This window comes from Peromyscus eremicus, chromosome 10 (genome assembly GCF_949786415.1).
Source record: "Peromyscus eremicus chromosome 10, PerEre_H2_v1, whole genome shotgun sequence".
NCBI classification, from domain to species: domain Eukaryota; kingdom Metazoa; phylum Chordata; class Mammalia; order Rodentia; family Cricetidae; genus Peromyscus; species Peromyscus eremicus.
In genome coordinates, this window is record NC_081426.1 from 57,056,477 (window position 1) to 57,112,983 (window position 56,507).

Below are 56,507 nucleotides of genomic sequence, written 5' to 3' on the forward strand. Positions count from 1 at the left end.
GAATGTAATTACCCCATAAGCTTGCAGGGAGTGGAGTTATTAGGAGATGTGACTTTGTCACAATAGGTGTGGCCTTGCTGGAGGAAGTGCATCACTGTGGGGGTGGGTTTTGAGGTCTCATATATGCTCAGGCCATGACCGACCACTTCCTGTTGCCTGCAGGTCAAGATGTAGGACTCTCAACTTCCCAAGCACCACATCTGCCTGCGTGCCACCATGTTCCATCATGATGAGAAAGGACTAAAAACCTCTGAACTGTAAGCCACCCAACTAAATGTTTCCTTTTATAAGAGTTACCGTGGTCACGGTGTCTCCTCATAGCAATAGGGCACCGTAAGGCAGATGCCAAAAGGAAAGTAATACAGTGATACTCATCACTGGAGTCTTGTGTGACGTGGCTTCCCAGAGCTGCGATCTCAGCACTTCCTATGGAAGGTAAGTCACTCAGAGCCTACCCAGCCAAAGCTCCACTCATGATGCACCCTGTCCCCACCTCCACCTGACTGTCCCCAAATGAAAACAACTTCCCTCTCTCAGGAATTTCTCTCTTTTAGGCCAAATCCATGTAGGTTGCTAAACCCACCACGTAGTATAATGTTATATAGTCCTGAAATCCTAATGGCCAAAGGACCAAAAATGGGGTCTTCCCTCTGGAAGCCGGTCCTGGGGTGCAGGAAGGAAGCAGCCCTGCCTCAGTTATCAGAGCCGATCTCCCACCTTGAGGCAACCCCGCCCCATTAGAAATGATGGATCTTCCAGGTGGTTCCTTGAGAAAGAAGATAAAAGAGAGAACCAATGAGCACGAAGCTGAAGCCGTCGGAGCAGGGCGGGAATATGACAGACACCACACTTAGTCCCACACTGATGCTCATCTGTCTGCTCAACCCGATTCAGGTGGACCCCAGAGATGGGGTGTTGTTTATGTTAACTCACATTTTGAACAACCATTATTATATAAATGTGACACATATTTTGCATACATATGTTTCAGACCCCATTTTCCATTATTTGACAATTAAAATTTTAGGACTATAGCGTTATAGTGTATGATGGGTTTAGTAACCTACAAGGATTTGGCCTAAGAGAACGGGTCCCCAAACTGGCTTTGACATTTCCTAAGCAAACTGTTTCTCTGGCCTCAACCGGCCTACTGTCCATTATCCCATGCATCCCATTGATTATGTGAAGATTACGTGGGAACTCAGTTCAAAGTGATAGACGCATGCAGTCCAGAAGACACAACAGAAACCTTCCAGAATTGAGAGGGGGGAGAAAAAACAGGTCAGCCTCTGAGTAGAGCTGGAGACTTAACTAGCCCTCTGCCAGCAGCTGAAAGGCTCAACAGGCAGAAAAATCGATAAAGCCAGAGCTAGCATGAACCACCCACCCTATCAGTCGACTCCATTGAATGCCTGCTTATGGTATATGCTGTCCATAAACAACACATTCTTCTCAAAATCACATGGAACAGGCAGTGAGAGAGACACCCTGGGCCATGAAGAGATAAAAGTGCTGATCACATGTGGAAGGCTTGAAAAGTTCTATTTCAAAATACATTGGTTAAAAGTAGGAAAAAGGGGCCTGGAGAGATGGCTCAGAGGTTAAGAGCACCGACTGCTCTTCCACAGGTCCTGAGTTCAATTCCCAGTACCCACATGGTGGCTCACAACCATCTGCAATGAGATCTGGCACCCTCTTCTGTGTACACAATAAATAAAAATCTTAAAAAAAAAAAAAAGTAGGGAAAAGGGGCTATGCTAAGATGTTTGCCCCCAAGCCTGATGACCTGAGTTCAGTCCCGAGGACTCACACGATAGAAGTGAGTTATTCTCTGACCTCCATGTGTGTGCCATGGTACACGTGTAAGCACACATCCAAATATAGAAATAAAATTCAACATTTTTGTAAAAAATTGAAAGATGAATTGCTAAGCAGTCTTATTAATAAAAAACCTGGAGCCGGATATTGGGGTGAAAACCAAGAGATCAGAGGAATAGGATAAGCCACAGCCAACCTCACCTTACCAACTCCTCAGCCTCCAGAGAGACCTACTTCCTGTACACCCTCACCTATATGCCTTTCTGTTCTGCCATCTCACTTCCTCTCTCCACCCAATTACATCACTTCCTGTCTGTCTGTACAGACCTCCAGACCTCTATGGTTAGTGTTGGGATTAAAGGCATGTGCCACCAGGCCTGGCTCTGTTCCCAGTGTGGCCTTGAACTCACAGAGATCTGGCTGGATCTCTGCCTCCCGAATGCTAGGATTAAAGGCATGTGCTATCATTGCCTGACTTCTATGTTTACTATGGTGGCTGGCTTTTTTTCTCTGATCCTCAGATAAGCTTTATTGGGGTGCATGAATAAAATATCACTACAAATAATTGTCTTTTTTTTTTAAGAAATAAGAGCTGGAGATTCATCTCAGTTGGTAAATGTTTGCCCAACGTGCACAAAACTCTGGGTTTGATGCCCAGAACCCCATAAACTAGGCATGGTTATGCATACCTGCAACTCCAGCACTCAGGAAATATATGGGAGAGGACTGGAAGGAAATTCAAGGCTATCCTTGGCTACACAGCAAGTTTGAGGCCAGCCTGGAAGACATAATGCTCCATCTTAAAAAAAAAAAATGACAAAAAAAAAACCCCAGAAATTATGCCAACTGTTTTTCAAAAGTTGTGGGGAATATTTAGGCAATAAACATTTACTAGCTCTAATCTTATAAACAACACTTATAAATATTGCTATGTACATTTTCCTGAATTCACTATCAAAGAGCCAGCAACATCTCTAATGTAGTGGGTTATAACAAATGTTTGAATAAGCTATTTGATAATGATGATGATGACATGCTTATTGTAATAATTAACTATGTTCTTTTCCTCACCTATCCATGCCAAGGCCTATTAGGAAGACTTACTCAAATTACTCACTTTATTCTCAGGTAGTTTGATGATTAGTTACTATTATCCCCCATCTTACTGACAAGGAAACTGGGGTCCATAGTGATTCATTGGATCATTTTATATAATCTGTGCACAGAATCTGAGGAGAGCAAACCCCGAAGCATGTTTTGGCTTCTTCTGACTACAGCTTTCCTGGGTGATTATTTTAGTCATGTGTTGGGGAGGAAGAGATGGCTCCCTGACCTCAGTTTCTCAAAGCCACGGTTCCCCAAGGACGGTCTCTCTCATCTTACTTAGATCTCTGCTTATTTTCTAGAAATTTTGATTGTTTTAAGTCAATTTTGTATGTTTGTATGAGAGAGTGTATGTGTGTGTGAGGGAGTGTATGAGTGCGTGCGTGTAAAAGAGAGTGTGTATGTATGAGTGTGTGTGTGAATGTGTGTGAGTATGTGCATGTTCCTACAGGGTAAATGTGTTCCTTCAGAAAGAACTGGAAATCCACTGCCAGTCACTTAGCATTGGGATTGTTCCCCCTTGAGGTTCCCTGTCCTACCAAGTTGGAGTCACGCCTAAGCCCACAAAGCTTTAAAGCTGGGCACTCGGTCCTGGGCTCTCCCTGACTTGCCTTCACGGCCACCGCCTTTAACTTACAGACTCTTCTCTGTGCTGTCAGGGAGAACCTTCCAAGTGGCTGATGTCCTACCAACTTCCCCTTTCAACTCAGAGTGATTTCTATTTTTGTTCCTTTTTAGCAGTGATATGTTTCATGGGAGCAGAGTGACTGTATTATACAATCAAAAAGCACAGCAGACCGTCTTCATGTGGAAAAAAACCCCAACTGCACCAAGAAATCCTGAGGAAGACCAGGCTCGCATTCAGGCAGGCGCTCTCTCCATCCCACCCTCCTTGGCCTTGGCATACTTGGAGACACAGTTTGCTAAAATCTGCCTCTGCTCCCCTGATTTCCTGCTTGGCCCCAGGTCCTTGGCTCGGTTAGAACAAAGTTTACATTTACCACGAGGCAGGTTATAAAAGGATGAAGTCTTATTTTTCATTTGGGCATTTGTTTGGCATGGGATCAGCCCAAACCTTGTTTTTCCACAAACATGTAGTGGAATTGCTAATTAATTACCCCACTGAAGTAAGAACAAGGTGAGGAACACGTTTAGATTCCGCAGATAATCAATGACCAGAATGGGCTGAATTCTGCCTACATTTCTTTTCATATAGTATTAGGAGAGTCTAATTCTGTATCTACACAAGCCATGACATAGATCATTCAAACCACTTTTTTTTTTTTTAAATCAAGCATAAAAGTTATTACACACCATTTAATGTGATGTGCAAACTAGAATGTTGACCCATTTTGGGCAGTCTAGGGTCATGCTTTTCAGCAAAGTTGACCATAGCCCTGGTCTAGCCTTGGAAGGACTGTATCTGGCCACCAGTATCCTAGGCTGTGATGGTGCTGTGGTGGCCCTTCCCTACAAAATGCTAACTTCCTTAATATTCATGCTTGTCAAAAGGCAGGTGATTGTCGGGTATTCTGTTTGTGGTTCACAGACCATGTTTAAAGTGGAGTCTCACAGCCAGAGTAATTGAGCGGGGTGCAGCCAAGCCAAGGAGAAGCGGTACATTAGAGAATGCCACCACCCGGCCCAGCCCAGCCCAGCCCAGCCCAGCCCAGCTCCACCTGAGGCTTGGCCTCAGCCCCACCTGATCAAGCTACTAGTTGTCTAAAGGGAGGGGTTCAAAGAACACTGTGCCAAAGCCTCCTGTCAAGACCTGCCACTCCCTGGGACTAGGCTGGCCACTCTTGGGGCTTGTCTCTTAAGGCTACAAGGCAAAAGCTATGTCTTAATGTGGCCCTAAGCACCTTGTTGATGGTAATAACGACAAAGAAATAATAATAGCAGTGTATCTGAAATGTCCAGGGATGTTTTGTAAAGGTTCGGTGGGGTGTGGCTTTCCCCAATCATGCTGGGATCATATAAAAACCATACAGGTTAATTTTTAATGGCCACAATGACAGCTGACGTAATGATCTGTTTATCAAGTACTGTATGTGTTTCAAGGCCAGCAAAGATGGCTCAGCAGGTAAAGGTGTTTGCTACCAAGCCCGAGGACCCGAGTTCAATGTCCCAGAACCCACATGGTGGAAGGAGAGAACTGACTCTCACATGGTGTCTTCTGGTCTTCATACATGCACCATGGCATGCGAGCTCATGTACACACACACACACACACACACACACACACACACACACACACACACTAAATATTCTAAAAAAAGGAAGGTCTTGTAAATAGGAACAAGAGATAGGATAGGTTCTCTATTCGCTACTTTTACATGTTGGTGACTCACTCTGTCTCATGGTTTCAGAGCCTCAGTCCATCAATCTATCATAGCACGGAAGGGCTGGCTGAATGACAGTCCAGGGAGATGAGAGTGTGTGGTGGACTGTCTTCATGGCAGCAGCCAAGGAACAGACAAGAGCACCAGAAACAAGGGCCAAGCTACTGTCTTCAGGGGTCTATCTCTAGTGGCCTTCTTCGGCCAGTTGGGCCTTATCTTCTAAGGTTCCATAGCCTGCTAAAGATGCACCACAAGACAGGGAACACCTGCTCGCACATGAGCCTGCAAGGGATATTTCAGATCCAAACCATATCAGGTTTCAAATGAAAACCTTCAATTCTGACATAGTAGAAATGTTCTTGCTTGATCCACAGTGTGTTGGAGACTAGTTGTTTACCAAGCCATTTTCCTCCTCTGCCTGGACACACATCTAAAGTACATTTCCCAGACTTCCTTGTAGCTACCTGTGACCACATGACTAGGTTCTTGTAGTGGAATATGAGTCGGGAGAAATGTTCACCACCTCCAGGACTGGCCCAGAGAGTTCTTATGCAATCCTCTATGCCCTTTCTCTCTTCCTTCAACACTTAGTTGAATGCTGAGGACCAAGTAGAGACCGTCACAAGTTCAAGACTCCAGGGTATGATGGAGCTGCTGGGGGGAAAAGAAGCAGGCCCTGACATACTGCACTACAGTGTGAGCAAGAGACAAACTTCTGCTGGATTAAGCCACTGAAATGCGGAAGGGTTCTGTCTTAGTAAGGGTTTCCATTGCTGTGAAGAGACACCATGACCACAGCAACTCTTATGAAGGAAAACATTTCATTGAGGTGGTGGCTTACAGTTCAGAGGCTTAGTCCATTATCAGCATGGCAGAGAGCATGGCAGCTGGAAGTATGGCAGCATGCAGGCAGACATGTCGCTGGAGAAGGAGTTGAGGATTCTACATCTTGACCCAAAGGCAACAGGAAGTGAACTGAGATACTGGGTGTAGCTTGAGCATATATGACCCCTCAAAGCCTGCCTCCACAGTGACACACTTCCTTCAACAAGACCACACCTACTCCAACAATTCCACACCTCCTAATAGTGCCACTCCCACTGGGGGCCATTTTCTTTCAAACTACCATAGGTTCTAATTTTGTTATTGGTTTTTTGTTTGTATGCTTGCCTGGCAGTGCTGGGTATTGAACCTAGGGCATCCTGCATGCTAGGCAAGTACTCTACCACTGAGAAATACTCCAAGCTCTCTTTCTATTTTTTTTTTAAATTTTTATTTCAAAGGAGTGTCACATCGTGCTGTCCAGGCTGCTTTGAACTTGAAATTCTCCTTCCCTCGGCTTCTCAGGAAGCTGGGATTACAGGCTTGCTGTGCAGGCCTGGTTGGAGATTTTGTTTTATTGTTGTTGTTAACTTATTTGTTCCTTGACCGTGTCATATATGTCTATGGTTCATTCTGGCCACACCATGCCACCTTCTCTTGCTCCTCCCCAACCCTGGTTCCCTCCTCCCAACAAGTCACCCTCGCACTTTTATGTCTAGTTGTTTTGTCTGTGTTTTTATTTTTACTTTGTGATCCACTGAGTTTAACCAGATGATGGGCCCCATAAGGCTCGGGCGTGAGGCCCAGTGTAACTTCCCGAGCCTAGCTCGAGTTTGGCGACCTGTCCTGGGACATGACTTCCGCATACGAGTGACTCAGCACTACCTGACCTAGAATCGGCCTCTGCCTAGTAACTGCTGAGATGGCATCGTCTCATTGGCCCGCTATCCTCACCCCATCCCCCCCAACCTCCCCATTCCCCCAACCTATATAAGTTCATTCCTGATGCAATAAAGCGAGTTCCCGCTTTGACCAGACTCCTGGCCCAGTGTGTTTCTCTCCAGTGGACAGGAGGGGGCCGCTGGACACTCATCATCCCACTCAGCCCCAGGGAGAGACCAGCTGGCCTGGTCCTGCCTCCGCCCTACCTGTCGGTCAGACTGACAACCAGAGCCGAGTGGGTAGGCCTGGGTGTGGCTACACCCCTGAAGATGACTCCCCACCCCTAGCAGCTCCCCCATGAGCCTCTCCCCCATCATAACTGAACGTTGATGGGCCCAGCTTTATGCACCCCTGTGCAGGTCACCATAGCTGCTGTGAGTGAGTTCATGAGTGTGGCCCATCATGCCCAGAGGAGATCATCTCATAGCATCCTGTGAGATTCCGCCCTGTCCTCCGGCTTTTATGTTTTGTCCTATCCCTTCTCCATGATACTCCCCGAGCATGAGAAGGGGTAACACAGGTGCTTCACGGAGAACCGTGCATTCAATAGCCGTTCATTTTCAGCGCCTCAATGAGCCGCAAGTCTCTGCACTAACCACCACTGTCTAGGGAAGTTTTTCTGACCAAGGCTGAGGGCAGCAGGAGTTGGTGGTGGGGATGAACATAACTACTTAGGAAGCAGTTTGACAGCATGTCTATTTAGTAAAAATAGTAGCAGTGGGTTCACCCTCAGGGCCCACGACCTGCCAAGTCATCCATAAGCCATTCACCAAATTTACTGTTCCAGCCATGAACTCCTTCCTATGCCAGTGACTTCCAATCGGAAAGAAGCCGATGGCCCCTCTAACAGCCATGACACTCTTGTACCAGTGGGTACCTCTGGCTTGGCAGGTTGGAAATGTAGCAAATAAGGTTCCCAGCTGGGTAAGACCACTGATGACTGCATTCTTTCAGCATCCAGAATAGCAGCTTCCAGGGCTATAAAAGGTAGTCAGGAAGGAAGAGCCTCCCTGGCTGGAACTCTTTATTAGCTCAGCTAAGACACAATGGGAAGTCATCCCTTCATTGCTGAGGACAAGACGCGTTCAGGACAAGTGAATGGGTAGTCTCCCTGTGGCCATGCTGGAAGGTTTCTTCAGCTCTTCGGCTTGTCAAGGACGATTTTAGAATGCTCTTTCCAACGATTTGATTACCGAGCTCTTTAATATCTTGGACCAGTAAAGAACAAACGTCTTTATGATGTTTAGAATAACTGTAATAAAAAACATATGTTGACTATTTTATGAATAAGAGTTACACATTAACTATAATGAAACATAAATCCAGTTATGTACTTTCTTAATTATAAGAAAATGTTTTCTCTAGCACAGTACTGGACAGCGACTTCATCGTGTACAGGTCATCTCAAACCTCTACACTCTCCTGTGGAATTTTTGTGTCTCAGAACTTCAGTTACTATCTGCATATTGGTAATTCTCAGATCTCTGGCTCCAGCCCAGAGCTACGTCTTCTCAAGATATAAACTATAAATTCAATTACTTGTGGGGAGTTTTCACTTGAGTGCATGACAGTATGTATTCAAATATCATGGAACTATAAGAGACTGGTGACTTGGACCTTTACTGGATCCTATAGGTTATCTGTTTAGAGTTAACCCTCCCCACAAGCCTCTCTTCCTCCCAAAGGAAACCCAGATTTGGTTCATGTGACCAGCTTGCCCTCCCAGTTATGCTTGATCCTGATTTCAACCCTAAATGCAGTCCGTCTGGGCCAAGAGTCTGCTTGGGCAGTGCAGGGCAGTCCCCACCCACCCAAGAGCCCACTGCAGCTTGAGTAGGTCAGCCCCAACACCTACTCCATCTACATGCTGCTGGATCATGAGGAGAAGCCGATGCTCCAGAACCAGATGTCAGAGCACAACCAAAGATGGAAACCCTGAAGCCCAGCAATGATCGAAGGATTCTCAGTGATGGTCCAGTATTTACGGTGATCCAGAGACCAGAGGCCTTGAGCCAGACCAATGACTCATAGCAATCAGTATTTGCATGCAGAGCTGCTGTGGGCAATATGTATAGTGACTCGCTACAGTTTCCAGTGCCACAGCAATGAATGAATTTGCAATGGAGGGGTGGGAAGGATGGAGGGCTGGAGCAGTGCATATGCAGTGGAGAAAGGCTGATCCGTGTCGATGTCATATGCCTGAGCTACTGTTCAAGGCCCTGTTGATGGGCATAGTCTGTACTGCCACCTGAGACCATGTTGATGTCTACAGTCCATGCTCCCTCTGGGGGCCATGCCTGAGTCCTACTGCAGTGTCCATGGCCTGTAACACGAATTGTTAGAGGGTCTTATTAATAAAAACAAATCTGAAGCCAGGTATTGGGGTAAATGCTGGAAGATCAGAGATGAACAAGCCACAGCTACCTCACCTTGCCAGTTCCTCAGCTGATCCTTTTTCCTCAGACTGGAAGCCTCTGAGTCCTCATCCAGAATGAATCTCAGCTGAACTGCTGCTAAAAGCCTAAAAGCTTAACCAGGCCAAATGCTTCTAGTTTCTGGTTTTCACTCCTTATATACCTTTCTGCTTTCTGCCATCACTTCCTGGGATTAAAGGCGTGAGTCACCACGCCTGGCTGTTTCCAGTGTGGCTTTGAACTCAGATCTGGATGCATCTCTGCCTTAGGAATGCTAGGATTAAAGGTGTGAGTGTCACCATTTGCTGGCCTCTGTATCTAGTGGTCGTTCTGTTCTCTGACCCCAGATAAGTTTATTAGGGTACACAATATTTTAGGGAACACAATATCACCACAATGGCCCATGTTTACCACCAAAGACTATGTGGATGTCCATGATCTGTGCTGCTGCTGGGAGCTGTTTGGGTCCACGGTCCTACTGCTCCAGGGGTGGTGGGAGAAGCTATATTGATGTCCTTGGCAGCCCATTATCTGTGCTACCGCCTAAAGCCATGTTGATGTCCGTGGGCCAGGCTGCCAAGGTGGTGGTGGTGGGGGATGCCTGGGTTGGTGGTCCTGCTGCAGCTGGGGAGCATGTTGATGTCTGTGGGCTGGGCTGTCACTGGGGACCATGTTGGTGTCTGTGGCCTGTAATGCCACCAGAGACCATGCCGAGTTCTGTGGCACGTGCTGTCACCAAAGGCCAGGTGAATGTCCATGGTCCAAGCTGTTACCAGACACCATGTGGGAGTCCGTGATCAGTGCTCCAGGTGACCGTAAAGGACAAGGAAGTTTCTTCTGCAGTGGCATTGATGACTACAGACCCACAGTTGAGAAAGGGAGGCATGGAAGGTTTCTGTAACAACCCTCCACACACACACCAACACCCCCCAAAAAAGTAACCACCTAGACAGGAAGCCATGGAAAGAACTCTTAAAAATGGTGACAAGGATGCTGGAGTGTACCTCTCCACAACACATGGCTGCTGGCAAGGGTGGGAGTGGGACTAACTCTCCTTTAAGGGGATGGCCACTGGGAGCTGAACCACGCTCCAGTGCCTATTTGGGCAACACAAATCGGACTTTTTTTCCCTCTTTTTATTTTTTTCTGGGGGAGGGGAAGGCCCCAAGAGTTGGGGAAGCAGACCTAGGACTGGGAAGTAAGGGTGTTGGGGTGCATTATGTGAAATTTCCAAATAATTTATAAAAACATTATATAAAAAATAAACAGCCAGATAATGGTGGCGCACACCTTTAGTCCCAGCACTCAGGAGATGGAGGCAGATGGATCCCTGTGAGTTCCAGGCCAGGCTGGTCTACAGAGTGAGATCCGGGACAGCCGGAGCTACACAGAGAAACCCCGTCTCAAGATGAACAAATAAATAAATGGTGTGGGATGGTCCTCCTACATGCTGTGAGTGGGTATTGCTCTCATTGGTTGTTATAAAGCTGTTTTGGCCAATAACCAGGCAGGATAAGGTTAGGCAGAAAAAATCAAGCTGAGGACTGGGATGAAGAGGGCGGAGTCGGGGAGATGCAAGCCAGCCACCCAGGAGCAAGATGCCAAAGGACTAGTAAACCACTGGCCACGTAGAGATTCATAGATTAATAGAAACAGGGTCATTTAAATGTAAGAACTAGTTAGTAATAAGCCATCGGCCAAGCATTTGTAATTAATATAAGCCTCTGAGTGATTATTTGGAAGCAGCTGTGGGATGGGGCAGGACAGAGAAAAGCCCTTGCTTACAAATAAATGAATGAATGAATGAATGAATGAATAATTTGAATATTAGGAAAAAGAGTAATCTGATTGGTTCAGAAGTCAGTGTGAGCCAATGAGAAACACGAGCAGTCTCTGAGAGGCTCCTGAGAAGTGGCCTCACCCCTCCGAGTAAACTACAGGAAGACGGGAAAGGGGTAGGGAAAACAAACGCAGAGCAGATCAGGCTCGCAGACCCTTGTGAGGGACTGCCTGGGTTGGCTTTCCTACTCAATAAACACGCAACCACTGTCAAATTACTTGGTCTCTCGATGCCTCGGTTTCCCCAGCAGTGAAACGAGTTGTGCGAGGAACGTGAGCTAATGCACGAAAACGCTAGCACATAGTGAGCACTCCACACCTCCTGTTCACGATTGCGCTCTCAGCCACGTTCGCCTGCAGCCGCCAACGCCATCTTGCTATCAGCCTGAGAACGGAACCCTGAGAACTCCAAGAGATTTGGAGCAAATTTCTTCCCAATCCGCCAAAGCCAAGAAATAGGAAGAACCTGAGTCTTGGGTTGGCAAGATGGCTAGGCAGGTAGAAACATTTGCCTCAAAGCCCAATGACCAGAGTTCAACCCCAGAACCCACATAAAAGTAGATTGGAACTACTGGCTGTACGAAGTTGTTCTCTGACCGCCACGTATCCTAGACACATGATTGCTCACACAAGCATACACACACAGAGATCACGATAATGATAATAATAATATAATAATAATAATAATAATAATAATAAAGAATCCAAGTCTTCATGCTTGAACTTCATAATCTAGCATACCTCAACCCACTGAACATCTTATTCTAAGGGCGAATAAGCTGTCTGCTCCCCAGGCCTCAACTGCTTAGATTAACTTCTCTGTTATTTGCATCAACCAAGAGCATCAACTTGACTGACACATCACGACCACGGGGCTTCCAGAGTTTTCTAAAATAGCGACTTTCTAAAAATCTAATAATAGGAACAACTGAAACCTGTTTCTGGAAAAGGAAATAGTTCAGACCGAGTTAACAAGTCTTTTTGATTAGGCACCTCCCATTCATAGAGGTAATAACAATTATGCATTTTGTAGGTGTTCTTTTAAACGTCTGTTTTTTAAATCTACTTATACTGCTAGCTGAATGGTGAAGACTGAGTGGAAAACTTCATGGTTCTAGGATCTGACCAACCACTTTGCACATTTATCTCATCAGGAGGAGAGGGCCATTTCCTGTAGTCAGACTTTTTATTTGGAACCATTGGCTCCCCAATAATGACACAGAGACTTATTATTAATTGTAAAAGCTCAGCCTTAGCTTAGGCTTCTTTCTAATTAGCTCTTATAACTTAAATTAACCCGTATCTTTTAATCTATGTTCTTCCATGTGCTTGTTACCTCATCTCCATTTTGCCCATCTTGCTTCTTCCAAATCTTGCTGATGACTTGATTCTTCTTCCCAACATCCTCTCTGCCCCGAAAATCCTGCCTAGCTACTGGCCATTCAGCTTTTTATTAAACCAATCAGAGTGACCCATCTTCACACTGTACAAAAAGATTATTCCGCAACAATTTCCTCCTCTCTGGAATCTGGGGTGGTTTGTAAATGGCCAGCTACCAACACAGAATGGTAGAACTGATACCAGTTCACAAATTGGTAATGTAGCTGGGTAGGGTCTTGCCCTGAGGGCACCAGTAAAACACACACACACACACACACACACACACACACACACACACACACACACACACAGGGGTGGGGTGGGGGTGAGTATTGCTGTTCTATGAATCCTGGCTTGTTTTTGGAAGCTGTTCAAGTTTTTATCGTAGATGAAATTACAAGGTCTACAAAGTCCCCCAAGGAGAACAGACTTGGATTGTTACTATCAAAAATGATTAATTCTGTGAGTTTGATTTGTAACTTGGGGGCTTCCCTGTGTTACAAATGCAATAAAAGCTAGAAAAACATGTTTCGGACTAAAACCTTTGGATTTCAGCTAATTCTCACAGGTTAGAAGGTTCTATTTTCAAAACTGGGGAGAATTGGAGAAATGTCTGTGAAGAGGCTTGATTTAAACTCCGTACCTGTAGAGACTCGTGTTGGTTTTGTTTTGCTTTGCTTTTTTGCAGTTCTGGTAATTGAACCTAAACCCTGTGCATGCCAGACAAGCTCTCGATCATTGAGTTGCAACCCCCAAATCTAGGGCTCTGTGTGTGTATGTGTGTATGTGTGTATGTGTGTGTGTGTGTGTGTGTGTGTATACGTACATGCATGTGCAGCTGTATGTGTATACAGATGTGTGTGGAAGTCACTGATCAACATTAGTTACTCTTATTATTATTATTTTGACACAGGGTGTCTCACTAAACCTGGAGCTCACCGATTCAGTGACACTGGCTGGCCAATGAGCCCCAGGGATCCACCTGTTGCTGCCTCCCCAGCACCAGAATTACCGGCACAGATTGCCTCACCCAGCTTTTGTTGTTGTTCTTTTAATACTCACGCTTCATGTAAGCACGTCATCGACTAAGCCACCACCCAGCTCCTTCATTCATTTTTTTTTCCCCAGGAGACAAAACCATTTTTCCACCTGTATGGCTTGGAGTCAAGGAGACATGAAATCAGGTCATTCTTCATTACATGACGGTGTCTTACTTTTGTCTCCTAAAAGAGCTAATATAAAGCGAATTTATGTCTCCAAGTTTTCTTTACTAGCTGAACTGACGTTAAATGGGGCCACCACCCCGTGTAGTTGGGCAGCATTATAACCTTATTTATTTTATTAGTCGAGACCGGTATACATTCCCTTTTCATTTAATCTCCTCTAGTAGGCTTGCCTGTGGCTTGTCCCAGGCCCTCCTCTGTTACACTCATGTGATTTTTTTTCACAGCATCTTTTATTTATTCTTTGACAATTTCACACACATTTACAATGTATCTTAATCAGACCCACCCTCCCACTCTCCTGGGCACCCTCCAGGAAGTCCCCCCCCCACCTCCCGTCCTCCCCCTTCTTTATAAGAACCAGCCACTAAGTATAACTAGTGCTTCCTTCTAGAAGGTTGTCCTGTTAGATTGCTCTCTTGCCATTAACGATTGCTGCAGTGAATCCATGGCTGCAATGGCCGGGTCAGGCCCAGAAGACAGCGTTTGACAGCGCTCCTCCCCAGCTCCTACATTCTTTCTACTCCCCTCTTCCATGATGTTCCCTAAATCTTAGAGTAGGATCTGATGTAGATGTCCTACTTCAGGCTGAGCGTTCAGTAACCACTTATTCTCAACACTTGGATCAGTTATGAGTCTCTGCATTAACTCTCGCGGAAGTTCTCCAGCCACAGTTGAGAGCCGCACTCATCTGTAGGCAGAAGCATCATAAGCAGAAGACAGTTTGATATTGTAGTAGTTCCTCCACAGGGACTAGGACTCCAGAGCCTTGGGCTTCTCACCAGGTTTACTGGATAGGCATGAATTCCCTCCTGTGAAGCGGGCCTCATATCCATGCGGGAGCAGTTGGTTACATCTATAACTTTCACACCACCGTTGCACCAGGGGGCACATCTTTCGGTGTTTGCCCATCCATGACTTTTCTTCCCCAGCAGTGACCCCTGTGTGGGTCACGACCCACAGGTTGAGAACCACTGCTCCAAGCAGCTCATAAAAAGAGGAGCCTGACTAACCTGGCCACGATCATTCCACATGGGTAGACACAGGTATGATACGACGTTATAGGCTGGTAAGTAGCCAATAGAATGGTTGTTCTCATGCCCAGTGCCCTCCGCCAGTCCAATCATCACTGGTCTAGAGTCTGTATAGCCGCCTACACATAAAAAAGTGCTCAGATTGGCTCCCGGTATAACCTTGTTAGATTTTGTAAAGTAGACTGTGTAACTGGCGTGCCCCCGCCTGACATGCCCAGGACTGTGCTGAGCACAGGCGTGGCAAGGTCATCAATTCACACACCTTTCATTTAATTCTCTTAACTTTATAAAAAAAAAAAAAAAAAAAAAAAAAAGATTGATGTCCTCTCCTTTTAGGTTACAGCATATAGAACCCTGAAATGGGAATATAAGAAAGCAAGTGTGTATGATAAATACTAAGTCAAGTCTTAAAAGCCTGGGCAGTATGAAGATTATAGTAAAATAGCATCAGAAATTCAACTCTGTAGAGAGACCTCAACACTGTAGCAACAGACAAAAAAAAAACCAAAAACAAAAACAACAAAAAAAAAAACCCTGATCTTAACAAAGCCATGGCCACCAGCAGCACACATGGCAGATTTAGTATCAATAGCAACATCCTGAGACCAAGCAACCAAGGAACTCTCAGGATTTTTGTCTTCAGGCTTCCGTACAAAGTACCACAGATGGAGCGCTTATAAACAGCTCCTTATTTTTCATAGCTGTAGTGACTAGGAAGTCCCAGGTCTAGATGCTAGGAGATACAGCATTTGGCAAGGGTCTACCTGTCACCTGTGTACGGGGTCCACATGTGGCAAGAATGAAGAACTCAGAGTTCCCTAGGCCTTCTAAGGTAACTGTGTCGGAAAACCCCACCCCGGGCTCACCTTCAAGTAACCTAGCAACAGCAGGACACGTCATCACCAGGCACCAGCGTGTAACACCTTCCCACTGTCACCACGACCGTGTTATTCCCTATGCTCGAGCACTGTACCCCTTATAAAAAGCAAATGCCTTATCTCCCCTCTTTTCCCTACAACTCTTGCCCAGAGGCAGCCTCTGCATCCCCACCCCCAACCCCCCAACCCCCCGTAACTCGGTGGTGTTCCTTGGCTTCAATCTGCCAAGGTGCCCTCTGAGGCTGAAATCATTGCATTGGTGCTGTGACCTCTTAGGCTCTCCTGGTACATGTGCGCTCCCCTCTCATGGGTCGAAGCCACATACCTGGACCCAATCCTGGTCCACCTGCAACAGCCTCGCTTTCTGGTTGACTAATCGCTGGACACCTTACCCAACACAGGTAATTCGTCAGTTCCCCCTCCCGATCAGCATAAACACTTCTCTGAATCCAAGGAAATGACATTTGAGTGTCCAGCACCCCCCTGGTATTCTGGGAGGCAGAGGTACCCCCACCCCTGGTCTTTAAGGCTATGGTTGACCCTCTTTGCCAACCCCCACCACTGACCATTTCCCTTGGGTGAGGCTTCATTTTTTTTTTTTTTTTAAAGCATGGGTTTTGCCCTCTGGCCTCATTCCAAAGTCCTGGTACCAGGCATCCATCCGTGTCTCCTCGTGCTTTTAGCCTTGGCCCTTGAACTGTGGGTGACGATCCACTGTTGGATTTGTGACTGCTTCCTTCAGTCCTCCCTGGGTCCTTGAGATACCTCAGACACTCAGGCATTGGACCTTCTTCTCTATCTCACCCATGGAAGCTGCATCCTTGACTGTACCATCCATCTCCCCACTTGGGATGCCTTTTGGAGAACCTCAGATATCTACCTCTAACACTCAGCTCAAACTTACCCACCTTTGAGGTCAAATCTGGCCTTAATACCCCTTTTGAACTCTGCACTCCCGCCCCTCCCTCTGGAGCCAGTGCTCAGCAGCCCAGGTTTTGTTGGCCGGGGTTGTGGCAGCTCCAGGGGCCTTTTCACCCAGGGACTGACCCTGAGCTCTGCACCCCGACTGGGCTGCCTGAGTCACTGGCACCCCACCTCTCTTCTTCCTCTTGTCTTTTCCCTGCTCTTCCCTGCCTGCCTGCCTCTCTCATGTCTCCACTCCGAGATGGCCTTTCACTCTCCTCATCCCCCCATAAAGCTCTTGTACTAACTTTTGTTGGTGTGTTCTCTTCGCGGCATACATTGGCAGGGCCCACCAAAAGGTACCCACTTTGCCCTTTTTACTCACTAGACTTTGTGGTGATATATTGTGTACCCCCAAGAAAACTTATCTGGGGATCAGAGGACAGAGCCAGCCACTAGATTAGACATAGAGTCCAGACAGTGGTGGCACACACCCTTAAACCTATCACTCGGGAGATCTCTGTGAGTTCAAGGCCACACTGGAAACAGAGTCAGGCAGTGGTGGCACACACCTTTAATCCCAGCACTTGAGATCTCATGCCTTTGCTCAGGAAGCACACCTGCCTTTAATTCCAGGGAGTGATGTCTGGGCAGAGAAAGGTATATAAGGTGTGAGGAAACAGGAACTCACTCTTTTGAGACTGAGGATTTCATAGAGGTAAGAACTTGTGGCTGGCTTGCTCTGGTCTTTCAGCTTTCACTCCAATATCCGGCTCCGGGTTTTGTTTTGTTTTGTTTTTTATTAAAAAGACCTTTTAAGATTCGTGTTATGAGACTTTCCTGGCATTTGGCATTTGGTCTGGCCATGCTGGGATCCGACCTGCCCACTCCACCTGCAACAGATCCTTTCTCCCTGTTTATTTCTGTCTGCTCTTCCACCCTACCATGCTGGGATCCTACTCGCCTGCTCTACCTACCTTGATCCAGCCTCCCTAGCATAAGCCACAGTCCTAGCTACCCATTCATTTCTCAATCATCACCAGATATTAGAAAGAAACTAAAAAGGACAAAGACAATCCTCAAGCCCCAGTACAGGAATTGGTGAAAATGGCTTTTAAAGTTTTAACGCCCAAGAGGAGACAGCTGAGTCTTCCCAGTGGGTGGGGCTGCACAGAAGGTTATACTCCAAGCTCATGCCGTGGAAGCTGCTCTGAGGCATTCAGCACCCTTCAAAGAGAACGAGGGAAGTCCACAAGACTCCACCCTGCAGGAGTCCAGCCAAAGTCAACGCCACCAGGGGCCTGCTTCAAATGCAGCCAGGAAGGCCATTGGTCCTGATGCTGCCCCAACCCTTGGCTGCCAACAAGGCCATGCCCTGTCTGCTGGCAGCCTGGCCACTGGAAGTCGAAATGTCCCCAGGTAGACTTGACCTCTATGCCACGCCATGGAGGTCCAAACCCACCAGCACAGACATCTGAGACCCTTCCAGCCTTCTAGCTCCTTAGCCTGGCAGAGAACCTACCGCAGCCAGACTCAGAGACTTCCACCCCAGGGTATCACTCCAGGTAGCAGGTAAGTCCACCACCTTCCTGGTAGACATGGGGGCTACCTTTTCTGTCTTTACCTCTCACTCAGGTCCCACAGTTCCCTCACAATTTCTGTCACAGGGTGGATGTCACGCCTAAGACCCTGCCACTTCCCTACATTCTTGCAGGACAATTCTTCTCACACTCTTTTCTAATCATAACCATTTGTCCAGTACCTTTACTCAGCCGCTTTGAGGCCACGCTCTCCTTGGCCCCCACACTCTCTTCTGACTCCCATCTTCTTCTTCTCTTAATTGCCTCACAGGTCCCTTCAACCTTCCCCCCATCTCTTCCTCCTCTGATAGCCCCTACCACTCTGCCCAGAGGCTGTGGAGGCCTTATGCTCACCCCGGCCTGGTCTCCAAGACCAACCCCTCACAGAGCTCCCCCAACTCACCCTCTTTATAGGCTCACCCAGCTCTTATAGGCAGATCAGGAAACCACCAGGAGGCAGTGGTCAGTTCTACTAAAATGGTTGAAGCAACCCATAAGCCAGTGGAGATCTCTTCACAAAAGGCTGAATTAATTGCCTTGACTAGAGCACTCCAAATAGCTAAGGACCTATAGGCTAACATCTACACTGACTCTAAATATGCCTTTTTAATAGCCCATACTCATTCTGTCCTTTGGAAGGAAAGGGGCCTCCTCACTACCAAGGGCACTCCCATTGTCAATGGACTCCTTACAGCCAAGCTCTTGGAGGCCCTACATCTCCCTGAAGAGGTAATCATAATCCACTCCTGGGGACATCAGCCCTCCAAAGACCCAGTGGCCTTAAGCAATGCCAAGGTTGACTCAGTAGCCCAAGGACTGGCCTCCAGGTCCACTGGATCTACAGGACATATTTTGGTTTTGACATCCTCCTATCAGCTCTGTTACCAACCAGGAAAGAGGGGCAAACTCCTGAATAAAGGGGCCGCATGGACAAAAGATGGATGGTGCTACTTGTATAACTGCCTCATCCTCCCCCAGGACCAGGCACGCTCCATCATTTCAGACATCCGCCAAACCTTACATAAAGACCCCAAGGCTTTGTTCCACTTCTTAGAGCCCCTCTGTGATCCCACCCATCTTGGAGCTCGTATTTTACAGATTCACTCCTCCTGCCAGGCGTGTGCTAAGGCCAACCTGCAGGGGTCCCTTCAGATACGCCAACTCTTGCACCAGCTCCAAGGACATTAACTGGGCAAGGACTGGCAGGTTGACTTTACCCACACGCCCACTCATAAAAAGCTCCGCTGCCTCCTCTTGTTGACAACTTTACAGGATGGATAGAGACATTTTCCACCTCCAGGGAAACAGCAGGTGTGGTGGCTCAGGTACTCCTGGAACACATCATCTGCATGCCACAGACCATCCAAATGGACAATAGGCCAGCCTTCACTTCCAGGGTCATGGAGCTAATGTTGGAAGCTCTCAACATCTCCTGGAGACTCCACATCCCCCACCACCCACAATCCCTGGGAAAGGTTGAGAGAGCCAACAGACTCAAACAACAACTCACCGAGCTCTCTGTTGAACTCAGGTTGTCATGGCTCTCCCTCCTCCCCATTGCCCTTACCCACCTCCAGGCAGGCCACTCCATGACCTCCTACAGGCCTAAGCCCTTTTGAGCTCCTTTACAGAAGGCTGTTCCTCCTCAACCACCACCTCACAACCCAGACCTCTCCACTGGCTGGGTACCTACCCTACCTTTCCCTCCTATGGTTCCTTCTCCATTCACATCCTGACAGTTATCTCCCTGCCCTCATGCCAACAGACCCAACTGCTCCTGAGTTCACCCTACTCTACCCTGGGGACTGGGGGCTCCTCAAGCAGTTGTCTCCTAAGTCTCTAGAGCTCCAGTGGACAGGACCTTACACTGTGATCCTCAGCACCCCTTCGGCTGCCAAGCTCCTGGGATATCAGTGCTGGTACCACTTCTCCAGGATCAAGGGGGCACCTACGCAGGATGAATGGTCTGTCCAGCAACTGGGACCCTCACCCTCCAGTTTTCCAGAATGTCCCAATGAGGAGCCGTGATAGTCTATCCACTCATTCACATTTGTCTCCTCAGCTATATTTTTTCCCTCAAAATTCTCATGCCTTTTAACCCAAAGCCATAGTCTTTGCTATGACACCAAGGCATAAATCTATTCCAGCTGTTTTACAGATACCAGCATGTTCCTGGGAAAAGAGTGCTGCTACTGTATCAACAAATCTGGCCTTGTGGAAACTAACAATGAGTCGCCCCAGAAACTGTCTGAAGAACTTCACCAATACAACCAGGGCATACCTCTGTTCCATTCTTTCTGGTAATCTTCACTCTTCCCATGGCTAGCCTCATTCATAGGACTGGTGGTAATAATCTATTTTTCCCCCTAGTGGAGAACCGCTTCCTCCTGGAACAGATTGTGAACTGAATGCTTCTTCACCCATAACTCCCACTGAGCACAAGACCACTGACTCCCGATTCCCCTCCCCACTTCGTCCCATGCCAACAGGGAGTAGCCAGATTTGACTCAGCACCTGTATACCCAAAAATGTCGGGATGTTCAGCTGAAACATGTCCAGCTCACTCTTGCTTGATCTAGAAAGCCCCATCCCTCTCTCTCCAAATCGCACCCTCTCAGAGAATCTCCAACAAAGAAAAGATGCCGAAAAGCCCAGTTCCACATTCTTGGCAGTTGTGGCAGCTCCTCCCCTGAAGTTGCTAGTAGCCCAAGACCCCAGCTAAAGCAGTCCGCTTTGGGGGCTGGAAAGATGGCTCAGAGGTTAAGAGCACTGGCTGCCCTCCCAGAGGTCCTGAGTTCAATTCCCAGTAACCACATGGTGGTTCACAACATCTGTAATTCGATCTGTAATGCCTTCTTCCGGCATGTAGGCAGAACACTATATATATAATAAATAATTTTTTTTTTTTAAAGTCAGCTTTTGACCATACTTGGGCACAAACCCAGCTTGTGGAAGACACATCATCACCCCTCACCCCTCACCTACAGGGTATATAAGCTCCCTGCTGAATTCAGGTGCATGACTTCTCTGGCCCCAATCTCTGGGACTGGAGGACTCACCTGGGAGTTGCTTTGCTCAAATAAACCTGTTCTTTCGCTTTTCCAGTTCGGCTTGAGCTGGCTTACTGTATCAGAGGAGAAACCTATTATCATGTTACAGAAAACCTATTAGGGTTTTCTAGCCAAAGTGGGAGCCTCTATTTCCTTTACCCCCCCCCCATTTGCCTGACCTCCAAGCTCACCAGCAGCCCCTCTCCTCCCTCTTCTAGCCACCCAACCTACTGATTCCAACACATCGTTTTCTTTGCCAACCTCCTAGGTGGACCCCCCCCCCCAAGTCTGGAATGTCCAAGACCCCTCTGTTGTCAAACACCATTCCCCTGTCATCATCCAATCACAGGACCCTATCCAGTACATCCCCCAAGCCCAGTACTCATTCTCCCTCCAGAGCTTCAGGGGACTTAAGCCTATCATCTCTGACCTCCTAAGAAGAAAAAACTATTTCACCCCCCACCTTCCTCCTTTAGCATCCCAACACTCGCAGTTAAAACGCCCAACGGGACCCACCACCTGGTCCAAGAGCTCCAGCGCGTCAGTTCTGCCCTGTCATGGCTAACCTTTACACACTCCTGTCCGCTATTCCCTCAGGGACCTCCTGTCATCATAGGGCACACAGAAGGCCCTGGCTGTCCGGGGCCAAGGAGTCCCACAGGTGACGGAAACAGGCCTGGCAGATGCGGCAGATGGCTGCTACGGTGGACAGTGGACAGTCACTCCCACCCTGGGCACTGCATCCATGTGGAGAGAGTTTATTAGAAAAATAGAGAGAAAGACGGGGAAGAAAGAGAAAGGAAAAGAGAAGGGGGGAAAGCTGGGTTATGTGCACCTCATGGTGAGGAAGGGAGGGAGGATGGAAGAGAGGGTAAAGGGGGAGAAGTTTTCTTCTTAAAGGGGATGTAGGATGGCATCAGGAGGACACCAGGCGGGTCCCCAAGGGGCAGGTCAGAAAATACCTCCTATTTCTCAATCCTGGACTTCAAGAATGCCTTCTTCTCTATCCCCCTCCACACCCAGTCACAACACCTTTTTGCTTTCACCTGGACTGACCCTGACACCCACCTCTCTACCTCACTCACCTGGACTGTCCTACCCCAGGGGTTCCAGGACAACCCACACTTATTTGGTAGGTCCTGGCCTCCAATCTACTCTCTTTGTCTCTCCCCAAATCCACACTCATAGAGTGTGGAGATGACCTGCTCTGCAGTCCATCCCTACAAGTTAGCAAACACAGACCTCCGCTCTTCTAAATTTCTTGTCCAGCCTCACCATCTAAGGTCCAACTGTCCACCCCTCGGGTTACCTACTTGGGACTAACCATGACCCCAAACCACAAAGCCATTACCTTGGATAGAAAATATCTAATCCATTTCCCCCAGTCCCTCTGCCAAAGAGGACATTTTTTGTCATTCCTAGGACTAGCTGGCTTCTTATGTTCCCAGATCCTCTCCTTCTCCCTCCTTGTCTGCCCACTTTATGAAGCAACCGTTGGCTCCTATGAATACCTTCTCATAACCATCACCAAGCTCTTTCAGAAGCTCCAACAGGCTCTCCTCTAGGCCCTGGCACTACACCTCCCAGACCTGACCCATCCCTTCTCCCTTTGTGTAACAGAAAGGGAAACATGCCTTTGGGGTCCTAGGCCAGCAACTGGGACCTTCTTTGGTACCTGTGGCATACGTGTCAAAAAACGTTAGACCTTGACACCCAGGGATGGGCGCCCTGCACATGTGCTTTAGCGGCTGGCCAGCTCCTCACTCATGAGTCTGAAAAACTAACATTGGGGTCACCTACCACTATCTTCCTCCCCCACAACCCTCCCACCTCTTAACGTACCCAGGCATACAAACTCCACCTCCCTCTCAGGTTCTTCCTCTCCAGACGGCACTGGTAGAAGATGCCAAGACTCCTACCTTCTTCATATCACCCTCTTTGGCATGGCAAACTACTTTAAGGTGTACAGGACACATTTTGTAGTTAGACAGCAACAAAACTTTAAGCCTTGACACGCCACTTCGGCCCCAGTGCCTTCTAGTCTGCAACACCTCAGTTCTTTGTGGTACTCAAGTCTCCCATTGCCCACCAGCTAGTTGGTCAGGGGTTTGCACACTAGCATGTCTCTTCCCCAAGTTGGAGGCGATACATGGAGAAGAGCCCTTACTGATTCCTGCCGTGGACTCAATAGCCACAATCAAAGGGCAATTCCACTCTTGCCCCTTGAGGCTGTTGTGGGAAGAACTGAGGTGTGTCTCACCTGGACAGCAGGACTGACCACCCCCCTGACTTGTCTGTCACCTGGACAGCAGGACTGACCACCCCCTTGACTTTGTCACCTGGACAACAGTACTGACCACCCCCCTGACTCTGTCTGTCACCTGGACAGCAGGACTGACCACCTCCCTGACTCTGTCTGTCATCTGGACAGCAGGACTGACCACCCCCTGACTTTGTCTGTCACCTAGACAGCAGGACTGACCACCCCCCTGACTTTGTCACCTGGACAGCAGGACTGACCACCTCCCTGACTTGTCTGTCACCTGGACAGCAGGACTGACCACCTCCCTGACTTTGTCTGTCACCTGGACAGCAGGACTGACCACCCCCCCCCGACTCTGTCACCTGGACAGGAGGACTGACCACCTCCCTGACTTTGTCTGTCACCTGGACAGGAGGACTGACCACCTCCCTGACTTTGTCTGTCACACCTGGACAGCAGGACTGACCACCTCCCTGACTGTGTCTCATCAGTTTTCTTCCCAGTTCATCAAGGACCTCTTGCAGTGGCCCAAACCATGCTCACCCTTCAAGGACCAACTGACCCCTTGGCTGTGGTGGTATTCTAAAACCTACAGGGACTAGATCTTCTTACAGCTGTAAAAGGGGGCCTTTGTCTCTTCCTCCACGAGGAAGGCTGCCTCTATGTCAACTAATTGGGTATAGTAAAAAACAAAATCCAACAAAACTTCAAACAGACCTCCAAAACATTATGAGCAACTCAATTCCTCCAGCCCCTGGGCCTTTGAGAATCCCAAATGGAAGCAGATACTTCCCTTCCTGACTCCTCTCCTTCTATTTTTCCAGCTTTTACTAATCATACCCTACTTTCTCAATTTCTTCTCTATGTTTCTCCAATGACAAATTAAAAAAAAATCTCTAATCAAACAATTAATCAGTTATTGTCACAGGACTACCAAGCCCTAGCCACAGAGCTGGAGACCCATGACCTCTGAATATGCCCTAACGGTGAGGCTCTACAGTGCCCTGAAGATGTCGATGCCTGCTGTGGAATGTCTTTCTGAACACTGTGAACATGTATTGCTCTGATTGGTTGATACATAAAATGCTGATTGGTCAGTAGCCAGACAGGAAGTATAGGCAGGGCAAGCAGACAAGAAGAATTCTGAGAAGAGGAAGGCTGAGTCACCTAGACACAGAGGAAGCAAGATGACAAGCCAGAACTGAGAGAAGGTACCAAGCCACATAGCTAAACATAGATAAGAATTATGGGTTAATTTGAGCGTAAGAGCTAGTTAGTAATAAGCATGAGCTAATGGCCAAGCAGTTATAATTAATATAAGCTTCTGAGTGATTATTGTATCAGCGGGCCATGGGACTGAGGTGGCTTGGTGGAATTGGAGAAGCCTTCCAACTACATTTGGCTGCCCAACGTGTTGGCTCTACTTCCCATCTAAAACTTGAGAGAACTTAAAAAGAACTTCTAAAATTGAGCTAAGAGCAGCTTTCTACTTCATGTCTCATGTGAGCTGAGATATAGAGATGCCAAGGTGCAGAGACACCATGGCATGCTGACTTGAGCTACAGTATGGCAGATTCCTGCCACGGTACACAGAGGTGTCTCCAAGCCATGCAGTATACTGCATGGTGGATTTATCTTTTACTCAGACAGACAAAAAGGGTTTATGGGCCAGCTGCATGCTCCCTGATGGCAGCATGGAACCCAGAGTTGGCAGGGTAAGCATGACTCTCCTGGGTACCCCCACCATGTTGAAGAGCTGAGGTGGGCAGAGTCAGCAGCCAAGGCTGCCGCTTCAGTCCTAAAAACGCAGTTTAGCAGCTTAAAATCTCTCCTGGTCAGATTATAGATTCACAATAAGACAGATTCAGATGGAATAAACCTCTAAACAGTTTATATGGTGTGTGTAAAAACGTACATAGGCTTGGAAGAGAGAGGAAAATGAATATAGACAGTTATATAAAGAAATAGTTTTAAAAAATAAAGTCTTTAAAGAGACAGTAAAAGTAATATAAAAAGTAAGCCACATAAAGATGGAAATTACACAGAGAATCTGGATTATATTGTCTTTGGGATTTTTAACTGCAGAAAGACATTTGACTGCAATGGTTGTAAAATTATATATATATTTTAAAGCTATCTTGACTTCAAAATTTGTATCTAAGGATACGTACTGCTTTGGGAAAGAGGTTCTGCTTTTGTTTCCACAGAGGATGAGAGCCTGTGGATTGCATCCAGGCTAATATGATTTGATCAGTGAAGACCCCCTGAGAGGTCTCCAGATGTTCCAACATCCATCCCTATCAGCAGGAAGTAGTATGAGAAGCTATGCCCAAATTCCCAAAATATTGTTTATAAATATTTTTTAAAGCAGGTTGTTATAAATGCAATCTCTTTCTAAAGAAGAACAGGGATGATTCTGTAGATATCATCTTTGCAAGACAAAATGGTTCTTCAGGTTCCTGCTTCGAAGAGGAGACTACCAAATATTCTACAGGACACAGGGAGAAGTGACTAAAAAACTCTAGGCCTATTGGCTGAAGATGGATGCCCCAATATCACAGAGGAACTTTGGAAGACTGTCCAGGCAGGTAGCTATCTCTGTCATTTTCAGAATTTTGGAAGTTGCTTACAATGCATTTCCTGTTTACTTAGGTAATATTAAATCCTTCTTGGGTCTTTAATGTAGTTGAAGACTAAATAGTTATAATTTTCCTTGGTTATGATAAAAGATAAATTAGATATGAAACTTTAGACTCATAAATACAGGATAGATAGAATATTTTCTTTAATTTTGTCAAATATGAATAGACTAGATATTGTAATTCCTGCTTGATAACTGTTCTATTATATGTAATTTTACTACGTTGAAGTTAAAACCTTCCTTTGTCATTAGACAGGAAAGGGGAAGTGTTGTGAGATGTCTTTCCGCATGCTGTGTGTTGCTTTCTGAATGTGTGTTGCTCTGATTGGTTGATAAATAAAGCTACTTTGCTCTATGGCAAGGCAGCTTAGAGGCAGGCAGAAATCCAAGCAGATAGACAGGAAGAGAAAGGAGAGGCAGAGACACCAGCTTGCCGCCCAGGGAACAACATGCCAGCAGACCAGTAAGCCACGGAACACATAGCAAAACAGATGAGTAGAAATGGGTTAATTTAAGTTATAAGAGCTAGCTAGCAAGAAGCCTGCCATAAGTCATGCAATTGGTAATTAATATAAGCCTCTGCATGTTTATTTGGGTCTGAGCGGCTGCAGGACCAGGCAGGACACAGAAAAACTTCCGACTACAGATGTCCCCAGACAACAGGAAGCAGTCTAAAGAACATAGTGCCCTCATCCCCACCTCATCAGTCATGCCTAAATAGTTCCTCACCTTTTACAATAAATAAGAGGGAGGAATGTTGGAAAACCCCACCCCCTAAGCTCACCTTCAGTAACCCAGCAACAACAGGACTTGTTATCACCAGCTGCCAAGATACGGCAGCTAGTAACAAGACATCTTCTACCCGTGCCACCTGAAAGGAAGAACCTGAGAGGGGGGTGGAGTTGGTATGCCTGGATACATTAAGAGGTGGGAGGGTTGTGGGGGAAGAAGATAGTGGTAGGTGACCCCAAAGTTAGTTTTTCGGATTTGTGAACGAGGAGCTGGGCAGCCACTAAAGCGCATACGCAGGGCGCCCATCCCTGGGTGGTAAGGTCTAATTTTTTTTGACAAGACACATTCCCACTGTCACCACGAGTTGTGTATCCTCCCCATGTGCAAACACTATATCCCCTTATAAAAAACAAGTGCCTTCTCTCCCCGCCCTCTTTTCCCTTCCACTCTTGCTCAGAGGCAGAATGCTCTGCATTCCCCCCTCCTCCTCCAATAAACCTCTTGAGTGAGATCTGTCCCACTGTGTGACTTCTGAGGCTTAAATATTTTGAGGTGGCAGATTACTTCATTACATAATAATCTTCACAAAATAGAGGTTGTTCTACTTCCTGTGTGGCAGTGTGATTTCTCTCTCTCTCTCTCTCTCTCTCTCTCTCTCTCTCTCACACACACACACACACACACACACACACACACATGCACACTCACGTGCACACGTGCAGTGCACACGCACACGGTCATGCACCATTCACCATGGGCTCAGCAAGTCCTTACCTCACCAGGGCTGAGCGGACATCAGTTCCATACCCTTAAAACTCCAGAAGTATGAGCTAAGTGAAAAATTTTTCTTTATAAAATTACTCAGCTTTGAGTATTTTATTCTAGCAAAACAAAATGGACTAACACGAGTAGAAGCTGGTGGTACCCTAAGGAGAACACAGTGACCCAAAAGCTGTCTCTGAAATTCTCTCTTAAGTTTTCTGAAAAGACGAACCAAGGAGATTCAGTTATAGTGAGAATTTTGTACAGAATCTGTTGGCATTTGAGAGGGCTGATAGGACTTCTAAGATCTTCTACAGCAAAGGGTAGTCTGCCCAGACTCCCCGCTGGTCCATGTCCATGGAGCAGGTAGAGTTAGGCCAGTTCTCTTTTGTCTATTCTGGACAAAAATTACATCGTCCCAAGTTCTTTTTTAGTGTTCATGTTTTTCCATCGTGAAAAGGGAAGGCTAGGGATATCACTCAGTTGGTAGAATGCTTACCTAGCTTGCACAAAACCCTGGGTTTGATTCCCAGGACTACATAAACCGTGCTCAGGACTTGAATGTATGCATCATTCAAATTAACATAAGAACATTTAGCAGAGAAGAGAATAAATGAAACCTACCGTCCCCAGATGATTATTAATCTTCATAATGATGGATTTCCTTCTGGTCTCTCTCCACATAGATAGTTTTGGTAAGTGACAAGTTGTGTTCCTTTTCTCCATTCCCTTGCAGGCTTTGTTGTTTGTTTGTTTGTTTGTTTCAGTGAAGCTTTTGTCCCAGGTGTCTCTCTCTGGGGGTTATGCAAGCTTCCTAAACATTCTTAATCCAAGACCCGTTCTTCCTCTCTGCCACCCCAGCCTTCCCAAGCTGGTTCTTCCCCAAGTCAGGGTTTCCCCGTCCTTGGTCAGAAGAGGCAAAGTCAGGCAAAACCAGTTCATCAGAAAACGGCCAAGTCTGATACAAAAATTTGTCATCCCCCCCCCCCCAACCCCTAATGCATTTCATTACCTTTCAATGATCCGTTTGGAATTATTCACCTCGCTGCCCTTAATTATCCCCTTCAGTGCCTTCGTCATTAGCATGGAGGGCGGAACCCAGGCCGGCCTGTATTCTCTTCAGGGCCCCAGTCACTTCTGATTAGTGAATTGTTTAGAGAAGGTCCTGAGCGCTAGCAAGCCACTGCCAGTTAGTGTCCTCTCTCCAAGAAGCGCTCTTTTGTCTTCTGTCTCTGGGTCAGAGTAGAGGCCAGGGGTTAGCGGGGTGGGGGTGGGGCCGCGAGGGCCAGCCAGCCTAATGGTCACGCTGCCTTCTCCCTTCTAGCCTCTCCCTCCCTCCCTCCCTGTCCTCCTCTGTCTTCTCCTCTCACCCCCTTTCTCCAGTTTCCCATTCAGCAACAGTGAACAAAGTAAAATAATATAAAAATAAAACCAGGAAAATTAAAAAAAAAAAAAAGAGGCTCTGAAAACTGACCATAGCAACCCCCAATTCTGTCTCTCCTGTCTTCCTCCACCTCCCAAGCCCTCCAGCTACTCAGAACGGGGTCCCTCACAAAAGACCCCAGTTTGACCCCTGACCAGCTAAAGCCGATTCGCGGCTGGGATTTGAATCTATTTAAGCTAAGCCCGGGCACAAACCAACCACATTCAGTTCACCGGGGCCATTCATTTTCGTCTTTTTTCCCGTGTTTTGCTGTTGTGGATGGTGATGACTTTTGTTTCTTTCTTTGTAAACTGGAGCCAAGCCAGTTCGTACCTCAGCTGCATACATAGGAATTCAGAAGGCAAAGTAAGAGGACCCTAACCACTCTGCTGCTCTCCATCCCGACCTGTCACTGCGCTATATTTAGAAAGGACGCACCTTGGCGTACTCTCTACCACTTGAAAGGAATTCCTGACAGACTGTTTTATTTTCTTAAATATTATCCTGTAAACAGTGTTGCTTTTTAAAGTAATCCATTGCTCAAAAATATGTCCATAAAGGATCTGTCCCAGTGCCGGGGCTTCTAACTCACCCAAGAGGGACACATGGAGGTTTGTGTGCTCCCAAAGCAAACAGAGGTTCCTTGTCTGAAAGAAGCCAGCCAGGAAGTGCCTGCTACTCTCCAGTAACCGCGGACACTCCTGCAGAAGCCGGGCTGTCTAGAGGATGACAGGATGGAGCAGTGTGCAGGGAACCACCACCCTCACCAATCGGGACTATAGGTCATCTCTAGCTGTAGCCCCTGGGGGAGGGGAGGTCCTTGAAACTTGGGCAAAATTGTTTTAAGAGATTGAAAGACGCACTGGTTTGTATGGTAAAATACTTGACCTCTGGGGAAACGCTTCGTGTCACTCCAGATTACCAGGAACGATGGGAAAATTGCTCTGTGGTCTTTAGTAGAACAGCTGCCACAAGCCCCACTGGAAAACAGGAAAATGGATTTTTCCCCTTAATAGTCTCATATATGCATTTATATGTTTTTTATTTGCTTCTTAAAGCAAATATTTACTGTGTCCCAACTATGTTCTAGGCATTGTGTTAAGTTAGCAGAGTAAACATAGACGCTTCTCTCTCTCTTTTTCTTCCTCTCTCTCTCTCTCTCTCTCTCTCTCTCACACACACACACACACACACCTTTTTTCTTGACCACCTCTACCAGGAATTTCTGGGAATTTCAAAATCCCAGAAAACAATACATTTAATAAACTGGAAGAATAATATAAGGGTGGGGGTTTGAAAGAAAATGCTCCCCATAGGCTCATAGGGAGTGGCACTATTAGGAGGTGTGGCTTTGTTGGAGTAGGTGTGGCCTTGCTGGAGGAAGTGTGTCACTGGGGACGGGCTTTGAGTTTCAGGTGCCCAAGCCAAGCCCAGTTTCATTCTCTCCCTGCTGTCTGCCGATCCAGATGTAGAACTCTCGGCTACCTCTCCAGCACCATGTCTGCCTAACAAGTACAGTTTTCCCCTTTGTGATTCCAGCAATAACTGCTTACAAAATAGTTTAACCTCAGAGACAGCTATGGATTGTTTCATCGTTGAAATGTACTTCCTCCCTGACCGGGAGTGACGAGTACGGCTCTACCAGCCATCTGACTACGCTCAGCCCAAGAGAGTTTAAGGTCACTTTAACAGCCCATGTTTCCTCCCAACCCTGCCCCCCACCCCCACCCGCACTGGGACTCTGAGGCACCTGGGCACCTGAACACATTCTTCCAGTGTGATTATCTGTGACCTTTGCTGGTTTAGCAAGGAACATGGCGTAGGAACAGATCTGTCATTGGGGGAGAACGCGTGTGATTATTTGGTCCGCCAGGATGTTGGAGTTACCTCAGCCTAGATATCCTGACTGGGTGCTGACTCCATGGCTTTGTAGGGGGTGTCCAGAGACTGCCAGGGGCTCCCTTTAGAGATGCTCAAATGCAGATCCTTCTGGAACCTTGCAGCGCTGAAGCAGCAACGAATCATTTTGATCTCTTGGTCATTGTGTTCAAGGCCTTTTAAGGTGTCCTTTTGCACTGTGGGACCCTGCTCCACCAACCAAAATATGTCTGTAGACATGGTTTGTTTGTTTTTTTCCCCAAGGCAGGGTTTCTCTCATAGCCCTGGCTAACCTGGAACTCCCTCTGTAGATCAGGCTGGTCTCAAACTCAGAGATCTTCCTGCCTCTGGCTCCCTAGTGCTGGGATTAAAGGCATGCACCATCTGCACCTGGTGCTTTCATTTTTTTAAAAATATAGTTTAATAAGAAACACTTCTTTATATAAATAAAATGTCACTCAAGTAAGGTCCCCTTCTAATAAGCAAAACTTGGAGTCTTCAATAAGTGGCACTGTGAAGTTACATTGAACTTTACCGACCCCTCTCAGCCCTCAAGTATGTCACGTGGGTCTAATCGTAAGCAGGGACAGTAAATAAAGTGTACCAGGGGGCTGTAAAGATCTAGAATGTTGAAAGAATTTGATACGTTCTTTGTGATTGGTTCACTGGCTGATTACGTGAACGCCACCTTCCTTGGTAAGTCCACGGCCTTCAGTCCCAGAGCCGTGCTCTTGGCTCAGACACCCACCGTCCCTCTCTCTTGGGCTAGTGCTGTCTTGCCAAGACAGGGTTTTGGTTATTGGGTTTGCTGCTGGACAAGGCAGTGAGCAGCTAAAGACACCTACAGAAAAATCTTTTGTATTTTTTTAAAGCGACGATAACAAAACAGTCTCCAGGACCAAGTAAACCTTCAACCAAACAGTCTGTTTACACTTGGAAAAAAAAAAAAAAAAAACAAACAAGCAGGGTCTAAGTTTACGTCCCCCGCCCAGAATCACGGCAGTTTACAGCAGCGGGTACTCAGAAGTACCCCAAAAGTCCTCACCCCGAGTAAAGGGCCTCTGTTTCCGCACACCCCCTCCTGTAGGAACAGCATCCTCTCTAACCCCGAGAGATAACCTTGTGGGGTTCCTTCTGAGTCATACTGGGGGCGGGGTGTGTATGCCCCAGTTCTGACCTTGTGGGGGCCAGAGGAGAAATGACTGGTTTCTTCACACACAAGTCCTGGTGAGTCTGGGAGAAGTCCGTAGAACCGTAGCAGGTCACTGCAGCCTTGAATGCCTCAACTGCCAGCGGCTGGCATGGCCAGAGGCTCATAAGGACTCCCTTCCCCTTCCTCAGCATGACTTGACCTCTGACCTCTGGTAGACCTTGACCCCATAGACTCAGAATCCCAAAGCGCCAGAACCCAATTTATAATAAAAGTGACCCGAGTACATGCACTCATTACAGTTTTTGACATTGTGCCCGGCGTGGTGATACACACCTTTAGTTCCAGCGCTCAGAAGGCAGAGACAAGCAGATATCTGTGAGTCTGTGAGTTTGAGGCCAGCCTGATCTACCAAGTTCCAGGACAGCCAGGCTATTACACACAAAGACTCTGTCTAAAAAAGAAAAAGAAAATAAAAAAAGACATTACTAAATTTATTAAAACTAAAATGTAATGAATACATCTTTATATTTAAGTTTTCTAAAAACATGAAGTAATAGCATAGAGTAATGGCCTGATGATCATGTTTTGGTGTGTAAAACCCACAAGCTGCGGATTATTTGTTTTTTTTAAAAGTGTGGAGCAAGAGTTAAAAGAAATGAGTTTATAACCTATGGCATTCAGATTTCATTGTCCACACATAACACTTTACTGGCACAGAACCGTGGCTGCTCACTCACAGATGACGTGACCTCTCCCTGGCAGAGCAGGACTGTAACAGTGTGTGGCCCCCACAGCACAAAGTTTCCTGACCTCTGGAATAAAGAAAGAAAACACTCAAATTTGTTCTTTCCCAAAGCAACATCTTTTTAAACTTTTTTTCTGTTTCATGTCTATTGGCGGAGAAGTCAAGGGTACTCTTCCATTTGTGCGTTCTTAGAATAAGACCTCCCTCCTGAACAAAGGGAGCTGAGTCGCTGTAAAAATGAAGAGTAGTCAAGAGTAGAAAAAAGTCACCATCGCCACCAGGAAATGACCTCAGTGTTCAGAGAAAGTGTTTCACTGTGCCTCTTTACAGTATGGCGCGGCTGGGGGTGGGGGTGAGGGATGCACATGTGTGCCACATTTCACGTGGAAGACAGAAGTGTCATTTCCCTTGTCGTTTGAGACAGGGTCTCTCATTGGCCTGGATTTTGCCAAGTAGGATAGGCTGGCTAGCCAGCAATCTGGAGAGTGACCTTTCTCCATTTCCCCAGTGTTTGGATTAGAAGCATGGGACACGTCAGGTGACGCCACGTCAGACTTTTAAAAGTGGGTTCTGGGGACTGAACTCAGGTCCACAGGCTTGTGTGGCAAGTACTTTACAGGCTGAGCAGTCTCCCCTGCCCCTCAATCTTTTTAATAACGTAGGCTTTCCTCGGATTTTATAAACTGGGCTCGTGTTATTTTACTTTCTTTTTTTCCCATTAAAAATTACAAACATTTCTACATACTTTATGACATTAGTATCAACAAAAGCACAGGGTTTCTCTTCCACCCGAGGGTGATGTGTTGCTAGACTATTTTACCACATTACAGGAAAATGGTCTGTTTTTTTCCTAGAATAAAACAATAGTTAATGCCAGTTTCTGTGAGTTTAGACTCTTGAATTCTTTCACTTTACATTAATCTTTACATCCTGTTTGGTAATTTTTTTTTTTTTTTTTTTAAGGAATGAGGCATTTTCTTTAATAAGCGAACCATGAACACTCGGAGCCACAGTCCTCTCTAACATGAGCAGGGTAAGGAGCGACCGGATTGTGTTGGCATCACTGTGGTTAAGTATAAGATTTCTGCATGTCTGTAGCATCTCCCCTGTTTCTATGGACAAGTACTAATACAAAACATAAGCATGCTTGCAGAGCTATGCCGGACCTCTCTGTGAGAGCAGCTGTTGAGAAGCATTGCTAATGACTGGAAGGGTTGTGCTATTTTATTATCAGAGGGCATATACTAGACATGAAAGCGGTTTTGAGGCCACACCTAGCAACAGGTTGGGGTCAAGCATAACTATGATGTTTAATCTGTGTTAGTTCCTTAGATTTCAGATGTAACATGCAAAGCTGAAAGGCTAAGGCAGGGCTGGGGAATGTACCTCCTGGCACCAACTCCTCCTGTCACCAAAGGAGACTCCCAAAGCTGTGGCTGCCACATATGCTGTGCTGCAAGGCCCAGTTCCAGTTCTACACATGTCCTTCATTCTGTGTACAAACCAAGTGGCCTTTGTCTTCTAGGAGGACTTCTTGCTCCAGATGGAATTGGGAAATACTGAATGCATTTGCACAACCAAAGTTCTTTTCTGTAAGTGATACTTATCAAGTGACATACGTGTCTCTGTGGACAACCAGCGAGGAGTCATTTTGGTTCCCTTAATCCTGCAGAGGACAATGAATTACTGTCAGGAGAACAAAGCAGTGATTAGTTAGATCTGCAGCTATCAGTACACATACACACACACACACACACACACACACACACACACACACACACACCACACACACACACCACACACACACACACACACACACACACACACACACACACACACACAACGCACCCTTGAAGTTGTTTGCTGCAATCACAGTGATTTATATACATCCTAAGAAGATGGGGGAGGAGCAGGGAAGAGAGAAGAGGAGAAGGGGTAAAGCAAAAACGGAAAAGAAGAGAAAGAGCAAAGGAAATAAAGAAAGGCCATTGGCTTTTAACAGCTTTTATTAGCATCTCCGTGTCAATAATGAAATCCTTGCAGCTTTGGCATTTGATGATTTACAGCCAAAAAGAAAACTGTGAAACCCCTGTAGCTTTAAAATATATGCATGTTTCAACTACCATGGGTTCTGGGTTTGCTGCCAGGTGGAGTGTGCATGTTAGAGAGATAATTTTTTCCATGAGGAGGAACCAGGGCAGCGAAGCGATGCCCAGAAATGCGTGAGAACCACACTGAAGTCTCGAGTCCCACTGTGACAAGTGGTCCCCACTGCTCTTCCAACAAAACAGATTGGTAATGCCACTCGGGGAAGGCGGGTAACCGGGTGACTGCGCAGTGCTTGGCACACAGTCCATTCTCAGCCAATGATCTCTGACTTTGAAGGAGGGGGTGCTCAACAAACCTGTGGCTATTGGGAAAACAACAGAAAGTCTTTGGGGGGCCACCTGTGTGGAAACACTGGCATTAATAAGCCATAGCACCAATTACCCTCCACCGAGGCTCGAGTAGTTTCGTTTAACTGTGGATGTTTTACAGTTCTTTTAAAACAGATTAGCCGTATCAGAGTGCAAACCGGTTCTCAGTCTAGCAAGGTTCTGTGTCTCTTTCTCTCTAGGGTTGAGTGGATGCCTTAGTACCCAACCTTGTAAAACAAAGCAAGCAAAAGTCATGTGGAGCAATTGTAAAAATTATCCTCGACTAATAATTTGTTACTAACGTCAATGTAAACGCGGCTGGCTCCTCTAGTGGGCAGGACAGGGCCCAGGGTATAGAGTATAGTAAAGATCACCCAGTGAGGGGCTGGCAGGGTGGAAGGTTGGCGGCTGCATTTGAGAGATGAGAGGTCAGGCACAGAGCTGGTGAGCAGGAGAGGGTAAAACCGACTTCTTTTCCCACCTCCAATCCATGGTCTTCTTGAGACAGGAGAGTGCTCCCTTCAGACGATGAGGGCAGAGCCCTGGGGAATCATGAGCTATCTCACTCCTGTGGTTGGATCAGCTCTTCTGTTCGACCAAGAGGACATGTTTTAAGGTGCGTGCATTCCTTACTACCCTCCACACACTCAAAAATGACCAATCCCAGTGAAGACTACCTGACTTTCCATCCAATCCCTATGGTGAGAACCACGAAAGAGCACTAGGCGGGGCAACACCCAGAGTGGGGGCCCCTCCGACTCTCTGAAGCTCTTTCTCATTTTTGAAAATAAACCTAAACCCCCAAGTACTGAATTGAGTCCAGGGCCTTTTATGGTGTGACAGGATCTTACTAAATTGCCCGGGCTCTCCTTGATTTTACAGTCTTCCACCTAAACTTCCCAAGTGCTGGGATCATAGGTGCACACCGCCACATTCAGCCGGAGTTGCCTTTAAAGGAACCTCTCACCCACTTTACCCATCTCCCACCATGCTGCTGCCTGGCCTGCTGATTAAGTAAGGACCAGCCTGGGCCTCCTTTACAGCTGAAAGGATCACCTTAGGGAATGGACAACCACAAGGTTGCCCTGGTTTCTACAATGTGAGGTAGCTCTCCCAGTCTTAGGCCACCTCTCATACTGTGACGAAAACTGTCTTTTATCTTGTTTTTGGAGTTTCTTTTTATATAGCATCCTTACAGGAAGGATTTATTTTGGCTTCACAATTTTGGTTCATCACCACAAGGAAGGTTCCGTGGTGGCAGGAGCTTTATTCACATCCAGGTGGGTCAGGAAGCAGAGGCTTCTGGCCAGACTCAAAGGCTAGTGAAACCTGAAGACCCACTCCCCAGGATCTCCTTCCCCCAACATCACTCCGTCTCCCAACAATCTACAACCTCCCAAAACAGCACCAACAACCGGAGCCAAGTGTTCAACCCATGAACCTTCAAACTGTAAGAATAGATGAGCTAACACTGAGACCCGCTTCTACCCAATTCCAAACCCTTGCCCCTCCCTCCCCCAGAATTACAGGATCAAATGCTATCATCAGGAAAACAGTGGGAAATGTTTGTAATTCAAGACCCAAGGCCCAGTCCTTGACACTTCATTCTATAGGGTAATGCCTTCCCAACGAAAGGACCTTCTCTTGTAAACAAAATCTGTGTGGTAATCCTGGGTGTCCAAGAACATGAATGATGCCCGTGAGTATTCATATCCATGGTTTCCATGAAGAAAAGGACCTGAAGGCCCTGCCTCTTATTTCTCTAATACAGTTAAGTGCAAGCAGAGTGTGACTAGAGAAAGCTTTAAACATGGTGCAGTTGGGTTAATATTTGGTAACTGCCAACCGGTATGGTTTGAATGTGAACCTCAAATGCTCATATATTGAAAATCTTATCTGAATGTTAATGGCATTTAGACCACCTTTGGTAGGCAGTCAGGTTTAGATGAAGTCATGGGGGTGACACCCATGATGTTATTAGTGGCTTTATTAAATAAGGAAGAGAAACCCAAGCTTGCACACTGGTATCTCACCAAGGGATGCCCTCTGCCACATGATGGCAGAGCAAGAAGAAGATTCTCCCCAGATGCCACCACCACACTCCTACACCTCCCAGCCTTCAGAACCAGAAGCCACTTAACCACTATTTATGTACTACCCAAGCTGTGGCCTTGAGTTATAGAAGCAGAGAACTCAGATACCCATCCTATGTACCCTTTCCTCCTTCGTCAGACTGCTGTCCCTCCATCCTGGTATGCTGTCTTCTTCCAGCCATCTTCCCTTCTGCCAAAACAGGAAAGGCCCTGTCATCTGATCTCTCCCACTGTCTGTGTTATCCCAGTCTCCCGTTCCTGTACTTCCTAGTCCAGCAGTGCCAAAGAAGGTTGTATGATTTCTAGGAGGTACAGTAAGACCAATTTTCATCCCTTCTAGAGGTATGCAGTAAAATCTAGTCTCTGCCACTTAACCAGTAGTAGTTACTAGCTGCCTAGCCATAGTCAAGTCTGCAATCCTTAGAGTCACAGGAGTGACTGGAACTTACTAAGCATCAAGTAGCTAGTCTCCAAACCCAAAGGCCAGGGACGGCTGTCCCTTCAGTGGGATGCCTCCTGCCTGTGCAGCTGCCTGGTGCAGGTAGGAGAGTAGACACTCTGTAAATCTTTGTTGCATAAGGGAAAGAAGAAGATAAGTAGTAGATTTGTCTTCCTTGGTCACCTACCCTCTGTGATCAGAGCTTTCAGATCAGTAGACTCTCTGGGACTTTACAAAACACACCCTCTTAACTACTCTGGTTTTTCACGTCTCCAAACAACCTGAATCCCTATCACATAGGGTGTGCCACACGCTCTCCTCTGTATTCAGACATTTCTCTTCTGCCTGCCAGTTCCCAAATAACCACTCAGAGACTTAATATTATTTATAAATGCTCAGCTGATAGCTCAGGCTTGCTAGTAACTAACTCTTACATTTAAATTAACTCATATTTCTATTTATGCTTTGCCACATGGCTGATGGTTTGTTACCTCATTTTCTATACGTCTTGCTTGCACAATGGCTGGCTGGTGTCTCTGGCAACTCTCCTGACTCTGCCCTTCCTCCTTCCATCATTCTGTCCGGGTCAGGCTGTCTTACCCAATCTCTTCTTGCCTTGCTATCAGCCAATCAGTTAATTTTTATTAACAATGAGCATAATCCACAGCACTCCCCCACTCTACACCATTAGCTCTTTATTTCTAGGAATTCTTAAGATCCTCTATATTCTACAAGCCTGGTCTATTTGATCCGTGTCCCTTTGCTTGGTGGTGTTCCTACCTGTCTGCCCTGGTATACATCACATGAAGAGGAACACAGTGCAAGGAATGTGAAGGCTAGCCTAAGACAACCTGGCTTTGAAACCTTTGAAACCTTTGAACTAGTAATCAATATATTTATAACCCTTTGCCTCAGTCTTCTCATCCATAAAATGGGAACACACCACAGGACCATCTGAGGAGTCTGTGAGTGGATATATATAGGTTATGGGGGTGAATGCTCCACAAATACTAGCCATCATCATCACTGGTATCTAGGCCAGCCAAATAGTCCAACAAAGCAGTCCCCAATAAAACCCCTGCAAAATCAGATCATAGAAGCCATTAAATAGGCAGAGTGCTTCCTACCCTCCACAATGTAGTCTTCCAAGTTGAAATTTTAAGATGTGAAGCAGGAGAATCCTAAGTTCAAGGTTAGCCTGGAACACATAGTAAGACCCTGATTCAAAACAAATAGAGAGAAATTGGTAATCTAACAACACCACTCCCCTGGATATACCTATCATTAATTATAATCCCCACCCAGCTAATTTCTACCAATAATCAGTCAGTTATAGACCAACTCCATGTAGGTATTTGAGGTTTTATTCTCTAGTTAATTTAACCAATGACTGCTCTCCTGACCGATGGCATTAACATTAAAAATACAGCCGACATTAATTCTGAAAATGCTTGCTGACATTTATTTCAGTCTTCCCAAATTCAGTTTGTATAAGGTTCACTTTTTTGTTAATAGCTTTCAAAGGACAGCACCTTTCTCAATGGGCAAGCTATTATTGTCAACAAGCATGTCCACAGGCATCCTCTCTTGGGCCAAAACCAATCCGCAGCAGACAATTTAAGGATGTGTTCTCTTAGCCCTCCACCCAGCTGCAACCTGCATTACTGCGCCGTCAATGCAGCACTATAAGCAGACCTCTCCCTCAGTTGCAAACAAGATGCTTAGATTAGAGCTTGAAAGCAGTGGGAAATGGTCTGCTTTGTTGCAGTTACATCAGAAAGAACAGGATTAGATGGAAAATCCTATGTTAAAAATGCATCTTGTCCCATGTCATTGAACCCAGAGGAAATAATAATATAAAAATAAATAAACACATATCCTCCACCAGCTAATCAAGTTTCATCCTTTCAGGCGACAGATGACAGATCACTGTTCATAACTATTGTGCCTTAGACTCCTCCAGCTTCAGGACTGGGGACACCGTGTAGGTGGTCAAGTGCTTGCCTATCTTGAGGGAAGCCTGTGCTGTGGTTGCTAGTGTCGCACAAATTGGGTGTGGCACTCATATCATCCCAGTCACTCAAAAGGTGGAAACAGAAACACCAGAAGTTCAAGGTCATCCTCTGCTCCCTTTGAGGCTGGCTTAGAGCAGATGAGAGCCTGTCTCAAAAATAAAAATAATAAATAAATGTTAACAAATAAAAATAAGTCTTCCACTTCATTACTACCAGTTTTTCTCTTGTCAGAAGAAATTGAAAGTCCTGCAGCAGTTAATTGTGTGGCATGCTTTGCAGAAGGACGCCACCCAGGCAAAATTCCAAGATGATGGCTTCACATGGAGACACGAGAACCATGCCTGATTGATGCCCTGGCTAGGAGGGAAGCGCTTGTTCCTTTTGTCTCCAGGAACTGTCGCCATAGAAAATTTAAAATGCACACTCCCAACTCTGCAGTGACCAAAGATATCACATTTAGTCAGTTTCCCTTTGTTCTTAAAACCATATCTCCTCTCTGTACTTTTTTCTTCTTTGACTCAAATCAGGAAGTGTTCTGGTTGCACCAAAACTTCCCCCATCAATTCAGATAATGAGAATGTGGTAGTGAGAAGAAATTGAAAGTAGAGAATGGAAAGTCATGTAGCTGAAAGTTTTTCTGTGTCCTGCCAGGTCCACAGCCATTCAGATCCAAGTAAACACACAGAGGTTTATATTAATTAAAACTGCTCGGCCATTAGCTCAGGCTCACTACTGACTAGCTCTTACACTTAAACTCAGCCCATTTCTGTTAATCTATATGACACCACGTGTTCCGTGGCTTTACCTGTGTGCCATTACATGCTGCTCCCTGGACGGCAGGCTGGCGTCTCCTGACTCAGCCTTCCTCTTCCCAGAATTCTCCTTGTCTGCATATCCCACTTATACTTCCTGCCTGGCTACTGGCCAATCAGCGTTTTATTAAACCAGCATACAAAAGCATTATCCCACAGCAAAGTTGGAGCTTTATGGTGGTACTACCTCATCTGCCCCTTGGGGAGAAAACCCACAGTTTCAGTTGCACATTAGCAATTTTATTTCTAGGAAGCATTTTTCCGTAAGTGTTTCCTCCGTAGTTCCCAAATTCCAAGGTCTGTGATTGCTGAATAACCCTGCCCTCTATACCTCCGCATTTGCTACTTATAAAACTAAATGATTCCAAAACAGTTTCTATCTTTTTTTTTTTTTAAGTTAAAAAGCATACTGGCTTGATCTTCTAAACAGCTCAGATGAAAGAGAGGGTAATTTCCGTTCTCTTACTAAGATTAGGACTTGAGGAGTCAAAATCTAGAGAGCTGTGGCTCTCTCTAAAAGTCCTTAGCTTGGTAGACCACCTCCACCTTCATGCAAATACGGCCCTGTTTCATTAGGAAGTATTAGTTCCCTTTTCAACCTCAAGCATCAAGGCCATTTGTCATAATTGCTATAATTAGATCAGGCTGACAACATACCAATCAAATGGGCTGTTGCTTCATGGGTGTGGTTGGAAGGGTATCCACGACCTGAAATTCCCACCCATGAGGTACTTTCCTTGAGTTATGATGTAGTTTTTTTTTTTTTTTTTAACTATGTGACTACATATGTCAGAAAGTGTCTCGTACTACTGCTTGCCTGCTGGCTCCTCTTCATGTGTCTTAATTACTGAGGAAACAAAGCTGTGTGAAGCTTTCTGCATCCATGTTAGGCTATGGCTAACTATGATAGTTGATACCAAGATGATCCCTGGGATGCATATGGTAGGAGAGAACTGACTTGTTCTCTGTCTCCCACCCATGCACTGTGGTCAACACACTCAATCCAGGATCCATATCTATATTCAAGGACTTTGCTATCTGCTGATCTCCTCTGCACCCCTTCTTATTGTGGGTGTATGTCTTTCTCTGAGAATATACATGGGATTCATTCTTCAAGACTGTCAACTCGAGCTGGGCAGTGGTGGCTCACGCCTTTAACCCCAGCACTTGGGAGGCAGAGCCAGGCAGATCTCTGTGAGTTCGAGGCCAGCCTGGTCTACAGAGCGAGTTCCAGGAAAGGCACAAAGCTACACAGAGAAACCCTGTCTCAAAAAAACAAAACAAAACAAAACAAAACTATCAATTCTCCAGTTCCTTTACAAATCTATGGAAGCTTCTTTTCCTCTCCTCTACCTGTCATTCACTGATGAATCTTTTTTTCTAGGTACCCAATAAGGTACAATGGATTCATCCAATGGCTCTGTGGGATGATGCCCATCCATGGACATATTGGAGACATCTAGAAACAAAATATCATATACTGGGTAACTTATAAACAATAGAAGATGGTTGCTAGAGTTCTAGTTAGGCAGTCCAAGGTCATCAAAGTGCCAGCAGATCCAGTGTGGTGATGGTCCATTTCTAAGAGGTGCCTTCTCCTGCAACCTCACACAGCAGCAGAGCAAACGGCATTTGTTTTAACTTGGGCGCCTTCATCTACTGCTATTTCAGCCAGCAACTGCAGCTCTGCAGTTACCAGCCTGCTTCCCCAGCAGCAGCCTGGCTGCTCAGGTTGCAACCTGGGTGGGAATTCCCACAGGCACCGGCCCTATTGCTGCAGTTAAAGGTAGTGTTAACTGAACCTCTGTCTATTTATGAATAAGACTTGAGATCCAAAGGCTGGGGTGAAAACCTGTGAGCTCGAAGAGGGTGAGCAGCAACCAGCTGACCTCTCCTTGCTGGCTTCCACGGAAGCCTTGTGCCTTTCCAATGGCCAAACCAGAAAAACCTGCACCACTCCAAAACCCACCCAACTACTTCCTGTGTCTCTCTATCTCTCCCGGATGCCCTCTGATGATCTATGATTTCTTTCTGTCAACAAGTTGCGAATTCAGCCTCCTGACCTGAGGTTAATTTTATTTCATTAATACAAATGCAAATTCAGGGTTCACAGTGTGATAGAATTTCCCCCAACAGGGACTGTATGACTTGCTTATTTTACTTATTATTACTTGTTATTTTGCTTATTATTACTTATTATTATTTGACAAAACACTAAACGAAAGCACTTATGGAGGGAAGGGTTGATTTTTGGCTCACGGTTTGAGGAACAGCCCATCCTAGTGGCAGGAGCATGAGGCAGCAGAGAGAGATGAATGGTGTTCAGCTGACTTTCTCCTTTTTATGAAGTCCAGGACAGCAGCCATGGAATGAGTCTCCCCACATTTAGGGTTAACCTAATCTAGGTAATCTCTTACAGACACACCTAGATGCCTACATCTTTGGTGAGTCTAGATCATGTTAATATGGCAATTAATATTATCCATCAGAGGGGCTAGCAAGCCCCTTTAGGTCTCTTTTATAAGGACATTAATCTCACCCTTAAGGGCCCTACCTTTATGATGTAATCATTTCCCCTACTTCTTTTAACCCTGTTGCCTTCGAGATTCCATTTCAATATATGAACTTGCTCTGTTTGTTTTTTAAGACAGACTTTCTCTGTGTAGCCCTGGCTGTCCTGGAACTTGATCTGTAGACCAGGCTGGCCTCAAACTTAGAGATCAGCCTGCCTCTGCCTCTGCCTCCAGAGTGCTGGGATTAAACGTGTGCACTGCCACCGCCACTCAGCTCAGTAGGTGGACTTTTTTGGTACACACACATTCAGGCCATCTCAGGAAACACATTCCACAGACAGGAATGAAGAGAAATCAGTTGAGTTGTCAACAAATCTTGAACTGCTTCTCAGAGGCTCTAGTCACACAGCAAATCATACCTGCAGGCCAGCTCTTCCCATGGGCCTTTGCAAGCACATGGCTGCAGGGGAGCACACCAAGGCCTGGGGACACAATGAGACAGCTAAGATAGAGCTTATTTCCAGAGATAAGCAGCGTTGAGCTAGATCTCTCCAGAGATCTCTGACTGAGGTCACCCAAGCCAAGACTACTTGTAAGCAGAGGTTTAGGTGGATGGGAGAGCTGTGGAAATCCTTTCAATTTTCTGGGAGCAGCATAGCCAGTTGAAAGATCAAGACAAGTCAAAGGAAGAGAGAAAAAGGGAGATGGGAGAAAGGAAGGTGTGGAGAGAGAGAGAGAGAGAGAGAGAGAGAGAGAGAGAGAGAGAGAGAGAGAGAGAGAGTCTTTGAAGGCACAGTAACCATGGGGATTAATCAGCGAAGAGAAGTGTCCAGCACCTCCAAAGCTAGCTGTCAGGCTATAATGCTAAGAGGGAAAGAGACTCACTTGCGTTGTGGGAATTTGGGTGTTTTGGCTCCTGGGCAAGAGCTTTCTTCAGCCTCATAGGCAATCAGGTTCATACAACACCCTCACACTGTCATTGCGGGATACCCAGTAAGTAGGAAGACAATGGTGACTGTCGGGTAAAAAGTCCAAGTTCACTTCAGGGTTCTGAAAACCGACCAGTCCCCAAGCTCAAAAACCTACCAATCCCTGAGCTTGTCCCCAAGCTCAAAAACCTACCAGTCCCTGAGCTTGAAAACCCACCAGTTCCTGGATTCACTCCAAGCTCAGGACTTGAAATCTCGCCAATCCTCACCCTGGAAATCTCCACCCTAGAAAACTAGGTTCCCAAGAAACTCTATATAAACCTGCCTCCAGTTCAGTTCCTGGCTGCTTCTTATCTGAGCAGAGGCCACCACCCTCTTGTGTCTTTCCCAATAAAGCTTTCCTGTGAGGTTTGTTGTACGGTGTGACTTCGTGCTATTCCTTGACCACCAGGATACCTTTCACTTCATAGCCGTGGCACTTGCACTGGGGAGACCATTCCCCTCAGAGCTATCTATCACACAGTGTCTTGAATCTGGTCAAAGTGACCTCAGAGCTCCATCCAAGGTATGCATTAGACTGGCTGACATCAGCACCCTACTCCCAAACACACTCACACTGTCAGCCCAACAGATGTGCTATTGGGTGGAATGTGCTAAAGACCATGTGATTGTAAAGCCCTGGTTGGCATTGTTTGCAAAGACATATTTGAATATAGACTCAGACACTTAAGCACGGGGATTTTAAATCCTAGAACACTAAAACATAACACAAAGAGGCATTGTTCAAAAAGTTCAAGCAAAGCAACCAATTAAAAATTGTCAGTTTATACCAAAGATGGGAATTAAGCACTTGTAAAGCAATGGACAATTATTCAGATGGCAGCTTTAAGTCCAAACATCTTCATAATGTTTTATTTAATGTAAGTAGATTAAACAGTTCAAGTGAAAGACAGGAGTAGTTTGGACAACAGGATGGGACCTACCTGCACTGTTCACAAGGTTAACATTTGAAGTATAAAGAGGTCGACATGGCCAGGCGGAGGCAGAGGCAGGAGGATCTCTGTGAGTTCGAGGCCAGCCTGGGCTACAAAGCGAGTTCTAGGAAAGGCACAAAGCTACACAGAGAAACCCTGTCTCAAAAAAAAAAAAAGAAAAGAAAAAAAAATGTCTGTTTATTAAAAAAAAAAAGTGTCGACATTTCATGTCTAAGGCAAAAAAAAACACTCAACATCATTAGTTCTAAAGAAGCTCTTTTGATTTTAAAGTAAACTTCAGAGAAAATGTTGCCAAAGACAAAAACAAACAAACAAACAAAAACACAAACTTTATCAGGAAAGGAAGAATCCATTCACCAAAAAGACCTAGCACCCTAAACAGATACATATCATCACAGAAGTTCAAAATACGGGAGGGGGGCAGGAAGTACAACAATCGATAGTTTTCCTTGATAGTTACGTGCTTCCTCAGTAAGAGAAAACCAGCAGCAGACAACGGTCAGAAAGGCTAGAGAGGATTTGAACGACACCATCCACCCATTTGTCGTAATTGTCCTGGGTGGGATCCCGTACCAAACACCCTACAGAAGTCCTGGGAGAGTCCGGGATGTCAGAGAACAGTGGAGAAGATCAAGCTAATGACGGCAGACGAGAGAAGTCCTTGGCTGGAGGCACAGGTGACCAAATGGTCGTGGACAGTGAGTGGTGTGAGGAATTCGCTTATGTTCCTGTGTGGGGGTCAGCCCTGCTCGGCAGGTGTCATTAATCTTCCTGCTGCCTCAAGACCACCTGAGGCTGGGCAGATCTGCAGATCGGCAGATGGGCAGGGTTCCCTCCACCGGAAGTGGAAGTGCCCCTCTGAAGTCTGAAGGAGCCAGGAAGCCTGATCCTAAGAGGGCTTCGCTTAGAATGAGAATGGACGTTGATCTCAAATCCCAGGAGGATCAGTTCCCACCAGCAAAAGCCCTAACTTGTGTTTTTCATTTAACACACTTCTTACAGAGACAGTCCTGATAGGGGAGTCCAAAGCAGCCAATATTGACCTAGTAGAAGAGGTAAACATGGGGGTTGGGGGGGCATTTCCTTAGCAAGAGAATAAGCCTTCAAGAAAGACCCCCTCCCTCCCCACTCCCCTTTTGGCTGAGTGAAGCTTTGCAAGCCAGAGCAGATGCTGGCTGCCAGGGGCTGTGGGGGCCACTGGGCCCCAAAATCTGACAACATTAAAATAACTAAAGGATGGAGAGGAGCTGCAGATGTACCCCTGGAGAGACAGCCAAGGGGAAGGAAGCCCAAGGGGACCACAGTCTTTGCAAAGGTTACCCATGAAGTTATTTACTGTCGGATGCCTACTGGTACTACCTGCGCTTACAATCCTCAGTAAAGCCTGCATGATTCCCTTCAACCAGAGGAGAAAATGGGAAACCGAGCCCCACTCCAAGGCTGCCTCCGGCGAGCTACCGGACTCGCACACAGCTTACCAGGACCCACCTTTCGCGAGGAGATTCATTTAGTTTTTGTTGTTGTTGTTGTTGTTGTTTTTTAAATCACTAACTTAATCTCACAAATAAGTAAAGAATTGGATTTTCAAAAAATCTTTCGTTTGGGGCAGCATATGGCAGACAAATGAGAAAGAATGGCCAGGGGAGCCAGACCCCTGGTCTCTCTCCAGCTACCACACATGACTGTGGGTGGTGTCGGCTAGGGGACTTAATCAAGGAAACTTGGCTTTTTTTTTTCCCCTCACAGTTCTAGAGTCTCCAAGTCCAAGATGGACAGCATTGGTTTCCTGTCTTCAGCTTGCAGGTGACGTCCTTTCTCTCTGTCCCTCTCACCTGGTGGGTAGCGTCCTCTCCCTGTACCCCCAAGACCTTCCTTCCTACATGTCTGCATCCAAACTTTCTTCCAAGGACAGAAGTCAAATTGGATTAGGGCCAGCTCGACGGCATCATCTTAACTCACTGACCTCTGTAAAGACCCTGTCTCTAAACGCGGTCACATTTAGAGGTACTGGGTCTTTGGGGCCCCACACATGAATTACAGAGCTCCATCGGTCCATAGTACTCTCCACCAGAGTGGCCTTCGTCTGCTGGAGTTCCTGGAAGAACAGTTTTATTCAGTAGGTCATGACCCTCCATCTGTTTCTCCTTCCCTGACTCCTTTCCAGAAATTTCCACTCATAACCTCCCCCCCTTTTTTTTCTAGAAACAATAAAAACTTATCCTTCTAAGTTTCCTGCAACTACGCAGCACCATCTTTTCAGAAATTGTCTTTCTGAGAAATGTATGTTTCCAACACAGGCCACAGTCTGTCTCGGTATGACTTTGTTTAACCCTTTAGAAACGACCAAGATGCCATGAGCGACGTAGACCTCCTTTAATTCCAGCACTCAGGAGGCAGAAGCAGGTAGAGATCTTGGGATTTAAGGCTACCCTGGTCTACAGAGCAAGCTCCAGAATAGCCAGAGCTATGCAGAGAAACGTGTTCTCAGAAAAGGAAGGAAGGAAGGAAGGAAGGAAGGAAGGAAGGAAGGAAGGAAGGAAGGAAGGGGCCAAGAAGTCCGAAACCTACCCATCTAGTCGACAGAATGCCTCTTCCACGTCTTTTTCAAGACATTTAATTTGTTATGACCTTCTTCCAGCATCTGTCCCACCCTTAGTGCGGCCTATTGAGCAAGACTTTGGGAATGCTTCTGAGAATGTTCTGGAAGGGTTAGCACATGCAGCTGTGCAATGCCACGTTCCAGCACATCATGCCAAGGAAGGGCGAAGATAAATGAGCGATTCATAAGGCCAAGGAGGGCAGCTCCAGTGGGGAAAAGCTCAGGGAACTGGAGCTTGATCTAAGTTTGGATTCATCTGGGTTCTGCAGGATTCACATAAACGCCAGATGTGATGCTGCACAGCTATAGCCCCAGATCTGGGAGAGCAGAGACGGGAGGATCCCAAGGACTCACTGGCCAGCTCATCTAGCCGAAATAATACGCTTCAGGACCAACGGGAGACCCTATCTCAAAAATTAAGGTGGAGACGTTACTGAGGAAGAAATTCTGACATCAACCTCTAGACTCCACTTATATCTGAACAGCAAGCACCCCTGCACACACATGCACATGCCACACACACACACACATACACACACACACATGCACACATGCACACACCACATAAGCACACAGAGAGAAACACACACACACACACACACACACATATGGTGATTTAGAAAGGATTGTTCTCCTTATGTCCTCCATCCCCTCTGGCTCTTACATACTTTCTGCCTCCTCTTCTGAAGGGCTCCCTGAGTCCTGAGAGGAGGGATTTGATAGAGACATCCCACTTAGGGCTGAGTGTTCTAAGGACTCTCACTCTCTGCACAATGCCTGGTTGTGGGCCTCAATATTTGTTCCCATCTGTTGCAGGAGCAAGCTTCTCTGGTGATGGCTGATCTATGAGTACAGCAGAATGTCATTGAGTCATTTTATTGGAACATTATTTTGCTTTTGTTTCTATTTTTTAGACCAGTAGTATTTAGTTTTAGTGTAGGTCCCTGGAAGATATCGTCTCTGGTTCTTGGTCACCTAAGCAGTGTCGAGTATGGATTCCATCTCATGGAGTGGGTCTTCAGTCAAATCAGATATTAGCTGGTCACTCACACAAGCTTTGTATCACCATTGCCCTAACGAATTTTGCAGGCAGGGCAGTATTCTAGATCAAAGGGTTGTGGCTGGCTTAGTGTTTACTTTTCTCTTTTGGTAGCTGTGGTGATATTTTATTTGTGCTGAAATGCGGTGATAATTTATTTGTAAGTTAATAAATAAAGTTTAGCTGGAGATCAGAGGAAATAGCAAGCCATTAACACAAAAGTCAGGCAGTGGTAGCACACGCCCTTAATCCAATCATGTGGCAGGCAGGGTCTCTGTGTTGTTCAAGGACACACTAGGGAACAGCCAAGCACGGTGACACTCGCCTTTAATCCCAGTACCAACCATAGAGACCTGGAGGTCTGTACAGACAGGCCGTGACAAGGAAGTAAGGTATCTGGGCTAAAAGCAAATGAGAGGACAGAACAACAAGGCAATAAATGAGCAGGGTAGACAGGAAGTAGCTCTCTTTGGAAGCTATGGAGTGGTAAGGTAAGGTTGGCTGGTAGCTCTCACTATTTCCCTGATCTCTAAGGCTTGTACCCCTATATTTGGCTCTGTGTTTTTTATTTAACAAGACCATTTAGAAATTCGGCTACAGGTAGTATGCAAATACCTTCCTGTAACAAAGAAACCAGCACATGGGGTGAAAGCTCTGTAGGCACCCGCTGGACTTCTCCATGTTCAATGAGTTGTATAGGTGCTGTCTTCAGCAATGGAACCTTGCCATCCATTGTGTTTGTGAAGAGCAACCAATACTCTCGGCAACAGACTGGGTTGTTTGAGGATTCCCACAGAACTCCCTTGGCTAACGACTCAATTAGATGTAACCCAATCCCGGTACTGGAAGCTTCATTTGGTGACAAGAGATGGCCAGTTGGGACTCTGTCATCCCCATTATTTGGTGATTTCATTTAGATAGCCTTCATATATGTATACATTTTAGGAAGCTTCTGCTGCATTTAGTTTCCACACTACCCCTCAAATGGCCCTTAATTTTAGCTGTCTCTTTCCATATTTCCTCCCTTTCCCACTTGGTCCCCCCATTCCAGCCCCCCACCCACCCATCCATAACTATCTATTCTACTTCCCTTTCCTAACAAGATCTATCTGTATCCCCTAGTCTCTTACTCTATACCTAACCTCTATCTGTGGTCCTATGGATTATAGCTTGGTTATCATTGACTTAACAGCTAATATATACATATAATTGAATACACACCATATTTGTCTTTCTGGATCTAGGATACCTCACTCTGGATGATTTTTTTTTCTAGTTCTATTCATTTTCATGATGTCATTTTTCTTAAAGGCTGAGTAATATTCCATTGTGTTAATGTACCACATTTTCTTTATCCATTCTTCTGTTGAGGGACATCTAAGTTGTTTCCAATTTCTGGCTATTATGAATAGAGCAACAATGAACATGGCCGAACAAGTGTCTCTGTGGTAGGATGAAACATTTTACAAGTGTCTCTGTGGTAGGATGAAACAGCTTTTGGGTATATTCCTAAGAGTGATAGAGCTGGATCTTAGGGCATATGGTTCCCATCTTCCTGAGGAACCACCACACTGATTTCCAGAGTGGCTGTACAAGTTTGCACTCCCACCAGCAGTGGAGGAGCGTTCCCCTTGTTCCATATCCTCATCGGCATGAGCTGCCATTTGTGTTTTTTATCTTAGCTATTCTGACAGGTGCAAAATAGAATCTCGAACTGGTTTTGATATGCATTTCCCTGATGGTTAAGGATGTTGGACATTTCTTTAAGTGTTTCTCCACCATTTGAGTTTCCTGTTTTGAGAATTCTCTGTTTAGATCTGTATCCCCCCTGCATCTCACCCCCCCCCCATTTTTGTTGTTGTTGTTTTGGTTTAGTTTGGTTTTTGAGACAGGGTTTCTCTGTGTAGCTCTGGCTGTCCTGGAACTCACTCTGTAGACCAGGCTGGCCTCGAACAACTCACAGAGATCCACCTGACTCTGCCTCCTGAGCACTGGGATTAAAGGCATGTACCACCAAACCCAGCACATACCACATTTTAAATTTGTTTTAATGATATCTAGGTTTTTTTTTTTTTAAGTTCTTTCTGTGCCTTTGATTTATTTGTTTCTTCTCCTTCTTCTATTCCTATTAGATTTCCTAGATTAGATTAGATGCCAGGAGTTTTTTGTTTTGTTTTGTTTTTGTTTTTGTTTTTTTATTTAACACTTCTTTGACCAAAGTATCCATTTCTTCTCGTGGGTCTTCAATGCCTGAAATTCTATATTCCATTTCTTGTATTCTGTTGGTGAGGCTTGCTTCTGACATTCCTGTTCAAGTTTCTAAATTTTCCATTTCTGGATTTCCCTCAGTTTGGGTTTCCTTTATTGACTGTATTTCCATTTTCAGGTCTTGAACTGTTTTATTCATTTCCTTCCACTGTTTGTTGGTATTTCCATGGATTTTTTTAAAAAGGGATTTCTTCATTCCTTTTTAAGGACCTCTACACATTCACAAAGTCTATTTTAAAGTCTCTGTCCTGTGCTTCAGCTATGTTGGAATACACAGGGCCTGCTGTGGTTGGGTTGCTGGGCTCTAGTGGAGACATATCGTCCTGGCTATAGTTGATTGTGTTTTTACTTCTGCATCTAGACATCTAAGATTGGGAAGATCGTAATTCTAGGTGCTGCTATCTGGTCTTGTCTTTGTTGGGTGGGAGTTTTGTTCCTTGGTTCTTAGGGGAGTGTGGTGGCTGTGTGTTGCCTGGTAAGAGATTCTTCTGGGATGCTGATAGGTGTGACCACTGGAGTTCCAGATAAAATGTGGTTTTGGTGGGGAGCTGACATTTAGGAATTGGCATGGGAAAAGGTGTGCTGATGGGGTCCACAGGAGGGAGGAAAACAGGTAGTCCACCAGGATCTGCTTAGTACCCTGAGAATGGGAGCAGAGGGCGAGGAGAGGCCACAGCAGAAGGTCTGCCACTGATCTGGGGATGAGACTGAGGGACTGGACTTGGAAGAAGGGAGAGGTGGGAAATGGGAAATGGACTTGGAGGAAATGGGAGAGGTGAAGATCTGCAGTTGGCCTACCTGCTTCCCTGGTCAGAGGGGCTTGTGGGTTCCCCGGGAATGTCTGTTGAAGTTGGGGGCTGGGATGAAGCAATGAGTGGGGGAGGGAAGTTAGGAGGGGAAGATCCATGGATCCACTGGAGATGGGGGTGGCGGGATAGGGGAGGGAGGCTTCAGCAGATGGTCCGTCTGCCCCAGAGCTGGAGATGAGACCATGGGATCGAATTTAGAGGAACAGAGGGAGAGGTGAAGAGTTGCAGTTAGCCTACCTGCTTCGCTGGCCTGAGAGGGAAGCTGATTTCTTAACTGAGGATGTGTCTGTGACATATTAGTATGAGTGAATAATCTAATGGAGATGACATAATGTGACACAGACTCTGTTTTCACAGCCCGTACTACGCACAGTAACCATAGTGTAGACTATATGATGGAAAATGCCATTTAAGGAGGCGAAAGAGATTTTGGTTCTCGTCACTGGTGTTGGTTAACAGACACAGAAAATGAATCCTCATGAGTAGAGGGAATGATGAAGGCGTTTGGGTGCTGACGGCCCCACCCTGCCATAGAAGGGCTCAGCCAACAGAGGGTCTCCAGGCTGCGCAGAGAAGGCTGAAGAACTGGGAAAGGAAGGCAGCACAGAACCGCAGAGGAACCCAGGGATGCAGCAGGAGACAAACACAGGAGGGTTGGCTGGAAGCAGAGCTGTGGCCAGCATCAGGGAGGCCCGGGAAGGACACAGGAAAGCAGGAGGGATGGAGGGCATTTCTAGAAGAAGGCATCAACTGGAAAAGCTCACCATGGCCAAAGCTAAGGCAACCCAAACAGAAAAACAAAGTAGAATTAATTAGAACCCAAAGTATAAAGTCCCATGAGTCCTCGCTGACACTACTGAACGATTGGATTAATTAACAACCACAAAAGACAAGTCTCTACAAGAGAGTGCTCCGGATAATTTATGTAGAGACTCCACCCTTGAGGGGGAACGTAATCATAAATCCCACTCCTGTGGTGGGGAGCACGGGAATAGACAAACTTGACAATCAAGACACTGCTCCAACCAGGTGGCCGAGGCCATTGAAAAGCATGGCATTGGCCGGGCGGTGGTGGCGCACGCCTTTAATCCCAGCACTCGGGAGGCAGAGCCAGGCGGATCTCTGTGAGTTCGAGGCCAGCCTGGGCTACCAAGTGAGTTCCAGGAAAGGCGCAAAGCTACAGAGAAACTCTGTCTCGAAAAAACCAAAAAAAAAAAAAAAAGAAAAGCATGGCATGCCACGCTGACAGTGTCTACCCTTGATGTGATGTCATGGGAAAGGCACTCTCTGATCTGCCACTCCCGTAACCCCAGGGACTCAAGAGGTTGCGGCAGGAAGATCTTAAGTGCAAGACCAGTCCATGCAACTCAGAAATAAAGTGAAAGGGGGCTGGAGATGTTTTATATAGCGCAGTGTTAGAGTACTTACTTGCCGAGCATGCATGAGACTCTAGGTTTATTCCTAGAATTTAAAAAAAAAAATTGTCAGACAAGATCAGGTGTGTTCAGACAGTATGACTGCAGACTGAAAGAGGGAAAGTGAGGGAGATCTAGGAGGAATTGGGGAGGAAAAATTATTAAAATATATTGTATAAAATTTTGAATTAAAAACAAAAATAAATACATAAACTTATGGTAGACTGAATGTAATTGGCCCCCATAATCTTTCACAGAGAGTGGCACTATTAGGAGGTGGGGTATTGTTGGAGTGGATATGGCCTTGTTGGAGGAAGTGTATCACTGTGGGCCAGGCTTGGAGGTTTCCTATGCTCAGGATACTGCCCAGTGTCTCAGTCAACTTCCTGTTGCCTGCAAGATGTAGGACTCTCAGCTCCTTCTCCAGCACCATTGTCTGACTGCACACCACCATGCTCCCCTCCATGATGATAATGGCCTGAACCTCTGAAATGTAAGCCACCACCTCATCTAAATGTTTTCATTTATCAGAGTTGCTGTGGTCATGGCGTCTCTTCACAGCAATAGAAACCCTAACTAAGACAGAAGTTGGTACCAGGGACTGGGATATTGCTAATGTTTTCTCCATTAGTGTAGGGTGTATTTGCTTGCTTATGGGGGACCAGGGAGTGGAATGTGGTAGTTTGAAGTAATAGGTCCTCATAATCTCATAGGAGTGATACGATTAGGAGGTGGGGCATTGTTGGAGCAGGTATGGCCTTGGAGGAAGTGTGTCACTGTGGGAGCAGGCTTTGAGGTTTTCTATGCTCAGGATACTGCCCAGTGTCTCAGTTGACCTCCTGCAAGATGCAGGATTCTCAGCTACTTCTCCAGCACCATATCTGACTGAATGCCGACATGCTCCCCGCCAGGACAATAATAGACTGAACCTCTGAGCTGTAAGCCGCCACCTCAATTAAATGTTTTCATTTATCAGAGTTGCTGTGGTCATGGTGTCTCTTCACAGCAATAGAAACCCCAACTAAGACAAAACTAAAAAAAATATAAAACAAGCAAGCAAATACACCCTACACTAATGGAGAAAATGTTAGCAAGTTTCAAACAAATCTTATAGGTGTCTAGTACTAAAAACATATTCTCACAGCTCAGTAATTAAACAAACGACCTCATTTATGTTATTAAAGCTGTAAATATGGATCTCTACAGAGAACAGACAATAAAAACAATGATTAAAAAATCGTCAAAGTCATCAAACAATGAAAGGCTGAGAGAGTCACCTTCAAGAGGAGCCAAATAAATGCAACATGCTGCACTGGAAGGAATCTTGGAACAGCAGAAGAAACTGAGGAAATCGGAGCAGTCTATGGGTTTCAGCTGATGGGTTGATAATAGCCAACAGATGTGCCATGAGAACAGATGTTACATTTACATGAAAACTAGGCGAGAGCTGCATAGAATGTGTTATTATCCTTTCAATATTTCTGTGTTTCTAACACCGTTTTAAGAAGCAGGATTTCGGGTGTGGTTGTGCATGCCTGTGATCCTACAAGCCACAGACCCAGACTCAAAGCTTGTAATCGTAAGAGGGCCACTGTAACCTAATGAGATCTTTGCCCTTGATTTTTAATGGTAAGACTCAGGGGTTGCTGATGTAGGAGAAAAGGGCATGAGAAAAGCTGCCAGACTCAGTCTGGACTAAGGAGAGATCCAGGGATCTTGAGTGACCAGCTTAGAAGTTAGATGGGGTTACGATTTAGAATTTCATGTGGCTTCAAGTGATCATATATAATGGAGACCAGGCATAGAACTATTCTATGAATGGAAACCACCTGGAATCCAGTGTCTCCAAGACAGCAAAGGACCAACAGTGACCAGAATGGTGACCACCAGTGACTGCCTTCATTCCCAAGGACCACCTACATCCTCACAAACACTTTATAACCTCTGAGAAGAGGATGGTCTCCCCAAATATAATGGGATTTAGAAGTTTCAATCCTTCAAAGGAGAGGCTCAAATCATTTGTCACTTCGACACTTTTGATTCAATGATTGGAGAACAAATTCAACCCTTTTGAATGGCTGAGAAAATAAAAATCACCTAGAATCCCACCTCTCTATGTCCAGTTAGTCTGCACTGCCTCAGAACCCAGCTTGATTCCCCAGGGTTATTTCACACTGGACAACGTGCTGGCTCCATTTTACGGTCGATAGATTGCTTCCTCCAGGTTCCTCACCCCAGGCACATTCATGATAACTCTCAAATGAAGACTAGGGGCAGGGGATATTGCTTGAGGCTTGAGTCCACCAGCTAAAATAAGGGGCATTGTGGGGGTGTGACGCTGTATGTGTGTTGTGTATGAGCATGCATGCACTTGGGTGTGTGCGCATGTGTGTACATGTGTGTGGAGGCCAGAGGTCAATGTTGAGCGTCTTCCTCTATCTTTCTCCACCTTTTGTTTTGAGACATTTTGGGGTCTCTCACTAAACTGGATGTGCTGATTTGGCTAGCCTGGCTGGTAGGGAACTTCCAGGATCCTCCTGTCTCAAACCTTTCAGAAATGCTGGGCTTCCTGCTCTGCTTCACTGGGCTCTGTTGGGTTTTGTTGTTGTTGTCTTGTTTTGTTTTGGTTTTTGGTTTTTTTTTGGGAGGCAGGGCTTTCGGGACAGGGTGTCTCTGTATAACACCCCTAGCTGTTTGGAACTCGCTCTGTAGACCAGACAGGCCTCGAACTCACAGAGATCCGCCTGCCTCTGCCTCCCCAGTGCTGAGATTAAAGGTGTGTGCCACCACCGCCCGGCTGGGCCCTGATTTTACTTGGGTGTCGGGGACCCAAATTTAGATTCTCATGCTTGTGCAGCAAGTATTTCACTGACTGAGCGTCTCCCCGGCCTCTCCTTCTTGTGTTTCCCTTTTCAGAGCAAGGGTTATTTCTGGCAGCTTCCCTTTTATCCACACCAGAGTTCAGCATCCACTCTCGGAGAGGAAAACGCATAGAACCCACCAGGACCTAAATCGTGACCTCATCTGACTTCGGAGGCTGTCGCTCAAGATCTCCAGGTCTCTGCTGATCCTAGATTCTCCTTGTTCCAAGCTGAGGCCAGCGAGGTTGTCTTCTGCAAGGGCGGGTGCAGGGCGCCCACCCCTCTTGCTCTGTCGTTTCTACGTCAGCAAGTCCCGAGTCTCACCAGTGGAAGTCGAGGGGAAAGATCTGATTTGGTTACAGCTGGCTTACTGGCAA

The 56,507-nt window shown here is 46.2% G+C and overlaps 1 long non-coding RNA gene across 1 annotated transcript; it reads right to left on the reverse strand.

Annotated features, from left to right (window-relative positions):
- Positions 1–29,403: 29,403 nt before the first annotated feature.
- On the reverse strand, positions 29,404–32,628 carry LOC131921134 (uncharacterized). The gene is made up of 4 exons (XR_009381854.1): positions 32,515–32,628; positions 31,038–31,155; positions 30,039–30,130; positions 29,404–29,488 (listed from the first exon to the last, which is right to left on the reverse strand). It is a non-coding gene; the product is annotated as an uncharacterized LOC131921134 (long non-coding RNA).
- Between the last annotated feature and the right edge of the window lie 23,879 nt (positions 32,629–56,507).